Source organism: Salmo salar, chromosome 15 (genome assembly GCF_965601325.2).
Source record: "Salmo salar chromosome 15, fSalSal1, whole genome shotgun sequence".
Classification (NCBI taxonomy): Eukaryota; Metazoa; Chordata; class Actinopteri; order Salmoniformes; family Salmonidae; genus Salmo; species Salmo salar.
Window position 1 is genome coordinate 97,265,416 of NC_138305.1, and position 72,089 is coordinate 97,337,504.

The 72,089-nt window shown below is 44.2% G+C and overlaps 4 protein-coding genes across 9 annotated transcripts in view; 2 read left to right on the forward strand and 2 right to left on the reverse strand.

Moving 5' to 3' along the window:
* Positions 1 to 7, reverse strand: part of lima1 (LIM domain and actin binding 1) — a 14,925-nt gene extending 14,918 nt beyond the window's left edge. The window contains 1 exon segment of the mRNA NM_001141273.2: positions 1 to 7. This exon segment is cut by the window's left edge and continues 164 nt beyond it. The gene's annotated coding sequence lies outside the window, so the exon portion shown is untranslated.
* Positions 8 to 17,821: 17,814 nt separating this feature from the next.
* Positions 17,822 to 31,366, forward strand: LOC106572588 (uncharacterized). Of its 3 annotated transcripts, none has more exons than XM_014146907.3 (7): positions 17,830 to 17,918; positions 19,096 to 19,262; positions 19,608 to 19,841; positions 20,108 to 20,248; positions 20,365 to 20,494; positions 20,702 to 20,820; positions 28,501 to 31,366. In XM_014146907.3, the coding sequence occupies exons 2-7, from the start codon at positions 19,218 to 19,220 to the stop codon at positions 28,684 to 28,686; spliced, it is 855 nt and encodes a 284-aa protein (XP_014002382.1). In that variant the 5' UTR covers positions 17,830 to 17,918; positions 19,096 to 19,217; the 3' UTR covers positions 28,687 to 31,366. The 3 variants fall into 3 exon arrangements, with proteins under 3 accessions (XP_014002384.1, XP_014002382.1, XP_014002383.1); XM_014146908.3 differs by having other exon boundaries at positions 20,368 to 20,494; XM_014146909.3 differs by lacking the exon at positions 19,096 to 19,262 and having other exon boundaries at positions 17,822 to 17,918.
* A 20,524-nt stretch (positions 31,367 to 51,890) lies between these two features.
* LOC106572587 (coatomer subunit zeta-1) lies at positions 51,891 to 55,918 on the reverse strand. Of its 2 annotated transcripts, none has more exons than XM_014146906.3 (9): positions 55,720 to 55,918; positions 55,231 to 55,299; positions 54,927 to 55,008; positions 54,617 to 54,708; positions 54,434 to 54,489; positions 54,217 to 54,294; positions 53,951 to 54,002; positions 53,809 to 53,847; positions 51,891 to 52,451 (listed from the first exon to the last, which is right to left on the reverse strand). In XM_014146906.3, exons 1-9 carry the CDS (start codon positions 55,726 to 55,728, stop codon positions 52,404 to 52,406), a joined length of 525 nt encoding a protein of 174 aa, XP_014002381.1. In that variant the 5' UTR covers positions 55,729 to 55,918; the 3' UTR covers positions 51,891 to 52,403. The 2 variants fall into 2 exon arrangements, with proteins under 2 accessions (XP_014002381.1, XP_014002380.1); XM_014146905.3 differs by having other exon boundaries at positions 55,711 to 55,884.
* Positions 55,919 to 68,088: 12,170 nt separating this feature from the next.
* The window catches only part of LOC106572584 (transcription factor NF-E2 45 kDa subunit), a 6,119-nt gene continuing 2,118 nt past the window's right edge, over positions 68,089 to 72,089 (forward strand). Inside the window, exons 1-3 of one of the 3 annotated variants that reach the window (XM_014146896.3) lie at positions 68,089 to 68,324; positions 70,460 to 70,535; positions 70,844 to 70,981. In XM_014146896.3, the coding sequence (XP_014002371.3) occupies positions 70,488 to 70,535; positions 70,844 to 70,981 (186 nt within the window). In that variant the 5' untranslated portion in view covers positions 68,089 to 68,324; positions 70,460 to 70,487. Of the gene's footprint in view, positions 68,325 to 70,170; positions 70,536 to 70,843; positions 70,982 to 72,089 lie in introns of those variants that run through there. The other 2 variants (XM_014146898.3, XM_014146897.3) reach the window with 2 other exon arrangements.

A 72,089-nucleotide genomic window follows, 5' to 3' on the forward strand; every position in this document is an offset into this window, starting at 1 on the left:
GTTTGCTGTCTTGCACTGCTGTGTGCTCATAGAAGTCTGTAATATGCTTGAAGAGATGGGAGGGGGCAAATGAAGACCATGAGACTCCAACCAATAACGATGCATAATTTACTTCCACCTGGCAGGTACAGTCAGAGTCCCTCCCGTCCAAAACACTGTGTTCCGGTTTACACTAGATATCACACCCACAAAGTCAGATTCCACAGCCACAAAGTCTATATTGGCACACCAAAAAATTGCTTTTTGGTATTAATTCAAGGTTAGGGTTAGGGATGAGTTTAGTAGTGTGGTTAAGGTAAGAGTTAGGTTTAAAATCACAATTTAAGAAGAGAAATTGTAGAAATGTGCATGGTTTAGCCATAATTATGACTTTGTGGATGTGTTAACTAGTGACAACCCTGTGTTCATGAGGGTGAATCTAAAAGCAAACAAGGTGAGTACATACAGTACAGCCTACACCTCCAACACAGTATGACATAAAGGGAAGAATCCCACTCAATTCCTGGAAGTGGCACAGACTCCGCCCACCTTCTCATGAGGTCAAAGGCTGAGGATGTGAGTCGTTCACAATCAAGTCAAACGCCACTGAGTGTCTGTGATCAAAAGACTTGAGACATCTTATCGCAATCAAACCCATGTTCTCATCCCTCTTCAACTTAAAAGGTCTGTCTGTCAATAAACCCATACCAAAATAAATCCTCTGTACCTTGTTGTTCCTCTAAGATGTTTAAGACATAATACCATGTGGTTAAACAGGACTGCTAAGCTTCAGATAACGTGGCACCAGGGTCTAGGCTACATCAGTGTCACATCACTACAGTCTAATCCAAACCACATGATTCTACTGTGTGTGTAGTGTAAGGTTCTGTGTCGCTGAAGCTAAACGTAACCTGACAGATAACTATGTCTACGGCAGACAGGATTTCAGAGAATACAAACTTGGTTCCATTTAAAGTTGTGTAACAGTCAAAACCCTGTGTGGATCAGGATAAAACTCTCTCTGGCTTTACTTTGGACGGTCTGTGTGTCTTTGGAGGAACCACAGGTGAAACCTTCTTTTGGCTTATCCTCTCATTACATGGCATCCATGCTAAAAATGGCTGACTATTCATTCACTAATTTATTACAACGAGTATCTGCCAGACTGTCAGGTATTTCATGCTGGCTCTACGCTCAACAACAAGCTGTATGCATACAAGTAACTGCCAAAATAAAGGAAACACTTGATTTGATGGATACAACGTATATTGAAAGCAGGTGCTTCCAAACAGGTGTGGTTCCTGAGTTAATTAAGCAAGTATACAAATGCCCAGTATTTTGGCTACCTTAGCTACAAGAAGATATCTCAGTGACCTTGAAAGCAGGGTTGCAATCCAGCTAGGAGATTTGGTTCCTTGGAAGTTGTGGAAATGGTTGTTCCTTACTAACCAGTAAAACAGAACGTTTTTTTAAAAGTTCTGTGAATTGAAATGAACATTGTTCCTGTTCTGGGAATGTACATTTTTAGGTTGCAGGGAGGTTCTGAGAATGTTTTACTCTAGTTCCTTAAGTTTTCCTGGGAGGTTTTATTAACGTTCTGAGAATGGAAATGATAGGTTATTTGAAAGTAAATAACTGAGAAAATGTTTCAAAAAGACATATTGACAATGTTAGCTTAACTGTTTTGAACTCCAAGCACAGACACATGGAAATTCATTTGCTTAGGCATTAATCATGTAAACACTTATTTTTTGTCGCACAGTGTCAGTGAGATTAGAACCTACAATATGACCTTCTGTTCTCTATCCATGGAATTGGTCCATTGCGCCATCAGGATGTAGCTAGCATTCAATGTTCTTTTAACTTGTACAAAGCTGTTCGTTTTAATATTTTAAATCTATCTATAACAGACCCCATTACGACGGAAAAAAGCACTCATTAAGATCAGGTGTGGCCAATTAGTGAGCATGGCCAACACACTTAACAAGATAGAGGATCGTGAGATTTTTGTTGAAGCTGAGAACGGAATGTTTTTAAATAATGTTCTTAGAATATTCTCTGAACTTTCTAAAGTTGTCTTGTGGTTTTTGTGGAATGTTTTCTTAACATTCTCAGAACAATTTGAGAACATTACATAGAACCTGTAAGAAACATTATGCTGAAGTACTGAAATTCCCACAGAAGAATGTTGTTTCTTAACGTTCTCTGAAATATTTGAGAATATTCCCAATGTCAAACCATTTGCAGAACATTCCTAGAACATTACCAAAATTGAAATGAAATGTAATCATGTTTGAACTTTTGGGAAATGTTCTGTAATGAAATACCAATAAAATAACTTTTTTTTTTGTCAAGTTCCTTAAATGTGCTGAGAGCCAAGAGAATATCGCTCTCACCAAGCTCTAAGAAACGTATGTTTCTCAGAACGTTATGTGCTAGCTAGGAAAGGAGCATAGTGGGTTTAATGTGTGTCTCAGTCACCAGAACAACCCAATTGAACACTTATGGGAGATTGTGGAGCAGCGCCTGAGACAGCGTTTTCCTTCACCATCAACAAAACACCAAATTATGCAATTTCTCGTGAAAGAATGGTGACGCATCCCTCCAATAGAGTTCCAGACACTTGAGGAATCTATAACATGGCACATTGAAGCTGTTCTGGCAGCTCGTGGTGGCCCAACACCCTATTGTTTCCTTTATTTGGCAGTAACCTGTACCTAAATGCAAGCAGGGGCCTGTAGACATGTTCCTTAACTAGTCATCTAAGTCTCAAACAACATGACATCAGCAGCAGGGATCAGAATGTGAGAACTGTTTCCCACAATGAGTCAGTGTTCTGTGTAACAATGATTAAATCATGAGATCCAATCAACACAGAAGGGCCTATTTGGAAACCCATAGATAAAGATACTATGATCAAATAGACACAAACAAACATTGTGGAGCGGAAATGTCATTTTTGGCTCGGTTTAGGCTATCCCAGCCTTATATATTCGGAAATTAAACTCTGTTCCTGTTTGTATTAGCTGGGACTGTCATGGGAGGAGAGAGGGGAGTTGTAGGCCTATATATAGAGGTGCTTTTCTCATGAATAAAAGTAAACATTTGCTCCTTAGTCGTTCTTATCCACATGTTGAGTAATAAAAGCCATTTCAAAGCCAGCCCGGCCTGCACCTCCTTTTGACTGTACAGGGGCTGTTTCTACCATTTCACTGGTTTGCCTTGCAGTAATGAGTCTCGTGGTAGGTCTGCTCTGTTGGAACTGCCAGCCAACTCCCATCAACAACAACTCAGACTGGTGACCAACAGGTAATACTGATGGGCCATTATGAATGATCATACATACACCAAACACCAACGGTACCTCATCATTGAATTTGCTTACTCACACATTAAAGTTGGGCTTCGAAATATGACTTCTCTCTACGCTTTTGCAATTGGATACAATTTCAGAACTCACAAGAACTAGTATACAGGAGAAATCAACTTTCTTAGAACGAGTTAGGTAGCTGAATCGTGAATCATGCCAACCATGTAGGACTCAGTCACTTCACGCCTGCTGGCTGCCTGTCAATATATATACGGTCTATACCCAGCTAGCACATCACGTTACTTTAATGAAATCAAAATATTCCTATGATGAGCATTTGAGACAGTTTGACAGCTTGCTTTACAGCTGCATGTTGTCAGCTTTCATTTGGAGATTTAATGGAGATAGCTACTTTAATGCATAATTTTCTCAGGTCCAGAAGAGGTACAGTATGAGGGATAGCTAGCCTATCATGTCTGAAGAGGAACACTAAGGTGGTACCCTGTCACGTCCTGACCATAGAAAGCTTTTATTTTTTATGGTAGAGTAGGTCAGGGCGTGACAGGGGGTTTTCTAGTTGTTATTTTCTATGTGGGGTTCTAGTTTAGTTTTTCTATGTTTGGTGATTGGTATGATTCCCAATTAGAGGCAGCTGGTAATCGTTGTCTCTAATTGGGGATCATACTTAAGTAGCTTGTTTTTCACTTGGGGGTTATGGGATATTGTTTATGTATAGTTGCATTGTAGTCATGGTTCGTCTATTCTTTATTTGTTTTGTATTTGCATTACGTTTCACTTTGTAATAAATTATGTGGAACGCAACTCACGCTGCGCCTTGGTCCGATCATTCTAACGAACGTGACAGAATATCCCATCCGACCAGGACCAAGCAGCGTGACCAGGAGTGCGGGACATACTGGACTTGGGAGGAGATATTGGATGGGAAGGGATCCTGGACTTGGGAGGAAATCCAGGCAGGACAGGATCTCCTTCCATGGCGGGAGACGCAGGCGGTGAAGGAAGGACAGCGACGACGACAGGGTTCGCGGCCACGACACAAGCCCAAGAAGCAACCTCAAAATATTGTTTTTGGGGGGGGCAACATGGGTTGAGGCCGGGGGGCGAGGCCGGGGGGCGAGTCGGAGAGCAAAGAGGAATATTGGGGTGAGTCAGAGTCCGTTGAGGAGATATTGGATAAATTGGAGGAGAGTGAAGAGAGAGAGCTGTTGGTTTGGCGTAGTATGCACGGCATTCGCCCTGAGGAGCGTGTTAGTCGTCCAATGCCACCTGTGTCAGCTCCCTGTACTCGTCCTGAGAAGTGTGTTAAAGTTCCGGTACAATTGAGGCCGGCTATACACACCAGGTCTCCAGTGCGCCTTCACAGCCCAGTACGTCCTGTGTCAGCTCCCTCTACTCGTCCTGAGAAGTGTGTTAAAGTTCCGGTACAATTGAGGCCAGCTATACACACCAGATCTCCAGTGCGCCTTCACAGCCAGTACGTTCTGTGTCACCTCCTCGTACTCTCCCTGACGTTTGTGTCCCTAGTCCGGTGCGTCCTGTGCCTGTTCCTCTCGCTCGTCCTGAAGTGCGTGTCACTAGTCCGGTGCCACCTGTTCCGGTCCCACGCATCAGGCCTCCAGTGCGCTTCCCCAGTCTAGTATGTCCTGTGCCTGCTCCTCGCACTTGCCCTGAAGTGCGTGTTCCCAGTCAGGTATGTCCTGTGCCTCCTCCTCGCACTCTCCCTGAGGTGCGTGTCACTAGTCCGGTGCCACCTGTACCGGTCCCACGCATCAGGCCTCCAGTGCGCTTCCCCAGTCTAGAACGTCCTGTGCCTGCTCCTCGCACTCTCCCTGAAGTGCGTGTCACCAGTCTGGTGCCACCTGTCCCGGCTCCACGCACTAGGCCTCCAGTGCGCTTGCCCAGTCCGGCGACAGTTCCCAGTCCAGAGCTTCCGGCGACAGTTCCCAGTCCAGAGCTTCCGGCGACAGTTCCCAGTCCAGAGCTTCCGGGGACGTTTCACAGTCCGGAACCTCCGGGGACGTTTAACAGTCCGGAACCTCCGGGGACGGTCCACAGTCCGGAACCTCCGGGGACGGTCCACAGTCCGGAACCTCCAACGACGGTCCACAGTCCAGAACCTCCAACGACGGTCCTCAGTCCAGAACCTCCAATGACGGTCCACAGCCCGGGGCCTCCTGAGACGGCCCACAGTCCGGAACCTCCTGAGGCGGCCCGCGGTCCGGAACCTCCTGAGAAGGCCCGCGGTCCGGAACCTCCTGAGAAGGCCCGCGGTCCGGAACCTCCTGAGAAGGCCCGCGCTCCGGAACCTCCTGAGACGGTCCGCGGTCCGGATCCTCCTGAGACGGTCCGCGGTCCGGAGCCTCCTGAGACGGTCCGCGGTCCGGAGTCTCCAGCGACGGTCTGCGGTCCGGAGTCTCCAGCGACGGTCTGCGGTCCGGAGTATCCAGCGACGGTCGCATTACGTTTCACTTTGTAATAAATTATGTAGAAGGCTACTCACGCTGCGCCTTGGTCCGATCATTCTAACGAACATGACATACCCAGCAATTACTGTGTCTAAAGCCCAAGCTGATCGATGCTCGGAGTGCAGACCCTGACTATGTGCAGCAGCATTCAGACTCTCTCAGACTAGTGTCCCGGCGTGAGTACCAGCAGGTCAAGGTCCTCACTGACGCATTAGAAAGGCCCGGGACCTTCTGGACCATGTGATCCATAAAGGAGCCACTGCTGCAGAGGAGTTACTGCAGTTCCTGATAGTCAATGAACTGCAAGAGCCGTTTCCCAAACTTCCGTTCCTCAAGAAACTGTCAATGAATCATCAAAGAGCTGCAGGTCTACTCCTCTAAGTCTAACCTGGGGGATGTAGCCGCCCTTCTATTGGACCATATTTACTGCATAAACCATTCTTGGAGAGGCTGAAGAATTATGCACAGTTTTACATTTATATTTTGTTGTTTATCTAGGGGGAAATTAATTGACCAGAAAGAGAAGACAAACCATTGAGTCAGAAGAAACCCTTCCTGCTAAACAGACAAGCAAGAATAGTTAGTTTCCCAGTGCTTAATTTGAGCCAGATCCTGCCGGAACAGGATCTGGCACCTCAGATTTGACCTTGTTCGTTTCGGCACCTATTTACCCGGATCCAGTACCCTTCGTGGCGTGATTTATTCCACTTTTCACTGTTCGCACTGTAAACATTCTAATAAAAACGATGAGCGTTAAATCAAGTTGCCTCCTCCTTATTTCTCCCGCCCCCCAGGAAGACAATCATGTAAAAGTGCAGTCATCCTTCTGCGTAATCATCCTATCCTCCCACACTGATTCCAGACCTGCTCTCTTATTTGCACATGGAGGTTATGGGGAGGGCCGGTGGGGTAAGTAACTGATCTTGATACAGGTCTTGGTAGTGGTCAGCTAGTGAAGAGGTCCCTACGTAATCACGTCACGCAGCCTACGCTAGTCGTCTCCCTACTGAATTTGAAATGTGGGAAAGCCAGATAAAAAATGGATAAGAAAAGGTAATCGTGTTTGATGACATGTTGATGACAAAAATCCAGAGAAAGCTCGTGTATTGAACCCAGAACGAGCCAGAGAACTGTCAGTGCCAGAGGAGAGAAGTGAGGGCAAACTGTTCGTGATGGCGATGCCTTAGCTAGCAGAGCTGATTTTCCCGCCAGTTCAGTATCACCACTGGCACCTCCACTAGTCCTTGTGGGAGGTTTTGAAAACTAAGGTTGAATTGTTTTTTCTTTACACACTTATATGTGCTTCATATTGTCACATAGGCAGGAGGCCTATATATTCTCATATGTGTGTTCTGCTGTACACTACATTGATTTATTTACTCTGGCTGCTGCGTTGCTATGTTGTGTTTGTGTTTTTCTCACAATGTGTTCCGGTACCTCAGAGCCACACAAGCTCACAGAACGAGACCGACGAGTGCTGAAGCGCGTAGCTCGTAAAAATCGTCTGTCCTCGTTTGCAACACTCTCAACCAAGTTCCTCTGGAAGCATTGTCAGCACAATAACTGTTCATCAGGAGCTTCATGAAATGGGTTTCCATGGCTGAGCAGCCACACACAGGCCTAAGATCACCATGCGCAATGCCTAGTGTCGGCTGGAGTGGTGTAAAGCTCGCCACCATTGGACTCTAGAGCATTGGAAACGCATGCTTTGGAGTGATGAATCATGCTTCACCATCTGGGAGTCCGACGGACTCTATCTGGGTTTGGTGGGTGCGAGGAGAACGATACCTGCCAGAATGCATAGTGCCAACTGTAAAGTTAGGTGGAGGAAGAATAATGGTCTGGGGCTGTTTTTCATGGTTCGGGCTAGGCCCCTTAATTCCAGTGAATGAAAATCTTAACACTACAGCATACAATGAAATTCTAGACGTTTCTGTGCTCCCAACTTTGTGGCAACAGTTTGGGGAAGGTCCTTTCCTGTTTCAGCATGACAATGCGCCCGTGCACAAAGCGAGGTTCTTACAGAAATTGTTTGTTGAGATTGGTGTGGAAGAACTTGACTGACCTGCACAGAGCCCTGACTTCAACCCCATCAAACACCTTTGGGATGAATTGGAAAGCCGACTACAAGCCAGGCCTAATTGCCCAACATCTGTGCCTGACTTCACTAATCCTCTTGTGGTTGAATGGAAGCAGGTCCCCACAGCAATGTTTCAACATTTAGTGAAAAGCCAGAAGAGTGGATGATGTTATAGCAGCAAAGGGGGGACCAACTCCATAATAATGCCCATGACTTTGGAATGAGATGTTCGGCAAGCAGGTGTTCACATACTTTTGGTCATGTAGTGTATATACAGTATATATACAGTACCAGTCAAAAGTTTGGACACTCCTACTCATTCAAGGGTTTTTCATTATTTATACTATTTTCTATATTGAAGAATAATAGTGAAGATATCAAAACTAAGAAATAACACATGGAATCATGTAGTAAGCAAAAAAGTGTTAAACAAATCATAATATATTGTATATTTTAGATGCTTCAAAGTAGCCACCCTTTGCCTTGATGACAGCTTTGCGCACTCTTGGCATTCTCTCAACCAGCTTCACCTGGAATGCTTTTCAACCGCCTTGAAGGAGTTCCCACATATGCTGAGCATTTGTTGGCTGCTTTTCCTTCACTCTGCGGTCCAACTCATTCCAAACCAATTGGGTTATGGTCGGGTAATTGTGGAAGCCAGGTCATCTGATGCAGCACTCCATCACTCTCTTTCTTGGTCAAATAGCCCTTACACTGCCTGGAGGTGTGTTGGGTCATTGTCTTGTTGAAAAACAAATGATAGTCCCACGAAGCGCAAACCAGATGGGATGGCGTATCGCTGCAGAATGCTGCGGTAGCCATGCTGGTTAAGTGTGCCTTGAATTTTAAATAAATCACTGACAATGTCACCAGCAAAGCACCTCCACACCATCACACCTCCTCCTCCATGCTTTACGGTGGGAACCACACATGCGGAGATCATCTGTTCACCTACTCATCTGTTCACCTACTCACCTACTCTGCGTCTCACAAAGACAAAGGGTGGCTACTTTGAAGAATCTCAAATATAAAATATATTTTGATTTGATTTATTTGTACAATTTTCTATATTATAGAATAATAGTGAGGACATCAAAACTATGAAATAACACATATGGAATCATGTAGTAAAAAAAGTGTTAAACAAATCAAAATATATTTTGTATTTGAGATTCTTCAAATAGACACCCTTTGCCTTGATGACAGCTTTGCACACTCTTGACATTCCATGAGGCAGTCACCTGGAATGCATTTCAATTTACATAGTGCATTGTAGTTATTTGAGAGCCATTGCTGTGACAGCTTGGGAGGTTAATACACATGGCATGTGACGATGACAGAAGAAAATTCTCTCCGGAGGTAAAAGCGGTTTGCATTTGATGGTGAGGTATTCCAGATCGGGAGAATAAAAGGATTTGAGTTCATGTACATTACCACAATCACACCATGAGTGGTTATCATGAAACAAACCCATCAACCTTTCTTTTTCACGGTGAATTCTTTCTTCCTGTGAATGGACAGGGACAATATATCCGGAGAGAGCCATGACTCTGTAAAACCGAGTATGTTACAGTCCCTGATGTCTCTCTGGAAGGAGATCCTCGCCTTAAGCATGTCTACTTTATTTTCCAAGGACTAAACATTATTGAGTGATATACTCGGAAGCGGTGGATGGCATGCACGCCGCCTGAGTCTGACTAGGGCCCTGCTTCTTCTTCCTTTTCTCTGGCTTCTGCGTTTTGGTGCAGCCCCCGGGATGGATAGAGCTGACTTGGGAAGTTCAAACAAAGGATCCAAGTCAAGGAAGTAAAACTTCTGCTCGAATTTCTGGTGAGTGACTGCCAATTGAATATCCAAAAGTTATTTTTGGCTGTAGGTAATAATACAATAAATAATGTAAGAAATAACACGTAACTAAAAAAACTAATTACTGCAAAGATGCTGCTGACGGCCTTGCAGTGTTCAGTCATTCTGCTCAAGCTAAGACAACACAACACCTCCTTTTATTTCCATGTTATTTGTCTCCTCTATATCCTTATGCTCTGCCAAAATAAGAGTCCTGCCATTTGAGTCAATTCTCCTTTCTAGTTGTGGAAAAAGCACCCAAATGTCATACTTGAGTAAAGTGAAGATACCTTAATAGAAAATGACTCAAGTAAAAGTGAAAGTCACCCAGTAAAAGTCGAAAAGTATTTGGTTTTAAAAATACGGAAGTAGGCTTATCAAAAATAAATATATACTGAACAAAAATATAAACGCAACATGTAAAAAGTGTTGGTCCCATGTTTCATGAGCTGAAATAAAATATCCCAGAAATGTTCCATATGCACAAAAAGCATATTTCTCTCAACTTGTTTATTTCCTTCTTAGTGATAGTTTCTTCTTTTCCAAGATAATCCATCCACCTGACAGGTGTGGCATATAAAAACACGGGCTAACAGCATGATCATTACACAGGTGGACCTCGTGCTGGGGACAATAAAAGGCCACTCTAAAATTTGCACATAACAAAATGCCACAGATGTCTCAATTTCTGAGGGAGGGTTCAATTGGCATGCTGACTGCAGGAATGTCCACCAGAGCTGTTGCCAGAGAATTTAATGTTCATTTCTCTACCATAAGCCGCCTCCAACGTCATTTTAGTGAATTTGACAGTACGTCCAACCAGCCTCACAACCGCAGACCACGTGTAACCACACCAGCCAGGACCTCCACATCCGGCTTCTTCACCTGCGGGATCGTCTGAGGAGTATATCTGTCTGTAATAAAGCTATTTTGTGGGGGAAAACTAATTCTGATTGGCTGGGCCTGGCTCCCAAGTGGGTGGGCCTATTGCCCTGCCAGGCGTAACCATGGCTCCGTCCCTGCCCAGTCATGTATAATCCATAGATTAGGGCCTAATTTATTTATTTACATTGACTGACTTCCTTCTATATTTTTGTTCAGTATAATTGCTAAAATATACTGAGTATCAAAAGTAAAAGTATACAGTGCATTTGGAAAATATTCAGACCCCTTGACTTTTTCCACATTATGTTACGTTACTGTCACGTCTACTCCCGCTCCCCCGGCGCTCGACGTCGCCGGTCTACTAACCACCGGTCGTGGCAACCCATCATTACGCACACCTAGCAACCATCATTACGCAGACCTGCGCCCCATCATGAGCCACACCTGGACTTCATCACTCCCTGATTGCTTCCCCTTTATTTAGTTAGTATTGTTTCCTGTTTTCATGTTTAGACTCTACTCCTGTTTTTGTAGTCATTCCATGTTGGTTCCTATTAAACTCATCGACTGCACCTGCGTCCTGACTCCCTGCATCTCCATTAAACTTACAGCCTTCTTCTAAAATGGATTAAATAAATGTTTTTCCTCATTCATTTCCTCATTAATCTACACACATACCCCATAACGACAAAGTGAAAACAGGTTTTTAGAAATTTTAGAAATAACTTATTTACATAAGTATTCAGACCCAGACTGTAAAGTTCGTTGTTTCACGGAAACATGGCTCACTCGAGACACGCTATCGGAGTCGGTACAGCCACCTGGTTTCTTTACGCATTGCGCCGACAGAAACAAGCATCTCTCTGTTAAGAAGAAGGGCGGGGGTGTATGCCTTATGATTAACGAGACGTGATGTGATCATAACAACATACAGGAACTCAAGTCCTTTTGTTCACCTGACTTAGAATTCCTCACAATCAAATGCCGACCGCATTATCTACCAAGAGAATTCTCTTCGATCATAATCACAGTAGTGTATATTCCCCCCCAAGCAGACACATCAACGGCCCTGAAAGAACTTCATTCGACTCTATGTAAACTGGAAACCACATATTCTGAGGCTGCATTTATTGTAGCTGGGGATTTTAACAAGGCTAATCTTAAAACAAGGCTCCCTAAATTCTATCAGCATATCGATTCCACGACCCGGGCTGGCAAAGCCCTGGATCATTGTTATTCTAACTTCCGCGACGCATAGAAGGCCCTCTCCCGCACTCCTTTCGGAAAAGCTGACCACGACTCCATTTTGTTGCTCCCAGCCTATAGACAGAAACTAAAACAGGAAGCACCCGCGCTCAGGTCTGTTCAACGCTGGTCCGACCAATCGGATTCCACGCTTCAAGATTGCTTCGATCACGTGGACTGGGATATGTTCCGCATAGCGTCGAACAACAACATTGATAAATACGCTAATTTGGTGAGCGAGTTTATTAGCAAGTGCATCGGTGATGTTGTACCCACAGCTTCTATTAAAACCTTTTCAACCAGAAACCGTGGATTGATGGCAGCATTCACGCAAAACTGAAAGCGCGAACCACTGCTTTTAATTAGGGCAAGGTGATCGGAAACATGACCGAATACAAACAGTGTAGCTATTCCCTCCGCCAGGCAATCAAACAAGCTAAGCGTCAGTATAGAGACAAAGTAGAGTCGCAATTCAACAGCTCAGACACTAGAGATATGTGGCAGGGTCTACAGTCAATCACGGACTACAAAAGAAAAACCAGCCCCGTCGCGGACCACGATGTCTTGCTCCCAGACAGACTAAACAACTTCTTTGCTCACTTTGAGGACAATACAGTGCCACTGACACGACCCGCTACCAAAACCTGCAGGCTCTCCTTCCCTGCAGCCAACGTGAGTAACACATTTAAACGTGTTAACCCTCGCAAAGCTGCCGGCCCAGACGGCATCCCCAGCTGCGTCCTCAGAGCATGCGCAGACCTGCTGGCTGGTGTGTTTACGGACATATTCAATCAATCCTTATCACAGTCTGCTGTCCCCACATGCTTCAAGAGGGTCACCATTGTTCCTGTTCCCAAGAAAGCTAAGGTAACTGAGCTAAATGACTATCGCCCCGTAGCACTCACTTCCGTCATCATGAAGTGCTTTGAGAGACTAGTCAAGGACCATATCACCTCCACCCTACGTGACACCCTAGACCCACTCCAATTTGCTTACCGCCCCAATAGGTCCACAGACGACGCAATAGCAATCACACTGCACACTGCCCTAACCCATCTGGACAAGAGGAATACCTATGTAAGAATGCTGTTCATCGAATACAGCTCAGCATTTAACACCATAGTACCCTCCAAACTCGTCATTAACTTGAGACCCTGGGTCTCGACCCCGCCCTGTGCAATTGGGTCCTGGACTTCCTGACGGGCCGCCCCCAGGTGGTGAGGGTAGGTAACAACATATCCACCCCGCTGATCCTCAATACTGGGTCCCCACAAGGGTGTGTTCTCAGCCCTCTCCTGTACTCCCTGTTCACCCAAGACTGCGTGGCCATGCACGCCTCCAACTCAATCATCAAGTTTGCAGACGACACTACAGTGGTAGGCTTGATTACCAACAACGACGAGACGGCCTACAGGGAGGAGGTGAGGGCTCTCGGAGTGTGGTGTCAGGAAAATAACCTCACACTCAATGTTAATAAAACAAAGGAGATGATCGTGGACTTCAGGAAACAGCAGAGGGAGCAGCCCCCTATCCACATCGACGGGACAGTAGTGGAGAGGGTGGAAAGTTTTAAGTTCCTCGGCTTACACATCACGGACAAACTGAAATGGTCCACCCACATAGACAGCGTCGTGAAGAAGGCGCAGCAGCGCCTCTTCAACTTCAGGAGGCTGAAGAAATTTGGCTTGTCACCAAAAACATTGACAAACTTTTACAGATGCACAATCGAGAGTATCCTGTCGGGCTGTATCACCGCCTGGTATGGCAACTGCTCTGCCCATAACCGTAAGGCTCTCCAGAGGGTAGTGAGGTCTGCGCAACGCATCACAGGGGGAAAACTACCTGCCCTCCAGGACACCTACACCACCTGATGTCACAGGAAGGCCAAAAAGATCATCAAGGACAACAACCACCCGAGCCACTGCCTGTTCACCCTGCTATCATCCAGAAGGCGAGGTCAGAACAGGTGCATCAAAGCGGGGACAGAGAGACTGAAAAACAACTTCTATCTCAAGGCCATCAGACTGTTAAACAGCCATCACTAACATTGAGTGGCTGCTGCCAACATACTGACTCAACTCTAGCCACTTTAATAATGGAAAAATGTATGTAATAAATGTACCACTAGCCACTTTAAACAATGCCACTTTATATAATGTTTACATACCCTACATTACTCATCTCATATGTATATACTGTACTCTATACCATCTACTGCATCTTGCCTATGCCGTTCGGCCATCACTCATTCATATATTTTTATGTACATATTCATTCCTTTACACTTCAGTACATATTCATTCCTTTACACTTGTGTGTATAAGGTAGTTGTTGTGAAATTGTTAGGTTAGATTACCTGTTAGATATTACCGCATGGTCAGAACTAGAAGCACAACCATTTCGCTACAATCGCATTAACATCTGCTAACCATGTGTACGTGACAAATAAAATTTGATTTGATTTGAGACCCTTTGCTATGAGACTCGAAATTGAGCTCAGGTGGAACCTGTTTCCATTGATCATCCTTGAGATGTTTCTACAACTTAATTGGAGTCCACCTGGGGTAAATTCAATTTATTGGACATGATTTGGAAAGGCACACACCTGTCTACATAAGGTCCCAGAGTTGACAGTGCATGTCAGAGCAAAAACCAAGCCATGATGTCAAAGAAATTGTCCGTAGAGCTCGGAGACAGGATTGTGTTGAGGCACAGATCTGGGGAAGGGTACCAAAACATTTCTGCAGCATTGAAGGTCCCCAAGAACACAGTGGCCTCCATGATTCTTAAATGGAAGAAGTTTGGAACCACCAAGACTCTTCCTAGAGCTGGCCGCCCGGCCAAACTGAGCAATCGGGGAGAAGGGCTTTGGTCAGGGAGGTGACCAAGAACCCGATGGTCACTCTGACAGAGCTCCAGAGTTCCTCTATGGAGATGGGAGAACCTTCCAGAAGGACAACCATCTCTGCAGCACTCTAACAATCAGGCCTTTATGGTAGTGGCCAGACGGAAGCCACTGCTCAGTACACGGCACATGACAGCCTGCTTGGAGTTTGACAAAATGCACCTAAAAGACTCTCAGACCATGAGAAACAAGATTCTCTGGTCTGATGAAACCAAGATTGAACTCTTTGGCCTGAATGCCAAGCATCACGTCTGGAGGAAACCTGGCACCATCCATACGGTGAAGCATGGTGGTGGCAGTATCATGCTGTGGGGATGTTTTTCAGAGGCAGGGACTAGGAGACTAGTTAGGTTCGAGGGAAAGATGAACGGAGCAAAGTACAGCGACGCTCCCCACCCAACCTGAAAGAGCTTGAGAGGATCTGCAGAGAAGAATGGGAGAAACCCCCCAAATACAGGTGTGCCAAGCTTGTAGCGTCATACTCAAGAAGACTCAAGGCTGTAATCGCTGCTAAAGGTGCTTCAACAAAGTACTGAGTAAAAGGTCTGAATACTTATGTAAATGTTATATTTCAGTTTTTTTGTTTTTATCAATTTGCAACAATTTCTAAAAACCTGTTTTTTCTTCGTCATTATGGGATATTGTGTGTAGATTGAGGGGGGGAAACAATTTAATCAATGTCTGTAACGTAACAAAATGTGGAAAAATTCAAGGGGTTTGAATACTTTCTGAATGCACTGTAAATAATTTCAAATTCCTTATATTAAGCAAACCAGATGGCACCATTTTCTTTTCTTTTTTGGATAGCCAGGGGGCACATTCCAACATTCAGACATAATTTACAAATGAAGCATGCATGCTTACTGAGTCCACCAGATCAGAGGCAGCAGGGATGACCAGGGATGTTCTCTTGATACTTGTGCGTGAATTGGACCATTTTTTTTGTCCTGCTAAGCATTCAAAATGTAACAAGTACTTTTGGGTGTCAGGGGAAATGTATGGAGTAAAAAGTGCATTCTTTTCTTTAGTACTGTAGTGAAGAAAATGTATAAGTTGTCAAAAATATAAATAGTAAAGTACAGGTACCCCAAAAAACGACTTAAGTAGTACTTCACACCACTGCTCTTTTTTACATATTTCTACTGTCCCTTCTGTGATTTTTCTTCAAATAAAAAATGCAGTTATTTGTCATCATTCTTGTGCGAAACCTAAGAATATCTTCATGTCTTCCTCTTTTCCACAGAACCTGTTGAAGCCTTGCTACAGCACGAATGCAACATACCTGTTCCAGCAGGATAAGTTATATGACATGAGTCTGTACAAAGGGGACAAGTCAATACAGTGATCGACTATCTGAAGCTGTGGTTGATGTGGAAAGCTTTGGGCTCACATGGCTTGGCAGAGTGTGTAGACTGAGCTTTCGCCCATACACGGTACAATCAGATAGCCTATAGGTGTATTCATGGGTATTGGGTACAACCCAATGATGAATATAAACCCTGGATTGCTGATGCTATGTATTAGCCAATTAGAGGCTTTGAAGCCACTGTCCCATATTGGCACTCCCCAGAAGGAGCAGTCCTCCATAGGAATGAATTAAATTATTTAGTATTTAAATTAAATACAACATTACATGTATTTATGTATTTTTTTGTTGTAATGGGGACAGTAACATAAAAACAATGGAAAATGTTCTTATATTTAGAAAAGAAATCATTATGTTTAGCTCACATAACACAATTTTAAATAATACATTAAGGTGTCTGTAATATAATAAATGTGGCAAAACCAATGTAGACATTAATAAATGCATTTCTATAGCTTCCAAAATATATATTTTTTACAATGATGCCAAGATGGCGGCGTCGAGGCTTTAAAACAGCACCACCTGTCTGTTATCTAGTGTAAATATACAGTAAATAATTGGTACAACCCCATGGCTGTAATTCTAAATAAGGTGACTCCTTATCTCATATCTCTCATTTAAAGATTTTGATAAAACCTATGTCAATGAAAGACATTTTAAATGGAATGGAATTAATCATTTGTCCCTGTCTGTCCCACAGGTTTCTGGTAGAGGAGATGAAGAAACATGAGTGATTTCAACTTATAGAGAAGGTGAGATTTTATTGATAGTAATGTACACACTACAGAAGATTTTTATTTTCCCATTTTCATCTCACCAAGGTGAGATTTTATTGATAGTAATGTACACACTACAGAAGATTTTTATTTTCCCATTTTCATCTCACCAAGGTCTTCTGCTCTCCAATTGAACAGCCTGAGTTTGTGACTGTGTGTTTCTGGTTCATCTTGCTGGGAAAGGAGAACAGTCCAGATTATCAAAACGATTGTCAAAGGTTGGTGTATGAAGTAGTTTACTGTGATGACAGTAATGTTTTTATGTGGCACCTTAATTGGGCAGGACCGGTCATAATAATGTCTAGAACTGAAAAAAATGGAATGGTATGAACACATCAAACTCATGGGAGAATTACCAAAGATGTTTTATAACTAACTCAATATAGACTAGAGCCTATCGTTGCCAACGGGAGCAAATTAATCATAGTGGGCAGAACAAGCAAGGAGGTGGGCAGAACCCAGAACAAGCTAGCGAGATCCTATTGGCGCGTTCCAGCATGTATTTGCATATTTCTGTTAGGAACGCTTATTCGGTAAAGTGCGCTTGTGCAATATCTCAATTCGCCTTTGCACTCCTTCTTAAGAACACAATTGTTTTACACTTTGGCAAATAGTAAAGTCTACAAAACTTAGTCCACTCTATTCGTAACATATTTTAGTTTTGGAAATAGAAAACTGTATTGAGATGAAATGCTTAATCGATGAGAAAATTAGCAGAACGTCAGCCAAAATCCATCTTGCTCTATCTTCTCCCACTGCAGGCCACTGGGCTTCCTTCCCATCACCATATTTGGTGGAGTGTAAAACAGGATGCTTCATATTTATACATCCGCGGAAATATCTGAGTCATTGTTCCATATGTGAAACTACCCATTATCTTTCCCTTGCCAACATGGCCGACATTATGCGTCGTTGTTCTGAAATCACGTGGACACGCTCTACGGGTGAACACTTCCGGTAGCGTTTCCTGTGTTTGTAAACTGAGAAAAATTGGAACTCCGACAAGAAATATTAATCTGCAAAACTCAACAAAATCTTAAGGTAAACCAATTCTAAAATGTACTTCCCAACAAAGCCACCATAGAGTTAACAATGCATATGATTAAGTTATTTCCCAGAATTTTAAGGCAAATTTGAGTTTTAACAATGTGTAGTTTGCTCAACACGCACGCCCTGCCTGTTGTTGTGTTGTCCGTGCGGGTGGGGACTCAACCAGTGAGTCTTCTTCTTGCCCTAGCTTCACCTCAGCAGACCCTTGCTTTACCTCATACGTTACTTCATGATTGATTATTCACAAAATATTTAGCGGAACAATATTTTCACTCATCTTACCCATGTCTTGGTATTTGGCCTCGAAAACTCAGGCAGACTGTGATATCTAGTTAGCTAGCTAGATAGATGGCTAGCTAGCTTATTAGGTAACTAACTAACGTTGAGCTGGCAAATATTTTCTCTCTCAGTATTCAGACATTATTGTAGCTAATTAGAGCACTGAATACTACTGCTTTTTTTACAGGCCTTAGCGTATTGCAATATCAAAACATAGGTTATCTATCCAATGCATTTGACCCATACTGCATTATCATTGTGCTGTGGGTGTGAGCTTTAACAAGAAGCTAGCTTGGTAGACCCTCACTTCCAGGCAGCTTTAACAAGCTAGCTAGCTAGGTAGACCCTCACTTCCAGGCAGCTTTAACAAGCTAGCTAGCTAGGTAGACCCTCACTTCCAGGCAGCTTTAGCTGGCCCTTTGCATGAAGACTTGAGTACTTGCATAGAAGATGATCAACTGTGTGGCTAGGCTAAATTAGGCTTTCTTGTTTGGTTTTGTACTTGACTCCAAAAATGTGATATCATATCGTTAGCATAATACTTTGGTCAATATTGAATGTTCTCTTGAGTAACTTGCATATACATTAATCATCACCCCTTATCAGATCATCTTCATGAACTACAAGATCATTTAAAAAAACTGTCCTTGTCCACCTTTATTTCTGTCTTCATTGCAACAATTTTTTCTGTTTTCCATGGGAAGAGGTGGCATACACCAAACCATTGTGGCTGCTTTCTCCAAGCCTGATATAAACTTCCTTTGTTGAGTTGACAAAGCCAATTGTAACTAGTATATATAGGCCTGAATATGAATACCAGTAGTCATAGTCCAAATAAAAATAAACAAAATACAATCATTTTGGCCTCACAATAACCCTCTATTTCCAGGCCTTGGCCCCTGATTATTTGGGTGAGTGTGGTCTCTTCTCACACCCCTCATCCTGAGTGACCCACCTTGACGCACCCCTTTACCCCCAAACACACACACGCATTCAAACCACGCACCGGCGATGACACACCACCCCAACAACTCCGTTCGAGACCACATGAAATGGGTCAGTTGAATTCTCCTTCCATCATTGTTTTGTTTCTATTTATTTAGTCTCTTGTTTTTTGTCTCTGTTCCCTCTTCCTCACAGTTTTTCCCTTAGAAGCCTGTCACACCAGGACAAAAAAAGAACCGAGAACAGTCAGTAAATGACCATCTACAGTCCCCGCAGGATTTTTGCCCTGTGTGTTGGGCCTTTATGCTTGGGACTGCGGCCCTGGCATGGACCTTGACGCTGACTCTGAGCTTCTGTGTGTTTTGTCCTGTGTTGTTCCTGCAGGCTGGGTTGATGACCCTCCTAGGCCACCATACTACGCTCCTACTGAACTGCTGTTTTGTGTTGTTCCTGTAGGCTGGGTTGCTGGGCTGTGAGACGGTGCTGTCCAGCATCGCCCTGATGCAGGCCAACAACATGTCTGGCAGTCAGAAGAAGTTGACGTCACAGCAAGGCCAGGGTCAGAGAGACCACAGCAACCCTGAAAGCCACCAGCAGCAGTCTCACGAGGCTCACCACGGCCACCACAACAACCACCAGGCCCACCACAGCCACATGGTCCTGCCCTCGGGAGTCAGCTGCCCACCCCTGGTGAGAAACAGAGACACACTAACGTTTTAGGCCCATAGGACGTAGTATACACACAAGTGCTTCTGTGTTCATTGGCATGGAGAACAACACTGTTGTTGTTTACATTTGGCAATTAATCAGAAATGATGTTTATGTAATTATTGTAAATCTATCAGCAATCTAAAACATGTAATCCATATCTAAGCCGTAGCTCTATTTTGGTGAGTATGTTATAAACATGAATTACCAACAACCCCCCTCTTTCCCCCCCTCTTTCTCCTCGATAGTTAATCAGAAAAGATGGACACTCATTTCACACGCCCAGGCTGCTGGATGAGAAAGATATGCAGGCCAGCCAGAATATGCAATCGACAAAGAAGAAGCACAGAAAATCAGGAACGCCCAACAAACTGAGAGAGAAAGTGGAGGTAAGTAGTGTGTGCGATGGGGAAATGGAATGTACAATGTTGGATACACTTATAGGACAGAAGTTTGTGTAGACATGAGAAGTTGTACTCTTCTGAACACTCATTGGGTTTCTCAGCAGGTGGAGATGGATATTAACGGGGATGATGATCATGATTCACTAGTACAGAAGAACTTCATCTGTGAGCACTGCTATGGAGCGTTCCGCAGTAGCTACCACCTGAAGAGGCACATCCTCACTCATACAGGTTGATATCACTTTCCCCTTCCTTGCTCAGGAATACTCAGCAAATGTGGCAACAGTTATAACATTCATCAGAAAAACAATCACTTAGTAGAGAAATATGCACGACTCTCACTCACAACCAAAAAACAATGTTTTATAGTTTTAAGTAAAAAATCCATCAAAGTCATCCATACCACTATGTTTTGAACAGTGTTTTTGTGTTGTTTAGGGGAGAAGCCGTTTGCATGTGACGTGTGTGACATGCGGTTTATTCAGCGATATCATCTGGACAGACACAAGAGGGTTCACAGTGGAGAGAAGCCCTACCAGTGTGATCGCTGCAATCAAGTAAGAGAGATCTGCACTGCACACTGTACACACACACCTGGTACACACGCACTACCCTATTCCTAACACACACACCTGGTACACACACACACTACCCCATTCCTAACACACACACACTACCCTATTCCTAACACACACACCTGGTACACACTCTACCCCATTCCTAATACACACGCACACACCTGGGGCACACACTACCCCATTCCTAATACACACGCACACACTACCCCATTCCTAACACACACACACTTGGGGCACACACTACCCCATTCCTAATAGACACACACACACACACACCTGGTACACACATTACCCCATTCCTAATACACACACACACCTAGGGCACACACTACCCCATTCCTAATACACACGCACACACTACCCCATTCCTAACACACACACACTTGGGGCACACACTACCCCATTCCTAATAGACACACACACACATACCTGGTACACACACTACCCCATTCCGAACACACACCTGGTACACGCACTACCCCATTCCGAACACACACCTGGTACACGCACTACCCCATTCCGAACACACACCTGGTACACACACTACCCCATTCCTAACACACACACCTGGTACACACACTACCCCATTCCTAACACACACACCTAGTACATACACTACCCCATTCCTAACACACACACCTGGTACACACACTACCCCATTCCTAACACACACACCTGGTACACACACTACCCCATTCCTAACACACACACACACCTGGTACACACACTACCCCATTCCTAACACACACACACCTGGTACACACACTACCCCATTCCTAACACACACACCTGGTACACACACTACCCCATTCCTAACACACACACCTGGTACACACACTACCCCATTCCTAACACACACACCTGGTACACACACTACCCCATTCCTAACACACACACCTGGTACACACACTACCCCATTCCGAACACACACCTGGTACACGCACTACCCCATTCCTAACACACACACCTGGTACACGCACTACCCCATTCCTAACACACACACCTGGTACACACACTACCCCATTCCTAACACACACACCTGGTACACACACTACCCCATTCCTAACACACACACCTGGTACACACACTACCCCATTCCTAACACACACACACCTGGTACACACACTACCCCATTCCTAACACACACACACCTGGTACACACACTACCCCATTCCTAACACACACACACACCTGGTACACACACTACCCCATTCCTAACACACACACACACCTGGTACACACACTACCCCATTCCTAACACACACACACACCTGGTACACACACTACCCCATTCCTAACACACACACACACACCTGGTACACACACTACCCCATTCCTAACACACATACCTGGTACACACACTACCCCATTCCTAACACACATACCTGGTACACACTCTACCCCATTCCTAATACACACACACACACACACCTGGGGCGCACACTACCCCATTCCTAATACACACGCACACACTACCCCATTCCTAACACACACACACCTGGTACACACACTACCCCATTCCTAACACACACACACCTGGTACACACACTACCCCATTCCTAACACACACACCTGGTACACACACTACCCCATTCCTAACACACACACCTGGTACACACACTACCCCATTCCTAACACACATACCTGGTACACACACTACCCCATTCCGAACACACACCTGGTACACACTCTACCCCATTCCTAATACACACACACACACACCTGGGGCACACACTACCCCATTCCTCACACACACACACCTGGTACACACACTACCCCATTCCTAACACACACACCTGGTACACACACTACCCCATTCCTAACACACACACACCTGGTACACACACTACCCCATTCCTAACACACACACACCTGGTACACACACTACCCCATTCCTAACACACACACACCTGGTACACACACTACCCCATTACTAACACACACACACCTGGTACACACACTACCCCATTCCTAACACACACACACCTGGTACACACACTACCCCATTCCTAACACACACACACACCTGGTACACACACTACCCCATTCCTAACACACACACCTGGTACACACACTACCCCATTCCTAACACACATACCTGGTACACACACTACCCCATTCCTAACACACATACCTGGTACACACACTACCCCATTCCTAACACACATACCTGGTACACACACTACCCCATTCCTAACACACATACCTGGTACACACTCTACCCCATTCCTAATACACACACACACACACACCTGGGGCGCACACTACCCCATTCCTAATACACACGCACCTGGTACACACACTACCCCATTCCTAACACACACGCACCTGGTACACACACTACCCCATTCCTAACACACACACCTGGTACACACACTACCCCATTCCTAACACACATACCTGGTACACACACTACCCCATTCCTAACACACATACCTGGTACACACACTACCCCATTCCGAACACACACCTGGTACACACTCTACCCCATTCCTAATACACACACACACACACACACACACACACACCTGGGGCACACACTACCCCATTCCTAATACACACGCACACACTACCCCATTCCTAACACACACACACCTGGTACACACACACTACCCCATTCCTAATACACACACACACACACCTGGGGCACACACTACCCCATTCCTAACACACATACCTGGTACACACACTACCCCATTCCGAACACACACCTGGTACACACACTACCCCATTCCGAACACACACCTGGTACACACACTACCCCATTCCTAACACACACACACCTGGTACACACACTACCCCATTCCTAACACACACACCTGGTACACACACTACCCCATTCCTAACACACACATACCTGGTACACACACTACCCCATTCCTAACACACACACACCTGGTACACACACTACCCCATTCCTAACCACACACACACCTGGTACACACACTACCCCATTCCTAACACACACACACCTGGTACACACACTACCCCATTCCTAACACACACACACACCTGGTACACACACTACCCCATTCCTAACACACACACACACCTGGTACACACACTACCCCATTCCTAACACACACACACACCTGGTACACACACTACCCCATTCCTAACACACACACACACACCTGGTACACACACTACCCCATTCCTAACACACACACACACCTGGTACACACACTACCCCATTCCTAACACACACACACACCTGGTACACACACTACCCCATTCCTAACACACACACACACCTGGTACACACACTACCCCATTCCTAACACACACACACACCTGGTACACACACTACCCCATTCCTAACACACACACACACCTGGTACACACACTACCCCATTCCTAACACACACACACACCTGGTACACACACTACCCCATTCCTAACACACACACACACCTGGTACACACACTACCCCATTCCTAACACACACACACACCTGGTACACACACTACCCCATTCCTAACACACACACACACCTGGTACACACACTACCCCATTCCTAACACACACACACACCTGGTACACACACTACCCCATTCCTAACACACACACACACCTGGTACACACACTACCCCATTCCTAACACACACACACACCTGGTACACACACTACCCCATTCCTAACACACACACACACCTGGTACACACACTACCCCATTCCTAACACACACACACACCTGGTACACACACTACCCCTTTCCTAACACACACACACACCTGGTACACACACTACCCCATTCCTAACACACACACACACCTGGTACACACACTACCCCATTCCTAACACACACACACACCTGGTACACACACTACCCCATTCCTAACACACACACACACCTGGTACACACACTACCCCATTCCTAACACACACACACACCTGGTACACACACTACCCCATTCCTAACACACACACACACCTGGTACACACACTACCCCATTCCTAACACACACACACACCTGGTACACACACTACCCCATTCCTAACACACACACACACCTGGTACACACACTACCCCATTCCTAACACACACACACACACCTGGTACACACACTACCCCATTCCTAACACACACACACACCTGGTACACACACTACCCCATTCCTAACACACACACACACCTGGTACACACACTACCCCATTCCTAACACACACACACACCTGGTATCAGCAGGACAGGATACAATGTTTTGGAACGTTCAAATAGAAATATGTTATGTAGAACCAACATACCTTTCTGAAGTGTAATTCCAACATGTTTTAAGCTGACCACCATTGACCTTGTTCACAAAAACTCCAAGGTAACCTGACTAAATGACTACCTCCCAGTAGCACTCACATCTGTAAATATGAAGTGCTTTGAAAGGCTGGTCATGACACAATTAGCACCATCATTCCAGACACCCTGAAGCCACTCCAATTTGCATACCTCCCCAACAGAAACACAGATGACGCAAAACAGATCCACTGATGAAGCAATCTCAATTGCACTTCACACTGCCCTCTCCCAGCTGGGAATGAACATCTCCCTCTGTAACTGGGTCTTAGACTTCCTGATGGGCTGCCTCCAGGTGGTGAGGGTAGGCAACAACACATCCGCCACGCTGACCCTCAACTTAGGGGCCCCTCTAGGGTGTGTGCTTAGTCCCCTCCTGTACTCCTTGTTCACCCACGATTGCGTGGCTGCTCACGACTCCAACACCATCATCAAGTTTGCTGACGGTGGTAGGCCTGATCACAGAAGGAGGAGGTCAGAGAGTTGGCAGTGTGGCACCATGACAACAACCTCTCCCTCCACGTCAGTAAGACCAAGGAGCTGATCGTGGACTAAAGCGGGGAGAGCACGCCTCCATCCACATTGGCAGGGCTCTAGTGGAGCGGGTCAAGAACTTTATTTTCCTTGGTGTCCACATCACTAAGGACTTAACATGGTCCACACACACCTGCACCATCGTGAAGAGGATACGACAGCGCCTCTTGCCCCTCAGGGGGCTGAAAAGATTTGGCATGGGCCCTTGGATCCTCAACGGTTTACAGCTGCACCATCAAGTGCATCTTGACTGGCTGCATCACCGCTTGGTATGGCAAATGCACCACTCTCAACCGCAAAGCGCTACAGAAGGTGGGGCCTAGCTCCCTACCAGAGCATCAGCTCTCGGACCAACAGGCTCCGAGGCAACTTCGACCCTCAAGCCATAAGACTGCTAAATAGTTTATTAGTGTTTACCCGGACTATAATGCACTGACTCTACATACACTCACAAGACTATACCCACTATATACACACTCACACAAAACCCACACACATTCACTACATACACACACACACTTTTACACTCATCATTTGCTGCTACTACTCTGTTCTTTATTTTACTCTTAATATTATCTATCCTGGTGCCTAGTCACTTACCCTGCCTTCATGTACATTTTTTACATTTTATTTTACCTTTATTTAACTAGGCAGGTCAGTTAAGAACAAATTCTTATTCTCATTGACGGCCTAGGAACAGTGGGCTAACTGCCTTGTTCAGGGGCAGAACAACAGATTTTTACCTTGTCAGCTCGGGGATTCGATCTTGCAACCTTCCGGTTACTAGTCCAACGCTCTAACCACAAGGCTAACTGCCTTCAACTTAATCCATTTTAGAATAAGGCTGTAATGTTACAAAATGTGGAAAAGTCAAGGGGTCTGAATACTTTCAGGAATGCACTGTACGTACATACAGTGCATTCCTGAAAGTATTCAGACCCCTTGACTTTTCCACATTTTGTAACATTACAGCCTTATTCTAAAATGGATTAAGTTGTTTTTCCCCCTCAATCTACACACAATACCCCATAATGACAAAGCAAAAACAGGTATTTAGAAATTGTTGCTAATTTATTCAAAATAAAAAAAGGTAAATGTCACATTTACTTAAGTATTCAGACCTTTTACTCAGTAAAGCTTCTTTGGCAGCGATTACAGCCTCGAGTTGTCTTGGGTATGATGCTACAAGCTTGGCACACCTGTGTTTGGGGAATTTCTCCATTCTTCTCTACAGATTCTCTCAAGCTCTGTCAGGTTGGATGGGGATTGTCGCTGCATAGCTATATCCAGGACTCTCCAGAGATGTTCAAGTCCGGGCTCTAGCTGGGCCACTCAAGGACATTCAGAGACTTGTCCCGAAGCCACTCCTGCATTGTCTTGGCTGTGTGCTTAGGGTGGTTGTCCTGTTGGAAGGTGAACCTTCACCCCAGTGAGCAGGTTTTCATCAAGGATTTCTTTGTACTTTCCTCTGTTCATCTTTGCCTTGATCCTGAATAGTCTCCCAGTCCCTGCCACTGAAAAAAATCCACAATGCATGATTCTGCCACCACCATGCTTCACCGTAAGATTGGTGCCAGGTTTCCTCCAGACGTGATGCTTGGCTTTCAGGCCAAAGAGTTCAATCTTGGTTTCACCAGACCAGAGAATCTTGTTTCTCATGGTCTGAGAGTCCTTTAGGTGCCTTTTGGCAAACATCAAGCGGGCTGTCATGTGCCTTTTACTGAGGAGTGGCTTCCGTCTGGCCACTACCATAAAGGCCTGATTGGTGGAGTGCTGCAGAGATGGTTGTCCTTCTGGAAGGTTCTCCCATCTTCACAGAGGAACTCTGGAGCTCTGTCCGGGTCACCATCGGGTTCTTGGTCACCTCCCTTACCAAGGCCCTTCTGCCCTGATTGCTCAGTTTGGCCGGGCTGCCAGCTTTAGGAAGAGTCTTGGTGGTTTCTAACTTCTTCCATTTAAGAATTATGGAGGCCACTGTGTTCTTGGGGACCTTCAATGCTGCAGAAATGTTTTGGTACCCCCCCAGATCTGTGCCTCGACACAGTCCTGTTTCGGAGCTCTACGGACAATTTCTTTGACCTCATGGCTATGTTTTTGCTCTGACATGCACTGTCAACTGTGGGACCTTATGTAGACAGGTGTGTGCCTTTCCAAATCATGTCCAATCAATTGAATTTCCACAGGTGGACTCCAATCAATTTGTAGAAACATCTCAACGATGATTAATGGAAACAGGATGCACCTGAGCTCAATTTCGAGTCTCCTAGCAAAGGGTCTGAATACTTATGTAAATAAGGTATTCCTGTTTTTGAAATTTTATAAATTTGCAAAAAATGTGAGAAACCTTTTTCTGCTTTGTTATTGTGTGTAGATTAATGAGGAAAAAATGTATTTAACCTATTTTTACAATAAGTCTAACGTAACAAAATTTGAAAAAGTCAAGGGGTCTGAATACTTTCCGAATGCACTGTATCTACTGTATCTCAGATACCGTGTACACCTGCACATTGATCTGGTACTCCCTGTAAATAGCTCCGTTCTTGTGTATTTCATTCCTCTTATTACTATTTTAACTCTCCATCGTTGGGAAGGGCTCGTAAGCAAGAATTTCACAGTTAAGTTCACACCCTTATATTCGGCACTTGACAAATAAAAATAGTGTTGATTCGTAAAATAAGGAATAATGTCGGCTCTTTTCATCACATTTCTATCTGCAGCACTCCACAATGTTTTCCTGTTGAACATGATCCAGGGTTTGGAGTCAATAGGTAGGTACATTACAGACTCCTGTCATTTGTGGTTATGAGTTTGCTCTCCCTCTACCCTCGTTTCAGAACTTCTCACGGACGGACCGTCTGCTACGTCACCGGCGTCTGTGTGGAGCGAGGACCAGCCTTCCCAAGGAGGAGAACCAGTCATTCTCCTGCGAGAGCAGAGGAGGAGCCTACTCCCAGGATGCACCTGGGCACCAGGCCACTTGGAGCCCCCTACAGCAGCAGAACAGCCGTCTGGCTGTCTAACCTCTGACCCCTCGGAGAACCCCCCCCCACCTAACACACAGTCAGCAGTCCTCCGCTCAATGATGCCACATACTGGAGCAGACCAGTACTGTGTCGTCCCTCAGCCCAGATAAACCTGGCTAAGACACAAGAGAAAGACACCAAACCTTATGCTGTTCTCACCACTGAACTCATATCCTGTTGATGGGATAGTGAATAATTTTCTACTCATTTTATTCAAATTTTTGTATTGTTACGTACATGGTACAAGACCTAGAGTGGGAGAGGTTTGGGCAAGCTGTCATATTACTATGGCAATAATGAATTCACAAACTGATATGTTGTAGCCTCAATTGGACTAGTATTTTTTTGACTGTGAATGATCCATGGACACTCAATGTAAGGTTGGCCTGGTCAAACCAATATGCTCCCCTGGCTTTGATTTTTTACCATTGAGTGTTTGTGGAAACTCACCATTGGGCAATTCTGCCCTACCAAGCAAAAAGGCAGTAACTGCTCATAGCGTGGAACTGATTAATATGGCTTTTGTTTACCTTTGTTTCACAGGAACTTTATGAAGTAACTGCTAACATGACCCCCATTTTCTCCAAAACACAATACAGTAGAGGCAGGATACTTGTCCACATGATTAAGCATGCATTTAATGTAGCAAAAAATGACATTAACACATTTTTGACCAAACGAGCAGTTACTGCCTTTTTGCTTGGTAGGGCAGAATACTGATCAGTAACCTAGGACACTCTTCTTGTTCCACAAGCAGCCTCAGTGTTCATTGGCCAACCAGGTCATACTATGGACATGAAGTTATTTTAAGGACAATGGTGAACACACATCCTTGTGGCCTTGAACCACTCAGACTCATTCAAAGTTGGTTCTGTTGCTACTGCTTGTAGCTCGCTAGCTCCTGGACTACCTTGTTAGGGAATGGTCGTCAGCTAATAGACCAGTATAACTAGCTGATCCAACCTTAATGTAGAGACCATTAGGGAGTTCATGGCACATTTCTTGTTCTCTGTTGTGTCCCCCACACATCCATCCAGTCCTTGTTATGGGTTTGATTCAATGCTGTCTAAATATATGTCACATTTGATACACTGGTCATATGTTGTTTAACTCTAGAACCTCTCATAGCTACCGTTTTGGGCATAGTAACCATAGAAATATAATTACTAATGTCCATTCTAGTATTCTATTTCTATGTTAGTGACCTATAGTCTTTTCAGTGAATGTTCAGGACTGTATGTAGGCCTATTCTATATTCATTCACTCCGAAGAGTCGGTCTTTCCTAACTCTTGTGTTATTTTAATTCCTTTTTATCAAATGTCCTGAGTACGTTGATCCAGCTTGTCATATTTCATGTCTGGTGTTTTTTTTTTTATAGAAGGGGTCATCATAAGCAGCAGATGAAGCAGGATGGTTGACCTCTCAACGTTGCCCTTTTCTGACCCAGAAGGGACCCATGTTTGTGAATGAATACTTACTCTATAATATCATACCATGTTGTGTTTCTATTCACCTCTGGCATCTTCAGTGAAGATGACCATTTCTGATCCAAAAGGACCCCTACAGCCTAGGCACTTCTGCGAGCATTAGATAAATATAACCAGTATGGTAATAGCTATTGCTTCCATCTGTCTAATGCGTTCAGATCTACAGGCATGGCTAGGCAGTAGGTTTGGAATTCAGTATCTCTCTACTCAGTGGGGTACTTTTCATTCAAATTTTTATTGGAGCGTCTCAAGCTCCATTATGGTAGCCTGGTCCCAGATCAGTTTGTACTGGTTTTCCAACTCCTGTAAGTAAGTAGACTTGCACAAGCGTTGACTTCTGCAAGCTGGAACAGCTCATAGGCGCATCTGGGTACATTACTCACGCTACAGATGAGGCAGCTTGATATACAAGTACACCTCCTGGACAGGACGCTAGTCTATCGCAGGCCCTTACCCCTAATCTATCTCCTTAATGCTGAGTGCCAAGCGGAGACGCACTAGGTCCCATTTTCACAGTCTTTGGTATGACTCGGCTGAGGATCGACCTTCCAATCTCAGGGCGGACACTCTAATCACAAGGCCACTGAGTCAGTCATTGTCATATCAACGACCGTGGGACTGGGATATACAGCACAAACAGATCTGGGACGAGGTTATGATGACATTCTGTATTTATAAACACTGGAGTGAGGAAGCCTGAAATATAGGAGAAACAACAGTTATCTGTATAGATGTAAGGTTTTTTATAGAGAACCAGTAGTTACTATTGCATCACTGTCAGACTGTTAGTTGTGTCAAAGCAGTTTTATGGCAGTCAGTTTTCTACTGCTAAATTTATTTTAATATATATTTTAAATGTCATTTAAATTAGGAGTAGAGGCAGAACTGGTGCCTGTCTAGTGCAGCAGTTATGATTACTTCATTCACGTTTTTATTACTGGTAGTTTTGCATGCATTTGTGATCCCCTAAGTTAAGTGACGTGATCTTGTTTTTGGTAAAGACAGTAAAATGTTTTTTTTTGTAAAATTAGGTTTTGTTTTAAAAATAATATCTTTGTTATTGTCATGATTCTAGTCCCCATCACAGGCAAATGGAAGTCCATTTTGACCTGGTAAGACATATTGTAGTGAATGGAAAACTAGGGCCTCAAGCTTAAATAAAGGTGTTTCTCTTTTTGAAGTTTTTAAACATGTGGTACTGTTCTGGCTTTCTAAAATGACTAAGGGAGATGTAGTTTCACCCATCTTGCCAGGAGATGTCACACAGGTTCAACTGAATTGGAAGCCAACTATATTGCAAAGCTGCAAGACCTGCTATACACCACTAGGGGCTCTATCCCTGGCCATTACGTCTATGATCGTTACCCAGCAGCAGGCAGGCGTTGATACTATTCTCAATATTATCTAGTACCGATAGCATTAGAGCATTGCATTTGTTCAGAGATGGTTTGGGAAGAAAGAGAGTGAAGCGACCTTAGATGGCCTAGCTGGTTGAGTGAGAATAACATTGTACATTGTGGGAGAGTGGTGTTGAGACAATAAGTAAGAGTAGCCTACCAACTGTCTGAACAAATCCTGAGCTGGGGCCATCCCTCTCTTGTATTGGGGCTTTCCCTTCTTTACCTCTCCCCCTCTCTTTTTGGGGCCATCACTTCCTTTCCATTCCTCTCCACTTCATATTGGACCTATCCATCCCCCATACCAGCTTTTGGGGCTATTCTGTTCCCCCTGTATTGGGGCTATACCTGCCCTCTCCCCCCTTATTGACCAGGCTTTGTAATTAAACCTCCAGGAACGATTAGCTGGAGGAGATCAGCCTGAACTGGAGGTTGCAGACCAGGGAGTGTGTGCTCTGACGCTCCCTCTCCAGCCCTGATTTACAGCACCCAGAGGCTGGAGTACTACACTGGGCTCCCTTAAGTGAGGGAAGAGGAGAGAAGAGAGGGTGATACCACTCCATCATTGCAGAGAGTGTTGAAATCATTCTGCAGACAGACTGTATGTGGTGTCTCTTCAACACTTGTCCCAAATGACAAACTTTTCCCTATATAGTGCACTACTTTTGACCAGAGGGTCTATAAAGTGAATCTTTATTGCACACTGCTCATTAAAGATTCACTTCCTCGTTCCTCCTCACCCCATCTCCCATTCAACACGACCTCTACACAGGTGTAGAATGGGAGATGTGGCCACAGTGGCATTACTAACTACCGGTGGTGGCCACAGTGGTATTACTAACTACCGGTGGTGGCCACAGTGGCATTACTAACTACCGGTGGTGGCCACAGTGGCATTACTAACTACCGGTGGTGGCCACAGTGGCATTACTAACTACCGGTGGTGGCCACAGTGGCATTACTAACTACCGGTGGTGGCCACAGTGGCATTACTAACTACCGGTGGTGGCCACACTGGTATTACTAACTACCGGTGGTGGCCACAGTGGCATTACTAACTACCGGTGGTGGCCACAGTGGCATTACTAACTACCGGTGGTGGCCACAGTGGCATTACTAACTACCGGTGGTGGCCACAGTGGCATTACTAACTACCGGTGGTGGCCACAGTGGCATTACTAACTACCGGTGGTGGCCACAGTGGCATTACTAACTACCGGTGGTGGCCACACTGGTATTTCGAGCTACCGGTGGTGGCCACCCAGTAATGGAAATGATGAAATATTAATACAGAAATTGTCTTGTCACTTGAATCCTAGATTTCAGCTTTAAGCAGTTAAAAGTGTGATAGAACGGTTGTTTTATACATGAGTATCTAGTCGTAAAGCATGGTCTATATATCATGACGTCCTTCTAAGGTATCTCAACCCACAGCCTATTAGTAAACAGATACCAAATAGTTTTCCATTACAAGTAGGCTTTTCTATACATTCTGAAATCCCATCAACTCTGCACAGAGAAATCATGAAGACCAAAATAACATAATATTCTCAAAAACTCACTGCAATTAATTATATATGAGGGTCTGAATCCTAATACAGAGTATAACGCAGAAGCATAATAAACCCATATAAGAACTGTTCAGAGGACCTGAGACATCAGTGAGCATGAAGTGCTCTCTTGGGACTGGAAAGCAAGAATGGACCCTTATTATATGGCAGCCATCTTACATGACTGACTGCATTTTCTGCTGCTTGAGGGTGACAAACAAAATGGCCTCCAAATAGTTGGATTCATTTGGTTTCATTGGTAAATTCATGACTAAAAATAGATAGCAAATCAACTCTATGATGCACAGGCAATCACTTGATAAAAAAGCTTACTAAAAGATTTCTGTATGTGGCCAATAAGAAATGGTCAATCCATGAAAAGACTGCCTTTTAAGTAGAAATTGTGCACCAATATAGATTTTTTAAATTCTGTTAAAGTAAGTGCCCTATAATATAGACCACATTGATAATTCAATAAATCAGATTTTTTTTTATATGAATAGACTTGCTGAAGTCTATCTGTGCATCCTGTTTGACTTCTAGAAAGATTTTAACCAGGACGGGCTCATAGTAATGGCTGGAATGGAATCAATGGAATGGTATCGACCACAACAAACACACGGTTTCCATGTGTTTGATACCCTTTAATTCACTCCATTCCAGACATTATTATGAGATGTCCTCCCCTCAGCAGCCTCCTGTGGTAGTTATTTTCACACAATGTTGATTGGCACTTCAACCTTATTACCCATAGATAGACAGGCTAGAAATGTTTTAAGAATAAAAAATACAAAAATGAAGGTTGCATTTAGTTGCCACTTCCTGTTGCACACAACAAGCTTCCCTGTCACAAGGGGATTTATGGATGAATTAAGAAGAAATCATCAACTACGTTACGGTCAACCCTGTTACTTTATTTGGCATTTATAGGCACTTACTATAGTCATTATTAAATTGTTTACCTCTAGAGATGGGAAATCTTGTTTTCTATTAAGTTGAACATGTGCCCTTTATGACAGAATGTTAAAATTAGGTGAAATTAAAAGTTTTTATTGACAAAGTTACACTTCTCAAAAGGTACCGAATGGGTGGAATGACCCTAAAGCTGTGTGACACGTCAAGATTACACTGTTAGTTTACTGCACATTCAGCTGCTTTTGACACACTTTCCCCTCTCAATTAACACTCAAGATTAATTTGCTGAAGCATATTATTCCCGTTCCTCAACACTTCTGTCCCATCTGATCAAGTCGGGAAGAGAAGTTGTCACAATCAGAGCATATGATAAGTGACAAAGGATTTGAACGAGAAACAGTCACACGAATGGCCTAATTACCAAATCCTGCATATTCATGCATTAACCCATAAGACACATACTAGAACAAAATGTTCATGTTGTCCCCTATCCACCTCATGCTGAGAGAGGGGAGGTGTGTTGGTGTTTTGGCTCGATAGTCATTCACATTCCCCTGGATAAGATGGACAACACGGCCGGAGCCCAGCCCTTCCCAGACCACCTTTCTTTCCAAGCCAAGACACCACAGGTGGCTTCCCACCACTTCTCTCTGCAAACGGAAGGAGGCGGAGGGAGTCACAGGCATTTAGCCGAGACAGACAGATACATTAACACACCATGGCCCAACGCCACCCCATTAATCTGCAGCTCGTTGGGGCTTGTCGGGGCCGGCAGGGCTGGTGCTTCTCCAAGGAATGTTGAGCCTAGGCACAATGGGTGGGTCCCTCAGTGAGTAGCGTGCCACTGCCATGGTGCCACCCCAGCACTCTGAAGTCAGCAAACAAACCGTTGCAAATCTGATGTTGAAGAAAGGCAGTTATGACAACACATTATTTTGCTGGTCTAAAAAGGCCCTTCACATATTCTCCTGGACTAAAAAGGCCTTAAGTCACTCTGAAATCTCCAAGGGCCTCTCTAAAGCTGTTACAGCAACACGCCATAAAGGCATGAACCCGTAGGATTCAGGACCAAGAAGTAGGTAAGAAAAAGTTTAAGAAAGATATAGAGGTAATAGATCTGCTTCATATGAAATATGAATCTCCTTAATGTGTTCTCACCTACTGACCACACATATCGATAGAGGAGAATTTTAACAAGATTTCTTCCAGGCTCAACTTCTAGGCTCAGCTGTAGGAGCGTGACTTCTGGGGGTGTATCCCAAATTACACCCTATTCCTTATAAAGTGCACTACTTTGGACCAGAGCCCATCTGGTCAAAAGTAGTGCACTTTATAGGGAATGGGCTTTGGTCAAAAGTATTGCACTTTTTTGGGAGCCATTTTGGACACAGGCCTAGTATGAGAGACTGTCTGCTCTGACATGCTGAAGTCTTGTGGATGTTTTATTAAAGCACTATTTCAGCCCTGTTTGTAGTCAACCTCTATGGCATACTTAGAGTCATTTCTGAAATGGATATGCATGGTCATATGACATGTTAACTGAGTATGGCATGTTAAAACCAGCGCTTTAACTTACACATAGCGACAATAGCAAATATTTTTAATGCTTACTTGATAAGTATTAGACGCTATTAATATGATTAGGCTAATCTCTTGTCACAATGTCAGTCATGAGTTCACAGAAGTGAGCAGCCATGGTGTTTAGGTGCAGAACCTGTCTTCTCTCTAACGCAGCACGACGGTGAGTCTGCGTCTGCCATGTAACCTCTAGCTAAGCAAGTTCATATGCCCGTCTCGCTCTTCGATCTATCAAGGAATTATGCAATTACATTAGGGTAGTCCATGGTTTCTCTCTCTCTCTCTCTATTTTCCAGCAATTTTCCACTTGAGCAGACTGACCTAACCTGTAAGTGTCAGGTGAAAGAGTGAGGAGGGTTCTGATATCAGTGTGAATGATCCATGAATCCTTGGGGTTTGATAGACAGGGCCGGCCTCGCTATTTACCCTTAGAGATATTCACGGGTCACCAGTGGTACAGAAGTGCACTCTGGGCTCATATTCATAAAGCGTCTCGGAGTAGTAAGTGCTGATCCAGGATCAGTTTAGCCTTTTGGATCATAATGAACAAGATCAGGGTGGAACCTGATCTTAGACCAGCACTCCTACTCTCAGATGCTTTATGAATACAGGCCATGGGCTCTTTCTGATCTGCAGGGGATAGACTGTCTGCCTGGCTGATGGAGACATAGATAGGCAATAGATAGATTACTGTGTTTATGGCTCATAGGAGATATTGTACCAGTGGGTAGATAGACAAGGATTCAAAGTGACTTTGGCGGTTTGCTTCTGTTGATCAGCTATGCGATAGATACAGTGATTTAGTCTGCCATTTCAGTCTTATAGATTTTGATATATTATCAGTAATATAATTCTGCCTCGTTGATTACAGGATGTATGGGCTGGGGATGGACGGGGTAAGATAAGTGGATGGTTGAGGGGGCAGTTCAAAGTGTCCACTTATCCTTATGATACTTATCTTTACTGCGGGAAAATAGAGATCTGAGGAAGGTGCTACACACTCCCAGTTCAACGACGATAGTGGAGTAGTTGTGTGTGACTGGGGCGACCTGTACTTCTCCTTTTATCTGACTCTCTCCAGTAGTAGAGGGTCTCTCCTCCTCTCTCTCTGTGTGACTCTCTCTAGTAGTAGAGGGTCTCTCCTCCTCTCTGTGTGACTCTCTCTAGTAGTAGGTCTCTCCTCCTCTCTCTGTGTGACTCTCTAGTAGTAGGTCTCTCCTCCTCTCTCTCTGTGTGACTCTCTAGTAGTGGGTCTCTCCTGCTCTCTTTCTGTGTGACGCTAGTAGTAGTGGGTCTCTCCTCCTCCTCTCTCTCTCTGTGTGTGACTCTCTAGTAGTGGGTCTCTCCTCCTCTCTTTCTCTGTGTGACTCTCTAGTAGTGGGTCTCTCCTCCTCTCTTTCTCTGTGTGACTCTCTAGTAGTGGGTCTCTCCTCTCTCTGTGTGTGACTCTCTAGTAGTGGGTCTCTCCTCCTCTCTCTCTCTGTGTGACTCTCGTAGTGGGTCTCTCCTCCTCTCTCTCTTTGTGACCTCTAGTAGTGGGTCTCTCCTCCTCTCTCTCTGTGTGACTCTCGTAGTGGGTCTCTCCTCCTCTCTCTCTGTGTGTGAGTCTCTCTAGTAGTGGGTCTCTCCTCCTCTCTCTCTCTGTGTGACTCTCGTAGTGGGTCTCTCCTCCTCTCTCTCTTTGTGACTCTCTAGTAGTGGGTCTCTCCTCCTCTCTCTCTGTGTGACTCTCGTAGTGGGTCTCTCCTCCTCTCTCTCTCTGTGTGACTCTCGTAGTGGGTCTCTCCTCCTCTCTCTCTGTGTGACTCTCTAGTAGTGGGTCTCTCCTCCTCTCTCTCTCTGTGTGACTCTAGTAGTAGTGGGTCTCTCCTCTCTCTGTGTGTGACTCTCTAGTAGTGGGTCTCTCCTCCTCTCTCTGTGTGACTCTCTAGTAGTGGGTCTCTCCTCTCTCTGTGTGTGACTCTAGTAGTGGGTCTCTCCTCCTCTCTCTCTGTGTGACTCTCTAGTAGTGGGTCTCTCCTCTCTCTGTGTGTGACTCTCTAGTAGTGGGTCTCTCCTCCTCTCTCTCTGTGTGACTCTCTAGTAGTGGGTCTCTCCTGCTCTCTTTCTGTGTGACGCTAGTAGTAGTGGGTCTCTCCTCCTCCTCTCTCTCTCTGTGTGTGACTCTCTAGTAGTGGGTCTCTCCTCCTCTCTTTCTCTGTGTGACTCTCTAGTAGTGGGTCTCTCCTCCTCTCTCTGTGTGACTCTCTAGTAGTGGGTCTCTCCTCTCTCTGTGTGTGACTCTCTAGTAGTGGGTCTCTCCTCCTCTCTCTCTCTGTGTGACTCTCTAGTAGTGGGTCTCTCCTCCTCTCTCTCTGTGTGACTCTCGTAGTGGGTCTCTCCTCCTCTCTCTCTGTGTGTGACTCTCTCTAGTAGTGGGTCTCTCCTCTCTTTCTCTGTGTGACTCTCGTAGTGGGTCTCTCCTCCTCTCTCTCTGTGTGACTCTAGTAGTAGTGGGTCTCTCCTCTCTCTGTGTGTGACTCTCTAGTAGTGGGTCTCTCCTCCTCTCTCTGTGTGTGACTCTCTAGTAGTGGGTCTCTCCTCTCTCTGTGTGTGACTCTCTAGTAGTGGGTCTCTCCTCCTCTCTCTCTCTGTGTGACTCTCTAGTAGTGGGTCTCTCCTCCTCTCTCTCTGTGTGACTCTCGTAGTGGGTCTCTCCTCCTCTCTCTCTGTGTGACTCTCTAGTAGTGGGTCTCTCCTGCTCTCTTTCTGTGTGACGCTAGTAGTAGTGGGTCTCTCCTCCTCCTCTCTCTCTCTGTGTGTGACTCTCTAGTAGTGGGTCTCTCCTCCTCTCTTTCTCTGTGTGACTCTCTAGTAGTGGGTCTCTCCTCCTCTCTCTGTGTGACTCTCTAGTAGTGGGTCTCTCCTCTCTCTGTGTGTGACTCTCTAGTAGTGGGTCTCTCCTCCTCTCTCTCTCTGTGTGACTCTCTAGTAGTGGGTCTCTCCTCCTCTCTCTCTGTGTGACTCTCGTAGTGGGTCTCTCCTCCTCTCTCTCTGTGTGTGACTCTCTCTAGTAGTGGGTCTCTCCTCTCTTTCTCTGTGTGACTCTCGTAGTGGGTCTCTCCTCCTCTCTCTCTGTGTGACTCTAGTAGTAGTGGGTCTCTCCTCTCTCTGTGTGTGACTCTCTAGTAGTGGGTCTCTCCTCCTCTCTCTGTGTGACTCTCTAGTAGTGGGTCTCTCCTCTCTCTGTGTGTGACTCTCTAGTAGTGGGTCTCTCCTCCTCTCTCTCTCTGTGTGACTCTCTAGTAGTGGGTCTCTCCTCCTCTCTCTCTGTGTGACTCTCGTAGTGGGTCTCTCCTCCTCTCTCTCTGTGTGTCACTCTCTCTAGTAGTGGGTCTCTCCTCCTCCTCTCTCTCTCTGTGTGACTCTCTAGTAGTGGGTCTCTCCTCCTCTCTCTCTCTGTGTGACTCTCTAGTAGTGGGTCTCTCTCTTTCTCTGTGTGACTCTCTAGTAGTGGGTCTCTCCTCCTCTCTCTGTGTGACTCTCTAGTAGTGGGTCTCTCCTCTGTGTGTGACTCTCTAGTAGTGGCTCTCTCCTCCTCTCTCTCTCTGTGTGACTCTCTAGTAGTGGGTCTCTCCTCCTCTCTCTCTGTGTGACTCTCGTAGTGGGTCTCTCCTCCTCTCTCTCTCTGTGTGACTCTCATAGTGGGTCTCTCCTCCTCTCTCTCTGTGACTCTCTAGTAGTGGGTCTCTCCTCTCTCTGTGTGTGACTCTCTAGTAGTGGGTCTCTCCTCTCTCTGTGTGACTCTCATAGTGGGTCTCTCCTCCTCTCTCTCTGTGTGACTCTCTAGTAGTGGGTCTCTCCTCCTCTCTCTCTCTGTGTGACTCTCTAGTAGTAGGTCTCTCCTCCTCTCTCTCTCTCTGTGTGACTCTCTAGTAGTGGGTCTCTCCTCTCTCTCTGTGTGTGACTCTCTAGTAGTGGGTCTCTCCTCCTCTCTCTCTCTCTCTCTCTCTCTCTGTGACTCTCTAGTAGTGGGTCTCTCCTCCTCTCTCTCTGTGTGACTCTCGTAGTGGGTCTCTCCTCCTCTCTCTCTCTGTGTGACTCTCATAGTGGGTCTCTCCTCCTCTCTCTCTGTGTGACTCTCTAGTAGTGGGTCTCTCCTCCTCTCTCTCTCTGTGTGACTCTCATAGTGGGTCTCTCCTCCTCTCTCTCTGTGACTCTCTAGTAGTGGGTCTCTCCTCTCTCTGTGTGTGACTCTCTAGTAGTGGGTCTCTCCTCTCTCTGTGTGACTCTCATAGTGGGTCTCTCCTCCTCTCTCTCTGTGTGACTCTCTAGTAGTGGGTCTCTCCTCCTCTCTCTCTGTGTGACTCTCTAGTAGTAGGTCTCTCCTCCTCTCTCTCTCTCTGTGTGACTCTCTAGTAGTGGGTCTCTCCTCTCTCTCTGTGTGTGACTCTCTAGTAGTGGGTCTCTCCTCCTCTCTCTCTCTCTCTCTCTCTCTGTGACTCTCTAGTAGTGGGTCTCTCCTCCTCTCTCTCTGTGTGACTCTCGTAGTGGGTCTCTCCTCCTCTCTCTCTGTGTGTGACTCTCTCTAGTAGTGGGTCTCTCCTCCTCCTCTCTCTCTCTGTGTGACTCTCTAGTAGTGGGTCTCTCCTCCTCTCTCTCTCTGTGTGACTCTCTAGTAGTGGGTCTCTCTCTTTCTCTGTGTGACTCTCTAGTAGTGGGTCTCTCCTCCTCTCTCTGTGTGACTCTCTAGTAGTGGGTCTCTCCTCTGTGTGTGACTCTCTAGTAGTGGCTCTCTCCTCCTCTCTCTCTATGTGTGACTCTCTAGTAGTGGGTCTCTCCTCCTCTCTCTCTGTGTGACTCTCGTAGTGGGTCTCTCCTCCTCTCTCTCTCTCTGTGTGACTCTCATAGTGGGTCTCTCCTCCTCTCTCTCTGTGTGACTCTCTAGTAGTGGGTCTCTCCTCCTCTCTCTCTGTGTGACTCTCATAGTGGGTCTCTCCTCCTCTCTCTCTGTGACTCTCTAGTAGTGGGTCTCTCCTCTCTCTGTGTGTGACTCTCTAGTAGTGGGTCTCTCCTCCTCTCTCTGTGTGACTCTCATAGTGGGTCTCTCCTCCTCTCTCTCTGTGTGACTCTCTAGTAGTGGGTCTCTCCTCCTCTCTCTCTCTGTGTGACTCTCATAGAGGGTCTCTCCTCCTCTCTCTCTCTGTGTGACTCTCTAGTAGTAGGTCTCTCCTCCTCTCTCTCTCTGTGTGACTCTCTAGTAGTAGGTCTCTCCTCCTCTCTCTCTCTGTGTGACTCTCTAGTAGTGGGTCTCTCCTCTCTCTCTGTGTGTGACTCTCTAGTAGTGGGTCTCTCCTCCTCTCTCTCTCTCTCTCTGTGACTCTCTAGTAGTGGGTCTCTCCTCCTCTATCTCTCTGTGTGACTCTCTAGTAGTGGGTCTCTCCTCCTCTCTCTCTCTGTGTAACTCTCTAGTAGTAGGTCTCTCCTCCTCTCTCTCTCTGTGTGACTCTCTAGTAGTGGGTCTCTCCTGCTCTCTTTCTGTGTGACGCTAGTAGTAGTGGGTCTCTCCTCCTCTCTCTCTCTGTGTGACTCTCTAGTAGTGGGTCTCTCCTCCTCTCTGTGTGACTCTCTAGTAGTGGGTCTCTCCTCTCTCTGTGTGTGACTCTCTAGTAGTGGGTCTCTCCTCCTCTCTCTCTCTCTGTGTGACTCTCTAGTAGTGGGTCTCTCCTCCTCTCTCTCTGTGTGACTCTCGTAGTGGGTCTCTCCTCCTCTCTCTCTCTGTGTGACTCTCGTAGTGGGTCTCTCCTCCTCTCTCTGTGTGTGACTCTCTCTAGTAGTGGGTCTCTCCTCCTCTCTTTCTCTGTGTGACTCTCTAGTAGTGGGTCTCTCCTCTCTCTCTGTGTGACTCTCTAGTAGTGGGTCTCTCCTCCTCTCTCTCTCTCTCTGTGACTCTCTAGTAGTGGGTCTCTCCTCCTCTATCTCTCTGTGTGACTCTCTAGTAGTGGGTCTCTCCTCCTCTCTCTGTGTGACTCTCTAGTAGTAGGTCTCTCCTCCTCTCTCTCTCTGTGTGACTCTCTAGTAGTGGGTCTCTCCTGCTCTCTTTCTGTGTGACGCTAGTAGTAGTGGGTCTCTCCTCCTCTCTCTCTGTGTGACTCTCTAGTAGTGGGTCTCTCCTCCTCTCTTTCTCTGTGTGACTCTCTAGTAGAGGGTCTCTCCTCCTCTCTCTGTGTGACTCTCTAGTAGTGGGTCTCTCCTCTCTCTCTGTGTGTGACTCTAGTAGTGGGTCTCTCCTCCTCTCTCTCTCTGTGTGACTCTCTAGTAGTGGGTCTCTCCTCCTCTCTCTCTCTGTGTGACTCTCTAGTAGTGGGTCTCTCCTCCTCTCTCTCTCTGTGTGACTCTCGTAGTGGGTCTCTCCTCCTCCTCTCTCTGTGTGTGACTCTCTCTAGTAGTGGGTCTCTCCTCTCTTTCTCTGTGTGACTCTCTAGTAGTGGGTCTCTACTCCTCTCTCTCTCTGTGTGACTCTCGTAGTGGGTCTCTCCTCCTCCTCTCTCTGTGTGTGACTCTCTCTAGTAGTGGGTCTCTCCTCCTCTCTTTCTCTGTGTAACTCTCTAGTAGTGGGTCTCTCCTCCTCTCTCTCCCTCTCTGTGTGTGACTCTCTAGTAGTGGGTCTCTCCTCCTCTATCTCTCTGTGTGACTCTCTAGTAGTGGGGCTCTCCTCCTCTCTCTCTCTGTGTGACTCTCTAGTAGTGGGTCTCTCCTCCTCTCTCTCTCTCTCTGTGTGACTCTCTAGTAGTGGGTCTCTCCTCCTCCTCTCTCTGTGTGTGACTCTCTCTAGTAGTGGGTCTCTCCTCTCTTTCTCTGTGTGACTCTCTAGTAGTGGGTCTCTCCTCCTCTATCTCTCTGTGTGACTCTAGTAGTGGGTCTCTCCTCCTCCTCTCTCTCTGTGTGACTCTCTAGTAGTGGGTCTCTCCTCCTCTCTCTCTGTGTGACTCTCGTAGTGGGTCTCTCCTCCTCTCTCTCTCTGTGTGACTCTCGTAGTGGGTCTCTCCTCCTCTCTCTGTGTGTGACTCTCTCTAGTAGTGGGTCTCTCCTCCTCTCTTTCTCTGTGTGACTCTCTAGTAGTGGGTCTCTCCTCTCTCTCTGTGTGACTCTCTAGTAGTGGGTCTCTCCTCCTCTCTCTCTCTCTCTGTGACTCTCTAGTAGTGGGTCTCTCCTCCTCTATCTCTCTGTGTGACTCTCTAGTAGTGGGTCTCTCCTCCTCTCTCTCTCTGTGTGACTCTCTAGTAGTAGGTCTCTCCTCCTCTCTCTCTCTGTGTGACTCTCTAGTAGTGGGTCTCTCCTGCTCTCTTTCTGTGTGACGCTAGTAGTAGTGGGTCTCTCCTCCTCTCTTTCTCTGTGTGACTCTCTAGTAGTGGGTCTCTCCTCCTCTGTGTGACTCTCTAGTAGTGGGTCTCTCCTCCTCTCTTTCTCTGTGTGACTCTCTAGTAGAGGGTCTCTCCTCCTCTCTCTGTGTGACTCTCTAGTAGTGGGTCTCTCCTCTCTCTGTGTGTGACTCTAGTAGTGGGTCTCTCCTCCTCTCTCTCTCTGTGTGACTCTCTAGTAGTGGGTCTCTCCTCCTCTCTCTCTCTGTGTGACTCTCTAGTAGTGGGTCTCTCCTCCTCTCTCTCTCTGTGTGACTCTCTCTAGTAGTGGGTCTCTCCTCCTCCTCTCTCTGTGTGTGACTCTCTCTAGTAGTGGGTCTCTCCTCTCTTTCTCTGTGTGACTCTCTAGTAGTGGGTCTCTACTCCTCTCTCTCTCTGTGTGACTCTCTAGTAGTGGGTCTCTCCTCCTCTCTCTCTCTGTGTGACTCTCTAGTAGTGGGTCTCTCCTCCTCCTCTCTCTGTGTGACTCTCTCTAGTAGTGGGTCTCTCCTCCTCTCTTTCTCTGTGTGACTCTCTAGTAGTGGGTATCTCCTCTCTCTCTGTGTGACTCTCTAGTAGTGGGTCTCTCCTCCTCTCTCTCTCTCTGTGACTCTCGTAGTGGGTCTCTCCTCCTCCTCTCTCTGTGTGTGACTCTCTCTAGTAGTGGGTCTCTCCTCTCTTTCTCTGTGTGACTCTCTAGTAGTGGGTCTCTCCTCCTCTCTCTCTCTGTGTGACTCTCTAGTAGTAGGTCTCTCCTCCTCTCTCTCTCTGTGTGACTCTCTAGTAGTAGGTCTCTCCTCCTCTCTCTCTCTCTGTGACTCTCTAGTAGTGGGTCTCTCCTCCTCTCTCTCTCTGTGTGACTCTCTAGTAGTGGGTCTCTCCTCCTCTCTCTCTCTGTGTGATTCTCTAGTAGTAGGTCTCTCCTCCTCTCTCTCTGTGTGACTCTCTAGTAGTGGGTCTCTCCTCCTCTCTCTCTCTGTGTGACTCTCTAGTAGTGGGTGTCTCCTCCTCTCTCTCTCTGTGTGACTCTCTAGTAGTGGGTCTCTCCTCCTCTCTCTCTCTGTGTGACTCTCTAGTAGTGGGTCTCTCCTCTCTCTCTGTGTGACTCTCTAGTAGTGGGTCTCTCCTCCTCTCTCTCTCTCTGTGACTCTCGTAGTGGGTCTCTCCTCCTCCTCTCTCTGTGTGTGACTCTCTCTAGTAGTGGGTCTCTCCTCTCTTTCTCTGTGTGACTCTCTAGTAGTGGGTCTCTCCTCCTCTATCTCTCTGTGTGACTCTCTAGTAGTGGGTCTCTCCTCCTCTCTCTCTCTGTGTGACTCTCTAGTAGTAGGTCTCTCCTCCTCTCTCTCTCTGTGTGACTCTCTAGTAGTAGGTCTCTCCTCCTCTCTCTCTCTCTGTGACTCTCTAGTAGTGGGTCTCTCCTCCTCTCTCTCTCTGTGTGACTCTCTAGTAGTGGGTCTCTCCTCCTCTCTCTCTCTGTGTGATTCTCTAGTAGTAGGTCTCTCCTCCTCTCTCTCTGTGTGACTCTCGTAGTGGGTCTCTCCTCCTCTCTCTCTCTGTGTGACTCTCTAGTAGTGGGTGTCTCCTCCTCTCTCTCTCTGTGTGACTCTCTAGTAGTGGGTCTCTCCTCCTCTCTCTCTCTGTGTGACTCTCTAGTAGTGGGTCTCTCCTCCTCTCTCTGTGACTCTCTAGTAGTAGTGGGTCTCTCCTCCTCTCCTCTAATGACATCAGTCAGCCCAGCAGTGTTATCCAGCAGGCAGCACCACCTCCCTTCAGGGATAGGATTTTATGACTGAAACCTGACACCGTTTCTGTGTCCTATAAGCGACAGAGCTGTAACTCACTTCAAAGGCAGCTGGCATCGAATCACAGCACAGTCATAAATTCCCCTGTCACGCCTGGGCCAATCAGGATGCGGCACTAAATCACACCTGTCACTCTGGCGGCCAATGGAAAGACGGTGGCGGAAAATCTGTCAGGGGTATGTCTGTTAACAGTGTTGTGGTGTGCTTGGGCAATCCATGGGGAAGGAGGGAGGGGGGAAAGTGAGAGAGAGAGAAAGAAAGAAAGAATAGATGACAGAGGGAGGAGGGGAGGGAGAAAGGGAGTGAACTGAAGGCTACAGAGGTATGCCACAGAATAAAACGCTTGTTTTCTCCCTCTGTAATTCTTAGGCCACGCCATGTTCAAAGCCACATCCATAATATACCACGGTAAAACTAAAGGAGCTTAAAGAGGGCAGGCTGAGGAATTAGTGAGTAAAACAACACTAAACACGTCCCCCTGAGGGATGGTACTGGACTTGGATCAACCAGGATAAACATCCATAAAGCCTGATGCCTACATTGAAAATCAGTTTCACTGCATCTGTATTCTACTCCTGCATCACTAGCCTACTCCTGCATCACTAGCCTACTCCAGGCAAACTCTGTGTTGATACCAGTTGGCTGACAGTGGGACCAGCTGGAGACATTGGGGCAGACAAAGGGACTAACTGGCTGAAGGCAGGCTGGGCTGAGGCGGACACTACCCGGGTCTGAGGCTCAGGGTATGGGTCTATGTGCTGAGAGGGAGCTGGCTGACCAGATGTGATCCCTCCTACCGGTCTCTGCAGACAGCCGGTCCAAATGAAGAGCAGTTGTTGTCTGGGTACTACAGCACAGCAGGGCAGAGGCCTGGATGTGAAGGGATTTCATTCTGCTTCTAAATCACACAAACAGAGAGAGAGGAGAGAGAGAGAGACCTGGCTCTCAAGAGAAGACAGGCTATGTGCACACTGCCCACAAAATGAGGTGGAAACTGAGCTGCACTTCCTAACTTCCTGCCAAATGTATGACCATATTAGAGACACATATTTCCCTCAAATTACACAGACCCACAAAGAATTCGAAAACAAATCCAATTTTGATAAACTCCCATGTCTATTGGGTGAAATATCACAGTGTGCCATCACAGCAGCAAGATTTGTGACCTGTTGCCACAAGAAAAGGGCAACCAGTGAAGAACAATCACCATTGTAAATACAACCTATATGTTTATTTATTTTCCCTTTTGTACTTTAACTATTTGCACATTGTTACAACACTGTTTATAGCCAAACTATGACATTTGAAATGTCTCTATTCCTTTGGAACTTTTGTGAGTGTAATGTTTACTGTCCTTTTTTATTGCTTATTTCACTTTTGTTTATTATCTATTTCACTTGCTTTGGCAATGTAAACATATGCTCTGAGACCAGGTTGCCCAAAGAGCCCCAGGCCAGCAACACAGACCCAACCGAAGTATGAGAAAGCAAAAATATAACTATTTGACACACTGGAAAGAATCAACCAAAACTATTTTTGGAAAACAAATCCAACATTGATAAACTACCACATTTCTTTTCTACAAACTGTGAAATACCTTAGTGTGCAATCAGAGCAGCAAGGTTTGTGGCCTTACAAACAACATTGTAAATTCCACCAATAATGTTTGTCTTCCCCTATTATTCATACTACAATAACTAAAACACTGTCCATAGCTGATCAAATAACACCTGAGATGTCTTTATCTTTTTAGAGCAATGTTAACATTTCATTTCTAATAGTTTTTTGTTGCTAATATTGTTAAATATGTTTCTTCTCACTTTTGTTTATTTCACTTCCTTTGGCAATGTAAACATAATGTATGTTTCCCATGCCAAGATAACCCCTTTGAATTGAGAGAGAGACAGAGAGAGATGACTGCAAAAGGCATAGGGGAAAAGTAGTGCAAAGAGGTGGAGTATTTTGTCAATTTACTACACCCTTGATAATGCATGTCATTAACCTTTAAACGTGTTGGAAAATGTATTTGACATAGTTTGAGAAGCAAATTAAATATGATAGATGGATAAATATGTTCATGCAAAAGCACTGTTATTAAATGATGGGGGAAAGCACTTATTCAATGATGAGGGAAAAAGCACTGTTATTCAATGATGGGGTTAAAGCACTGTTATTCAATGATGGGGGGAAAAGCACTGTTATTCAATGATGGGGGAAAATTCACTGTTATTCAATGATGGGGGGAAAAGCACTGTTATTCAATGATGGGGAAAAGCACTGTTATTCAATGATGGGGGAAAAGCACTGTTATTCAATGATGGGGAAAAGCACTGTTATTCAATGATGGGGAAAAGCACTGTTATTCAATGATGGGGGGAAAAGCACTGTTATTCAATGATGGGGGAAAAGCACTGTTATTCAATGATGGGGGGAAAAGCACTGTTATTCAATGATGGGGGAAAAGCACTGTTATTCAATGATGGGGGGAAAAGCACTGTTATTCAATGATGGGGGAAAAGCACTGTTATTCAATGATGGGGGAAAAGCACTGTTATTCAATGATGGGGGAAAAGCACTGTTATTCAATGATGGGGGAAAAGCACTGTTATTCAATGATGGGGGGAAAAGCACTGTTATTCAATGATGGGGGGAAAAGCACTGTTATTCAATGATGGGGGAAAAGCACTGTTATTCAATGAAGGGGGAAAAGCACTGTTATTCAATGATGGGGGAAAAGCACTGTTATTCAATGATGGGGGGAAAAGCACTGTTATTCAATGATGGGGGGAAAAGCACTGTTATTGAATGATGGGGGAAAAGCACTGTTATTCAATGATGGGGGAAAAGCACTGTTATTCAATGATGGGGGAAAAGCACTGTTATTCAATGATGGGGAAAAGCACTGTTATTCAATGATGGGGGAAAAGCACTGTTATTCAATGATGGGGGGAAAAGCACTGTTATTCAATGATGGGGAAAAGCACTGTTATTCAATGATGGGGGGAAAAGCACTGTTATTCAATGATGGGGAAAAGCACTGTTATTCAATGATGGGGGGAAAAGCACTGTTATTCAATGATGGGGAAAAGCACTGTTATTCAATGATGGGGAAAAGCACTGTTATTCAATGATGGGGAAAAGCACTGTTATTCAATGATGGGGAAAAGCACTGTTATTCAATGATGGGGAAAAGCACTGTTATTCAATGATGGGGAAAAGCGGTATCCTAACAAACATGTAACTTTCCCACTGGAATGATGAACAGTAGCTAACAGACCAGCTAGGCTCCTGGTGACATACATCAACACAGAATTAAACTTTCACATCAGGGATTGATCAGCATCTTATGTAATTGATAGTAGCACAATCATTTTTGTTGTTGTTGCAAAAACATACATTGTATGTTGAGTTCTGGCTGAGGAGACCGGGACAGAGAGAATGTGCAGTGGTGTGTTCTCTGGCACTGCTGTTGTTTTTGGCTGGCTTCTCTACGGAGCAGAGCAGCAATGATTTTCTATTCTATGGGAATACATAGAATACAAAATGTTTTCCTGGTGCAATACAGATACATTGGGGTAAAGTACCACTAGCGGTTCTGGGGGGGGGGGGCAGTGCCCCTGTGACAACAATTTTGGACCCCCTTGTGGCCCCCCTAAATGTGGAGTATGAAATGATTTTTACATAACAAATGTTTGCTATCGTTTTTTTTTTTACATCCGTTATTAGACAGTGGCAACGATGATGATTATGAACATGGTCTTTTGCCTGCTAATGCCTGCAATGCAGTGAAGAAAACGATATGACAACAATAACGTCTAATGTAACTGGCCCCTGTAACAGTACAACTGGCCCCAGCTTGGCCCCCCAAGTTGAAATGGTCTAGAACCGCCACTGTATACTAAGGTACGGTGTGTGTAATGTATCTGAGTCTTACACATTATAGTCTAAGACTTCAACACAGGCATAATTAATGTCCTATTTTTTTGAAATGTTTGATAGGGTAGAGCAGGGGTGTCAAACTCATATTACGCTGGGGGCCGCATTCAGTCTTCAATGAGGTCCGGAGCGCCACATTGGAAATTGATCGTATTTCCTCGCCGTCAAAACTAGTTTTTATTTTTTACTCAAATCACCCGCGTATGTTTGACACCCCTGTGTAGTGTATTGGAGCATTGGCCTTGTGTCTTTGACTAGTGCAGGCCACTGAGAAGTATATAGCTCAGTCACCAGCCACACACCATGTAAATAATGATCATTTACTGACTCACAGTCTCTTTTATCGTACACAACATCGATCAATTACAAGGCTCAAGCCCATTACATGCTCCTGACTGTTGTACAGCGTGTCAAGCCATGGCGTTACAGACTATCATACTCATTCCTGTATAATTAATATAAATGACCTCCGTCTTTTTACGACAGTGTAAGTGTAATTAGCAGATGAAAGGGGGTCGTTGACTGCCCCAAGGTACCGCCTGCCCTGCTGAAGGAATACCTAGATGGAAAATGAGTGAAGGGATGGCAGGACACACACACAAAATATGACTGAAACATATTGAATATCTAGATGAAAACTAAGTGATGGGATGACCCAGGAGGCACCAACGCGTGTGTGATCCATTTGAACCCTCTCCAGTCCCTCCCTGCCCTGCTGGATGAGGACACAGTGAGGTGGATCTAATCTAATCAATTACTGCATTGCTGCTGTCTAGATCTGCTGTGCTGTCTAACCTTGTCCTCTTTAACCTTCACATTCTAACCTGGATCAACCAGACTGAACGCTATTGAAACAATGGAGCCTTTCACATCTCCCCTCCCCCGAAATCACACGTGTTTGGGTCGTGACATATAGAATAGGGAATAGGCAGAATTTTTAAATCTGACTGGTTTGATAATTGAATGAATAGATCTAACACCATATCCTAATAATTTCAAAATGCTTAAAATATAATAACACACAAATGCAATTCAGTGGCATCTCTGCATCCATTTAAGAGAGTAAAGAGCGGTTGACTTGTCCACCTAGCAACACAAATTGTAGGCTTTTACAGTGGACCTGACTGGAGGCCAACCAAGACAATGGATCTGCCAGATGAGTAATGTTTCATTAACTTCTTCCTCTCGCTCTGTGTCCCTGGCAGACACCAATACAAGCATCCACTCTGCTGTTACTGCATCTTATAGACAGGCTGCAGGACCTACAGCTATTCTCAAGCAATCACACCCATCACACATGAGTGCATTTCTCAATTGGTGAAATTAACATTTGGGGGCTCAAGGGAGAATGATACAATTATTCCATGCAAAGAGAAGGGGATTAGAGTCTAGCTCCCTTTCCTTTGACTAGCATCACAAGTGTGTGTGTGGGTGTGATCAGGCTCCTCTGATCAGGCTCCAGGACAGAAGCAGCTCAATAACTGAACACCCCCTTTCTCTTTTATCTTGCTCTTCCCTTCATCCCTCTCTGCCAAATCATCATTAAAGAGATTAGAGGAAGGATAGAGGGATCAGAGAAGAGGCCCAAAGGGGGGCTTTAGGTGAAAAACCCCATTTACTCACTGTGTTTGATAGCAGTAGTAATGCATGGTCCTAGAGACAAGCTGGGGTTGTCAACTTACAACTGGCTTTGTGAATGACTACAGTCAAGACACCAAGGGAAAATCTATCAAGGAGATATGACTTTTATTGGATTCAGAGGAGGCTGGTGGTAGGAGCTATAGGAGGACGGGCTCATTGTAATGGCTGGCATGGAATCAATGGAACGGTATCAACCACATCAAACATAAGTTAACCACATTTGACTCCGTTCCATCAATTTCAATGCAGCCAATACAATGAGCCCGTCCTCCTGTAGCTCCTCCCACCATCCTCCACTGATGTGGTTATATCATGGACACTAACTGATATACTGATGCTCATACAAACCAGACATCTGAAGCAGAAATGTACTGCCATCTGTTTGTGTTGCCTCAGGAACACATGAGTAATGCTGAAAATAGAGCCAAGGTCTGGACAAGGAGGACCGCTCACTCCAAAACAGTCCACATTAGGCATGGTCATGGATGGTAGACCAGTTACACATTATGATGCGCATTTCAGTTTGTATCAGACACCTTAAAGACGTCAGTTTGACAAGGTGTGTAGCTACACCAGGGACACATTTATCTGGCACCAAATCGAAAAAAAACAGACTGAACAGGGAGGGACTAACATTCTCTCTCTCGTTGAGAAATGTTGTACAAAGTTTTCAGTTGTGTGCCCTAATGAACATGACCCATTGGTAGTGAAATGCAGACATTATCAAGAACGGGGATATTTTTGTAATAGACATCACTGCCAGGTTCAGTATCTACATGATCTACATTCTCTGGAGGGCATCTTTCATTTGCATTAAGATGAGCTTGTGTGTTTTTGTGAGGCAGGGGGGGAACGATCAAGAAGAAAAAAAGGTTAGCTGAAACACACAATTCATCTCGATTGCTCAGTTTGAAATGGATCACAAGTGCAGGATGATTATCAAGGGGAAAAACTAATTAGATGTGACCTATTTATAAACACCTTCACAATTTCACAGCATCTAAACACAACTGAAATGGTCTCAATAAAGTCACTTACATGTAGTGTTTACCTCAGGAATGTGTTTTGGTGCATACACCCAGCAGATGGAGCCCTTGCTTTAGCTGTGAGTCGCTCCCTGTCTGGCTAGCAGAGTTCGAGTACCATGGTGTGACATGGGAACTCTGCAACTGAGGAAACAGTACATGGTTCAAGTGGACTGAAATTCTACATAATCTACAGTGTATATATAATAGTGGCTACCTGAGCTTCCATTCAATAAACCCTGACATTAACATATTTCAAAGTGTGACAAGAACAAAAAGGTCAAATTACATTTTACATTTACATTTTAGTCATTTAGCAGACGCTCTTATCCAGAGCGACTTACAGTAGTGAATGCATACATTTCATACATTTTTTTGCTGGCCCCCCGTGGGAATCGAACCCACAACCCTGGCGTTGCAAACACCATGCTCTACCAACTGAGCTACAGGGAAGGCACAAACAACCACAAAATATCATAATAGTCGCAGCTTCAGTGTCTAAAAGTTTTTATTCAAAAGATTTAAATGCTTGAATTTATCCAGTATTCTGAAGGAACAATGTGACTAACAACAAGGATGCCTGATCTGACCATGTCTGTACCATAGAAATAGGAAGGAATTATTTCTATGGTCTGTACTATAGTTAACACATGGAATGTTATCAGAGATGAGGGACATAAAGCTGTCAACTTACATGGTAAGAAAATGCAAACCAGGCAGCAGGAATGTATTGACACACTACCATCCAATATCCCTCTCACAGCTAGCTTCATAGCCAGATACAAGAATACTCTTTTACAGTAACGACACATGATCAATTCAGACAGACAATACTCAAAGATATCCCTGGCCCTGGGAGTGTCTGATTGGATGACTGATCAGCCTCTCCTCAGTCCTGATTGGAGGAATGGTGTGGAGTGAGTAGAGGGGAAGAGATGACATCACAGAGAGAGGAGGCATGTGTAATGGTGGTACAGTGTTAGATGAGGGGAGTTGACAGGTTCTATCGTAGCAGAGACCATTTGATCTGTTCCTTGGCAGACTGTAGCACCTGTAGAAGAAAACTGGCCTTATAAAATAGATCATACAAACAAGTAAACATACAAACACACGTTTGTATAATGAGCCTCCAGTCTGTGTTTATGACATCCATTTGAACTTTTTTTGCATTTCAAAAATGAGACTTTCCCTTTCGAAACAATGAATGTAAATGAATACCACCTCGATTGATAGACAGACCAACTGCCCAAAGCAGACATTTTTATCTCAATAACAAATCATTTCTGGGTAACAATTAAGTATCTTACTGTAATAGTTTTTGATTAAAATGGTCAAAAGGAAACAAATAGCTTTTTAGCAAAAATATATTTTTTCAATTCAAGCAAGAATTTTAAATCGGACTGTCTTGGAGTGGTCTGAGTGAGGGGCCTAATGGGAGGGGCCTAATGGGAGGGATATGTAAGCAGAAAACTCTAGGTGTTATTGTAAGACGTTTGAGAGTCTGTTATTGGTCTATTAATTTATACCGCCTGGTGATGTCACCAGGCAGGCCATAATTCCACCCATGCAAAACCCGCTGATGAGAAGGTCCAGTGTAGATAGTTGCTGGTTGTAAAAACTATCAGGAAATAACACTGCTAACATTTTTACAGTGTTAGTTTCATTAGCTGTTATACAAATATGACAAAACACAGGAAACCTGAATTTTGACTGCACTGGGTCTTGAAGTAAATGAAGGGAGACCATATGATTTACACATTTACCTCAAACTTTGACAAAGGCTGGAGAGAAAGATGAGTAATGCCAGTAAAGCAAAATATGCAGGAATTAATGCATGATTAATTTGTTGAAGGAAAATGGCCAGCCAGTAATCATTAGACAGGGAGGGAGAGAGAAGGAGGAGTGAGAGAAAGAGAGAAGGGATGGGAGGACAGATGAGAATTAAATGAGAAGATAATCAGGACTGGAGAGGACCTCAGCTCATAGGCCACACACACCTGACGATCATTAGCAATCGTGGGCTTTCCATGCATAAGGAAGAGTGGAAGCAGTAGGATTGGAGAGAGTGATGTTGAAGTATATGAGAGGGGGACATCAGTAGCCTGGAAACCCAGACTTAATTCAGCTCTATTTCAGTTTTGTTTTCACTAAATTAGTTAAGTGAAACAAGTGAGGTAAAATATAGGTTGATTCAGTCTGGATTCCCAGGCTAGCACAGTGGGCCCAGCTCTTAATCTTGTAAGGCTGGGTCCTGGTGAAAAGTAGTGCACTACATAGGGACTAGGGTGCTATTTGGACACATCCTAAGTCTCAGGAGAGTAGAGAGTGAATAATGCAATGGCGCATGATCCACACTGAACAATGTAGTATGCTGAGATGAATGAGGTAACTAGGGTTGTTGTACTCACCTGGGTGACAGTCTGCTCTGAGTAGGGAACATCTTCCCCCTGTAGGAGAGATTACATAGTGGGGTTAGGAAACCACACTCAGAACATTAGAGTCCACTGGGTTGAGTGAAGAGTGTTTTCTGAAGAGGAAAGGGACCCTTACCCTTAGTGCCACGCGGTGGACCACTTGCTGTGGATCACTTTCCAGAATCACTCTTTAGGAGACAGCAGAGAGAGAAGCTTGTTATCACTCTCACAATGTGCAAAGAGACGGCCACACTGGACCAGACCACAGCTGTCTTATGACTGTGGTTCACCAAGATCATACAACCATGCTTATTGGTTTGGACGGTTGAAAATAAGCAGTGGTAATTCATTTAGAGTCAATATCTAATCTAAAATGGAGAAATTATAAGACATGGAACTCACCCCCCATCCACAATTTCATCCACAGCGAGAAAGAGACCTTCCATATTCTCAAGTAGAGCTCTCCTCTCAACATTCTTTCTACAGAGGAAGACAACAGATAATTATTCAAGGTTTGCCTTTTGATGAAAGATAGCAAAAGATGTGTAAGATTTCACTCTCACCTCAACATTTGTCTCAGTGAGTCAAACAAACAATTCAGAACAGCTTTAGGTCTCACCTCAACATTTGGCTCAGTGAGTCAAACAGACAGTTTAGAACAGCCATTAGCATCAACTGTTGGAGGGGAACAAAACACAGAATCAACAAAAAGGTAATTTAGAGCATGGCAGGGTGCACTGCACTGAAATTAAACATACAATTGATTCATTATTTTCCAACCACGGCCTTCCAATATGATTACCTCATTTTCATGTGAGCTTCCAACGACATAGAAGAAGAGATCAATGTTGCTCTTGTAGACAACTGTGAGGCCCTCTAGCAAAGCGATCTCACCTGAGTATGCATAGAAACATGACAAAGGCTGCATTTAGACATGGAGGCCAATTCTGATTAAAAAAAATCCGAATTGGTCTTTAGATCAGCTCTGAAAATGATCTGATGTGAAAAGATATGATTGCTCAAAGACCAGTTAGTGGACAAAAGACCACAACACTATTCACTGACCCGAAAATATGTGTATGAACATGTGTGTATTAAAATGCATTTCATACTGTCAGTCCGGTGTGTCTTGCTGAAGATGTTCTTCTCAAAAGCTTTCTGTTCCTTTACTGAAGGGTAGGTGTCATCATAATACTGTAAATAAAGCATTAATAAAAAGAGGCGTGAAACCACAACTAATTGTTGTTTGTACATTTCATATGGTATGCTAATAATGCAGCTGTGTATTACATACTGATAGAATGAGTTACATAGCAGGGATCACCAACTCTGGCCCTGAGCTACTGGGTGTATGCAGGCTTTTGTTCCAGCCAAGCACTAACACACCTTTATGTAATACACGTATCAAAGTCTTACTTTAGCATAGAGTCGTTCTCCATCATTATCCAAAATGAGGACTGCTTTCACGGTGTATAATGACGGTTCCTGTTGTGAATATACACAGACATGACTGCCTAGCAGATAAGTTACACATCATCAATACACAGCAGCTAGCTAGCTAACGTTAGCAAACTAGCAAGCTACCTAACTAAAGAAAATGACATTCAAACGGAAACGTGTCATTACTACGCTGATAGCTATTCCTAGTAACTACACATTGTAACCAGAGATTTGCTGTTGTAACTAGCTAGCAAGTTAGTTTTCTAAAACAGCGGATGGTGAGTTCGCCAGGTAACGTTAGCGTCTATTGCTAGCTAACTAACTAACAGCTCCTTCCCAATTCTCAGCAGGCAGCAAGCACACTAATCTCTCTTTTGCAAAGGTTGCTAGACTCCCAACAAAAATCGAATCAGGAAATATAACATAAAGAATGATTTAAAAAATATATAACGTTACCAGCATTACCGTATCCATCTTATTTGCTAAGTTGCTAGCCAGAAAACTTCCTAGTTAGCTGCCTAAACGTTTATGTCGTCTTCCATTGGATGATAATCCGCATCAATCAAAACGCTCTGCTATGACACCGCCCACTCTGTTCTGAGGACAGAGTTCAAGCACAGACAGAACAATGGCTTAGTTATAAAAATCGTTGGTACAAGTCAACAAGCCCATACCAACAATTTATATACACACTAGATGACACATTAGGGGTGCTGTGTTGAAGCCACAGTGCCTCCATCTTGGCACTCCCCTACAGTTGGGTAAAAAGTATTTTGGAAGCATTTTTGAGATTACTAATGTTACTGTCCCCACTACAACAACAAAAATACTTAAAAGTGCACTATGCAGAAATCGCTCCGCAATTTCCTGGTTGCAATTTTTTAAATAGTTTTCCGAATTTCAGTTTATGTGATAAAACAAGCAAGTATGGTGTAGAGAATGATTTTACCATCTAAACCACTGTGAAAATTATAAAACCGAAAATAAAAGATGCAAAAACTAAACTGAAGGGGGAAACATAGAAATAGCCCACACAGAACAAATTTACTGCTTCCTAAGGCCAGTTTATACTTGCATTACTGACACGTCTGTAGACAATTAGATTGCTACAAGTGTAGTAGGTCAAAACGACATTTAATTTATATTCCGGTGGAATGTCTGTAGACCGTCGTGGAGACTGTCAGTTTCCTTGTTGCACAGACTTGAAAAAAGTTTAAATGTCTGCGACTGTTACCGGACTGCCACACCAACCAGACCAAATCCTCCAGTGACAAGATGATGCATGAGTTCTAAGATCGCCATTACATTGTAAATAATTATGTTGTTGTGGGTTTCTTTTCCTGTAATAATGAAAGCTAAAGTTAAGACATTGTCAGATATACTCTGGACATTATTTGAACTGGCTAGCCAGGCAGCTAACTAGCTAGCAACAAACCAAAACATTGTTTAGAAAATTGCTTTTAGTTGCCTGGCTTGATAGGTTGAAATTTACTGAATTCATTTTTTAATGGATGGATTTATTGGTGTTAAAATAGAGAACGTATGTGCTATTTGGAGCACCGGGCTGCTGATATCAAGCAGAGGCTGTTGCTTTGTGTTTATAGTTTTTCAGAACAACAACACCAAGTTTGATGTCGGATGGCAATAGAATGTTCATGATGTCACTACGAGAATTGACTACAGACATGTAAATAGATGGACTGTAAACCAGCCTTTAGACTTGCTTTCAATGAGAATGATAGATCTACAACTCACATTTCTATGTGAATTTGGTTGGGTAGCTCACATGTTAGATATTGCAGCTTCAAATACATGTAATTCTGTCCTTGAAACGTTTAATTGAAATCTGTAGATCTCCATTCATTCCTATGGAAGACTGCGCCTACTGGGGAGTGCCAATATGGCCAACCGGTGGCTTCAAAGCCTCTCAATGGCCAATACATAGCATCGGCAATCAAGGGTTTATATAAAGTGCATTCAGAAAGTATTCAGACCCCTTGACTTTTTTCACATTTTGTTACATTACAGCCTTATTCTAAAATTGATTAAATCATTTTTTTCCTCATCAATCTACACACAATACCCCATAATGACAAAGTAAAAATAGGTTTTTAGAAATTGTTGCAAATGTATTAAAAATTAAAAACGGAAATATTACATTTACATAAGTATTCAGACCCTTTACTCAGTACTTTGTTGAAGCACCTTTGGCAGTGATTACAGCCTCGGGTCATCTTGGGTATGACGCTACAAGCTTGGCACAACTGTATTTGGGGAGTTTCTCCCATTCCTCTCTGCAGATCCTCTCAAGCTCTGTCAGGTTGTATGGGGAGCGTTGCTGCACAGCTATTTTCAGGTCTCTCCAGAGATGTCTGGGCTCTGGCTGGGCCTCTCAAGGACATTCAGAGACTTGTCCTGAAGCCAATCCTGCGTTGTCTTGGCTCTGTGCTTAGGGTTGTTGTCCTGTTGGAAGGTGAACCTTCGCCCCAGTCTGAGGTCCTGAGCACTCTGAAGGAGGTTTTCATCAAGGATCTCTCTGTTCTTTGCTCCGTTCATCTTTCCCTCAATCCGGACTAGTCTCCCATTCCCTGCAGCTGAAGAACATCACCACAGCATGATCCTGCCACCACCATGCTTCACCGTAGGGATGGTGCCAGTTTCCTCCAGACGTGACGTTTGGCATTCAGGCCAAATAGTTGAATCTTTGTTCCATCAGACCAGAGAATATTGTTTCTCATGGTCTGACAGTCCTTTAGGTGCCTTTTGGCACACTCCAAGCAGGCTGTCATGTGCCTTTTATTGAGGAATGGCTTCCATCTAGCCACTCTACCATAGAGGCCTGATTGGTGGAGTACTGCAGAGATGGTTGTCTCCCTGGAAGGTTCTCCCATCTCCACAGAGGAACTCTGGAGCTCTATCAGAGTGACCATTGGGTTCTTGGTCACCTCCCTGAACAAGGCCCTTCTCCCCGATTGCTCAGTTTGGCCGGGCGGCATGCTCTAGGAAGAGTCTTGGTGGTTCCAAACTTCTTCCATTTAAGAATGATGGAGGCCACTGTGTTCTTGGGGACCTTCAATGCTGCAGATTTTTTTTTGTTACCCTTCCCCAGACCTGTGCCTCAACACAATCCTGTCTTGGGGCTCTACGAACAATTCCTTCGACCTCATGGCTCGGTTTTTACTATGACATGCACTGTCAACAAACGGAAGCAAAGCCACGAGCTGCCCAGTGACACGAACCTACCAGACAAGCTAAATTACTTCTATGCTCGATTCGAGGCAAATAACACTGAAACATGCATGAGAGCACCAGCTGTTCCAGATGACTGCATGATCATGCTCTCCGTAGCCGATGTGAGTAAGACCTTTAAACAGGTCAACATTCACAAGAGGCAGGGCCAGATGGATTACCAGGACGTATACTCCGAGCATGTGCTGACCAACTGGCAAGTGTCTTCACTGACATTTTCAACCTGTCCCTGACTGAGTCTGTAATACCAACATTTTTCAAGCAGACCACCATAGTCCCTGTGCCCAAGAACACTAAGGTAACCTGCCTAAATGACTACCGACCCGTAGCACTCACGTCTGTAGCCATGAAGTGCTTTGAAAGGCTGGTTATGTGTCACATCAACAACATAATCCCAGAAACCCTAGACCCACTCCAATTTGCATACCGACCCAACAGATCCACAGATGAAGCAATCTCTATTGCACTCAACACTGCCCTTTCCCACCTGGACAAAAGGAACACCTATGTGAGAATGCTGTTCATTGACTACAGCTCAGTGTTCAACACCATAGTGCCCTCAAGGCTCATCACTAAACTAAGGACCCAGGGACTAAACACCTCCCTCTGCAACTGGAACCTGGACTTCCTGACGGGCCGCCCCCAGGTGGTAAGGGTAGGGAACAACACATCCGCCACGCTGATCCTCAACACGGGGGCCCCTCAGGGATGCATACTCAGTCCCCTCCTGTACTCCCTGTTCACTCATGACTGCATGGCCATGCACGAATCCAACACCATCATCAAGTTTGCAGATGAAACAGCAGTGGTAGGCCTGATCACTGACAACGATGAGACAGCCTATAGGGAGAAGGTCAGAGACCTGGTAGTGTGGTGACAGGACAACAACCTCTCCCTCAACGTGATCAAGACAAAGGAGATGATTGTGGACCACAGGAAAAGGAGGACCGAGCATGCCCCCATTTTCATCGACGGGGCTGTTGTGGAACAGGTTGAGAGCTTCAAGTTCCTTGGTGTCCACATCACCAACAAACTATCATGGTCCAAACACACTAAGACAGTCGTGAAGAGGGTACGACAAAGCCTATTCCCCCTCAAGAGACTGAAAATATCTGGCATGGTTCCTCGGATCCTCAAAAGGTTCTACAGCTGCACCATCGAGAGCATCCTGACTGGTCCCATCACTGCCTGGTATGGCAACTGCTCGGCCTCTGAAAGCAAGGCACTATAGAGGGTAGTGCGTACGGGCCAGTACATCACTGGGGCCAAGCTTACTGCCATCCAGAACCTCTATATCAGGCGGTGTCAGAGGAAAGCCCTAAAAATTGTCAAAGACTCCAGCCACCCTAGTCATAGACTGTTCTCTCTGCTACCGCACGGCAAGCGGTACCAGAGCGCCAAGTCTAGGTCCAAAAGGCTTCTTAACAGCTTCTACCCCCAAGTCATAAGACTCCTAAACAGCTAATCAAAGGGCTACCCAGACCCCTGTTTTATGCTGCTGCTACTCTCTGTTTATAATCTATGTATAGTCACTTTAACACTAACCACATGTACATATTATCTCAACTAACCGGTGCCCCCGCACATTGACTCTCTACCGGTACCCGCTGTATATAGCCTCGCTTGTTATTTTACTGATGCTGTTTAATTATTTGTTACTTTTCTTTTCTATTTTTTTCTTAAATCATTGTTGGTTAAGGGCTTGTAAGTAAGCATTTCCATGTAAGGTCTACACCTGTTGTATTCGGCGCATGTGACAAATACAATTTGCTTTGATTTGATTTGAACTGTGGGACCTTATATAGAAAGATGTGTTCCTTTCCAAATCATGTGCAATCAATTGATTTTACCACAGGTGGACTCCAATCAAGTTGTAGAAACATCTCAAGGATGATGATTGAAAACAGGATGCACCTGAGCTCAATTTCGAGGCTCATATCAAAGGGTTTGTATACTTATGTAAATAAAGTATCTCAGTGTTTTACTTTTAATACATTTGCAAAAAATGATAAAAACCTGTTTTTGTTTCGTCATTATGGGGTATTATGTGTAGATTGATGAAAATGTTTTTTTTAATCAATTTTAGAATAAGGCCGTAACGTAACAAAATGTGGAAAAAGTCAAGGTGTCTGAATACTTTCCGAATGCACTGTACATAATTGGTCCAGACTATTGCTTGACTTGGGCAGGAGCTCACCGGAGCTGAGTACCAGCACCTCAAATTTGCTACTGCTAGAGCTCCTGTAACCGCATAGAATATTAGCTAAAAAGCATTGTGAAGCTCCTGCACCTAAATATAAACAGTACCGCAACCAAAATGAGTACAGACACCTATTTCAATCAAGTCAATCACCGGTCCAGGTCATTCTAATTAGGTGCAATACTTGAGAGAATATACTTTGAATGTAATGTTTCTGTTACTGTAAATTAAACAATTGGGTTACCTGCTCATATAATTAATTATGCAGGCTTTAATTGTGTTTAGGTATCAGATTCAGGGGCCAAAGTTTGTGGTTGTAGGAGCTGACTGTACCAAATCAAGACAAAGTCAGGGAGGGACTGTGCAGTTAGGTAGTAACATTTCCAGCAAGCAGAATGGTGGTGGTATACCACATAGCCACAATTGGGGTATTATAAAAGTCTCAAGTCAGTTAGATTTCTTTGACCAAAGGACAAGCTCTTTGAGGGCATGTTCTTCAACTACACCCCTGCAAACATTAGATTTTACATTGCAGCATTATGTAACTTTTATATAACCATGATATAAAGGCCTACGGTAATGGAGGTAGGCCAACTGTGTTCCTCTCTGGCCATAGATCCTCTGATTTCCCCTTTGATTCCAATGTGTGTCTGAGTATATTCGGACATGTCGTATGAAACGTTTTTTTTAAAGATCCTCCCACAATAAACCAACCTAATTATCCTGGTTGTTTCTTCTGGGAAGTATCAATCTGGAAACCCATGGATGTTGATGCTGATGGGATTTTCCCTTTTTTATTCCCAATCCATTCAGCATGACATCAGTGTTTACGTGTCAACCTCTATTTTGGTTAAGACATCAATTATGTCTGTTATTGCAGGCAGTATTGTGATTGTAATATTGTTTTCTGGGGAAAGGCACATTGCCATTAAAGTTATTATTTAGGTCCTAGAATGTATGCTTCCAAACTTAAATGTAAATTCATATTATAGATTATATAGCCTGAATTAAATGATAGCATATGATTACAAAAAAATACACTTGCAACAGTCCTGTGGTTAACCGACACATTTTGCAATGTTGCAATGGTTTTTCACAATTTTACCACTAAAGATTTCGAAATGACCCTTGATGTCTGAGAGGAAACACAATATGCAGCCTTGAACTGTTCAGTTAAAAGGTTGATGCTTCTTAGAGGAATGTTGGCATGCCATATTGTTTGTAGTTTAGAAGTATAAGAACATTTAGGTTTTAACCGAATCCTCTGATCTTGTACTTGAATTGCCTGTGATTTTACTGTATAGACTATTCTCAATATAACCATGACAACAGTGACTGTTGCTACTTTACATGCCTAATCAAAAAATGTATTAATAATTTATCCAAAGATTTGTAGAACTAAATCAAGATAGACCACAGCCTGTCGTTTCCAATGGGAACAAATTAGTCATAGTGTGTAGAACAAGCAAGGAGTGGGGCAGAGCCAAGCACCAGCTAGCAAGATCCTATTGGCGCATTTTAGCATGACCTGCATATTTCCGTTAGGGAACGCCTACTATGTGAAGTGCACGTGTTCAATAACTCAGGGAGTGCCTTTAGAAGGATTGCCTTTGCACTCCTTCTAAACAACGCAATTTAAAAAAAAACTTTGCAAAGGGTAAAGTCTACAAACTTTAGTCAACTCTGTTCATAACAAATTCTAAGTTTTGGGAACAGAACACTGTATTGAGATCAAATGTTTCATTGATGAGAAAATTTGCAGAATGTCGGCTAAAATCCATCTAGTTCCATCTTCTCCCACTGCCTGCCAGTGGGCTTCCTCTCACTACCATATTTTGTAGTGAGTGGAAACGCCAAGTGGATGCTTCACAATTAAACATCCAGTGAAATATCTGTCTCGTTGTTCTATCTGTGATTTACCTCTATACAAGATGGGCAAATGGGTTTTCCTTTCAATTCAATAGTATTGAATGTGAAAGACAGGTCATAGAGAGGGGAGAGGGCCTCCATAAACATAGCTACTAGCTTTTCAAATAAACTCTGTTGTAGTGAGAGATACAGGAGAACAGCTTTTCATGTAACTGATGGAAAACCGTAAGACGTTGACAGTGTAAAGTCTAAAGGCAACACTTTTGCATTATGCCTCCTACTAAAGTACTCAAGCCACTTAAAATGAACACCTTAATCAATATGATGACTAAATTAAACAACAGGATCTCCAAAAAGCATGTACTGGTATAAGAAATATCCACTTTCTCGGGTAGTTCTATTACAGTCATCATTACAGTACACCTGATGACGGTCTGTTGCGGTTGAGTAAAATGTTTGCCATTGACCAATCATTACCCCTGACAAACAACAAATGAGGAACATTAACCTGCAGTATCATTGCATTCATTGGTAATGTCTCAATATGACCAATGATAAGATGTACAGATTAGGCTACTTGTGATATTTCACAATACACCGTCACCTTTTCAAACCTCACATTTTGAAAAGCTATTGACTTTGTACTTCAAACAATAATGAGATTACATTATTTATCAGCAGGAAGTACAACAGGAATGTGTATGGTCATAGTGGGGTGCGAAGTAATTGGAAGTGTTTGTGTTTGTGTGTGTGTGTGTCTGCATCCATTCATGGATGCAGAAACAGAGTGAGAGAGGGGAGACAGAGGAGGGAAGGGAGGATGCTGGGTGGCGGAAGCTCTGCTCGGTGCTGATAAAAGCAGCGTTGGGTGCTTATGAAGGGAGCTGCTAACTGCTGTGGTTTTAAGCATGAGATGGGGAGAGGGGAGCAGCCCATGCTATCGCATTGTCCCTCCAACCTCCCTGCCTTGCACCGTCCGTTGCACAATGCTGGGCGATGTTTACTGTCCACTAACTTGCATTTGCCATGCAATGTGAACACACATTGATATTTACTTAGGAATTGGGCTGGGGTTTATGTTGAATAGTATCATCATTGCTATTGGCCCATGTCCTGTCTCTGAACATGATGTATTGCTGATATACTTGTGGTGATGCATGACATTCCCCTCCATGGTATCAATAAAGTACTACTACTAGTACTATTTCTACTTTCCATGTCATGTCTCTTTTCCTCTCTTTTCCAAGCAGCTACTGGCTCATTTTTCCCCTTCTTCAGACCACAACCAGGAGAAACAACATTCTCATGTTGTTCAGTGCTGAGGTATTTTTTCCACTCGAATCATATACAGCATGTTTTTGGATTGTTAAAGCATGACCTCCAATACCGCACCTCTTCCTCTCTAATGACACAATGGTGACAATAATAAAACAAATACCTATTTAGAGGAAGAAGGGAAAAACACATTATTAATCATGGAGTAGAATGAGTAGAACATGCACCTCCTCTTCTTATTGGTGTCCTTTAGTAGTGGTTTCTTTGCAGCAATTCGACCATGAAGGCCTGATTCACACAGTCTCCTCTGAACAGTTGATGTTGAGATGTGTCTGTTACTTGAACTCTGTGAAGCATTTATTTGGGCTGCAATCTGAGGTGCAGTTAACTCTAATGAACTTATCCTCTGCAGCAGAGGTAACTCTGGGTCTTCTTTTCCTGTGGCGGTCCTCATGAGAGCCAGTTTCATCATAGCTCTTGATGGTTTTTGCGACTGCACTTGAAGAAACTTTCAAAGTTCTTAGAATTTTCCGCATTGACTGAAATTCATGTCTTGAAGTAATGATGGACAGTTGTTTCTCTTTGCTTATTTGAACTGTTCTTGCCATAATATGGACTTGGTCTTTTACCAAATACCCCTCCTACCTTGTCACAACACAACTGATTGGCTCAAACGCATTAAGAAGGAAAGAAATTCCACAAATTAACTTTTAAAAAGGCACACGTGTTAATTGAAATGCATTTCAGGTGACTACCTCATGAAGCTGGTTGAGAGAATGCCAAGAGTGTGCAAAGCTGTCATCAAGGCAAAGGGTGGCTACTTTGAAGAATCTCAAATATAAAATATATTTTGATTTGTTTAACACTTTTTGGTTATGATTCCATATGTGTTATTTCATGGTTTTGATGTCTTCACTATTATTCTACAATGTAGAAAATAGTAAAAATAAAGAAAAACCCTTGAATGAGAAGGGTACTATTTAATGAAGCTGCCAGTTGAGGACTTGTGAGGCGTCTGTTTCTCAAACTAGACACTTTAATGTACTTGTACTCTTGCTCAGTTGTGCACCGGGGCCTCCCACTCCTCTTTCTAATCGGGTTAGAGCCAGTTTGCACTGTTCTGTGAAGGGAGTAGTACGAGATCTTCAGTTTCTTGGCAATTTCTCGCATGGAATAGCCTTCATTTCTCAGAACAAGAATAGACTGACAAATTTCAGAAGAAAGTTCTTTGTTACTGGCCATTTTGAACCTGTAATCGAACCCACAAATGCTGATGCTCCAGATACTCAACTCGTCTAAAGAAGGCCAGTTTTATTGCTTCCTTAATCAGCATGACAGTTTTCAGCTGTACTAACATAATTGCAAAAGGGTTTTCTAATGATCAATTAGCCTTTTAAATTATAAACTTGGATTAGCTAACAGAACATGCCATTGGAACACAGGAGTGATGGTTGCTGATAATGGGCCGCTGTACGCCTATGTAGATATTCCACTAAAAATCTGCCATTTCCAGCTACAATAGTCATTTACAACATTAACAATGTCTACACTGTATTTCTGATCAATTTGATGTTATTTTAATGGACAAAAATGTGCTTTTCTTTCAAAAACAAGGACATTTCTAAGTGACCCCAAACTTTTGAACGGTAGTGTATATATGTACAGTATTTATGTATGTGATGGGATGTATAGACATTATGGACAGTATATGGATAGAATATGTAGTATATCTGAAGAATAGTATATGTACAGCAATAGTTGAATAGGTTGGCCTTGACTAAAATACAGTATATAAATATGAAGTCAGTTAAACAGTATGTATACACTATTAAAGTGACCAGTGTTCTATGACCATGTACATATGGCAGCAGCCTTTAAGGTGCATGGTTGTGTAACCGGGCGGTAGCCGACTAGTGACAGTGGCTAAGTTCTGGGCAGGCTACTGCGTGGAGGCTGGCTAGTGGTGACTATTTAACAGTCTGATGGCCTTGAGATATAATCTGTTTTTCAGTCTCTGTCCCAGCTTTGATGCACCTGTACTGACCTCGCCTTCTGGATGATAGCGGGGTGAACAGGCCGTGTCTCGGGGGGCCAAGGGGACAGGGACAAAGGAATAAATAAATAGTGAGTTTGGGCGATTATACTCAGAGATGTTATACAAATCATGGGAATGGACAAGAAATCTTACCAAAATCAAGAGACACTTTAAAGCAGAACAAATTGAAAAGTACTTACCCAAGATGTCAAAGACCAATTGCTGCAAACAAACACCACCACATAGAGGGGGCGTTGAGAGAGGAACTGCAATTAGGGTGAAAACCATTGTGGTCTGGGTAATAACAGCCTAGTCTTTGGCATCCTTAGGAGGTGGGTGAGTAGGGGGCTGGGTGCTAGGAAGCTGAGAAGTTGGGAAGTCCCTTCTCTCTCTGATTCCTGGTAGACACCCACCTCTCTTGACTCTGTCAGCCACCTACTTGTTCAATTTTTTTAGAACAATGACACAAAACATCATCATAATCTGTGGCTTGGAGCTGGGATCTTACTTTATAATATGACTTTTTAAAACTTCTGCCATGTTCTTTTATGTGTACTATTAGAAGTACACTGAGTGTACAAAACATTAGGAACACCTTCATAATTTTGAGTTGCCCTCAGAACAGCCTCACTTCGTTGGGGCATGGACTCTACATGGCGTCGAAAGCATTCCACAAGGCCATGTTGACATCAGTGCTTCCCACAGTTGTGTCAATGTTGCTGGATGTCCTTTGGGTGGTGTCCCATTCTTGATACACATGGGAAACTGTTGAGTGTGAAAAACCCAGCAGTGTTGCAGTTCTTAACATATTCAAACCATTGCGCCTGGCACCTACTTCCATACCCTCGTTCAAAGGCACTTCAATCTTTTGTCTTGCCTATTCACCCTCTGAATGGCACACATACACAATCCATGTCTCAATTGTCTCAAGCCTTAAACATCCTTCTTTAACTTGTCTCCTCCCCTTCATCTACACACTAATTGAAGTCGACTTAAGAAGTGACATCAATAAGGGATCATAGCTTTCACCTGGATTCACCTGCAGTCTATGTCATGGAAAGAGCAGGTGTTCATAATATTTTGTACACTCAGTGTATGTTCCTTGTGATTTACAAATATGACTGGTTTCTTGTTTCTTTATTCAACGTTTTGGAAATATGAACCCCACCTGTATAAATCGATTTTGTAGAATTCCCCTTTCATGTAGTTTTTTTGGAAAAACATTAATGTTGCATGTCGTTACTATGCATCCAGATTTGGAACATGAGAATACCACAGCAGCCCTTTGGACGACTGCTATATGTACATTACTGCACAGAAGTAAAACTACTCCACCAAGCTCATCAAATAATTCACAAGACTTAAATTGGCTTATTACCAATGACCAATTCCTAGATGTGTATAGATAAGTCTAGTAAAATGTCTACAGTGCTAGTGTTACTCATTAGACAGGTTAGGCTTGTCTTTATGCATACAGAATGTGTTAGATTGGGGCAGTGGTGGGGAGAGTTTTGTAAGTCACGCTCCTCTCCATTCTCCCCTTGCTCCTCTCTCTCCCTCAGTGGTTGCTCTGCCAGATATAAGAACAATGTAGCCTTTCTTACCTGGTGGAGGTGTACATTCCATCCCTACTAAACTAAGTCTCAATCCAGCCTGTCTGCAACTCACCCCCGTCCCCCACTTGCACAGGGCCCTCTCTAACAGCAATCAATACCAGGGTGGTTTAACTCCAGGTGCTCCAGATCACACTCCACAAACCTCTCCTTTCAGAGGACTTCTGAGGGAAGCTTTCTTATAGGCATTTTGTACGAAGCGGACTCGCTGACTCGCGATCAGCTAGATTTGTATAAGGATTTGTGCATCATGTTGTGTCATGTCTATGAGTAATAATGGTTAATTAGTCAAAGAATGTAGACAACATGTAGATGAAACATCTATTCATCCTAGCTAAGACTAATTTGCCTTTGTTTTAAAAGGTAACAAGGGGTTGTTTGGGGTTATGTCGTGTCCTTGGTCTGTAGTTTTCTCTTGTGGGGAAAAGGGGATTTTTTTGTCAGAGTGCAAGTGTTTTATTAATGATAGAAGCATGCTAAAAACGGTGGTGTGGTTGCTTTACAGGAAAGTTGCTTACATCGGAGGCAGAGACACCCCTTTTATGCTGGGGACTGTCTATGTAGCAGAGCAGAGAGCTAGAGATTGGCAGAGAGAGAAACACAGAAAGAGAGAGAGTGAGCGAGAGAGAGAGCGAGAGATAGAAAGAGTGAAAGCACATGCACTCCCTATAATGGTCGGTTAAAAGTGGACACGTTCACCGTCGTCCTCACAAAAGTGAATATAAAGTCATTTTATTCATCTCACCAGGATTATTATGTTTCTACTGTGTCATTCTGAAGAGTTTTGTCTCCCGAACACGTGTTGAAGACTCAGAGACATGTTGCTCAGGTATGTTCTTTCTCCAGCTTTTTTTCATTGCCAGATAATGCTACTTCTTTCATGTTATAAATATACCCTGTTTTTCCTTTTTCATACATTCATTATTACCTTGTCATCACTGTGCAAAACAGGTTCTCAAAAATATTAGAAGCAATTGATAGCTGGTTATTCAACAAACATAATCCCCTTGACAACATACAACTGACAATCAATTGCCACTAAATTCAAAAATAGTCACAAGCATATATTAAAAACATTATGCAAATGCCCAAGATGAAGAACAAGCATATATTTATAATCAAACTGTCATCTTAGTAGCCTATATATTGAGTAGAAAGTATTTAGGCCAGATAAATGAATGGCTAAAATAAGTTATCTCCAGTTAGTAAATGACCTATTCACTGTTACTCTTCAAGCCTTATTTGTCCTCTTCAGGAATTAGTGTCATGGTTACCTACTGACCATTTCTAAGAGATTACTCTTCAGAACTACACATTGCATCCTTGTATCTTGTCCACAGTACTCTACCTGGGTTAGCATTGTTGCCCTTGCGCCTAGTAATGTGAGTAAAAAATGTATGCTGAGTAGTAGGACTGTGATATTCATGTATAGTCCACCACCTTCTCACTCTGAGCTGCTTTTTGTGTTAATGCTACACCTGATGTAAGATCTGTAAGACGTGGTTCATAGCCAGGCCAGGCGACTTTATCTGTCCCCTCAGTACTAGAGGAAACAGCCTTCACCACAAACATAACAGTGGTTATGGCAGGATATGAGTTACAAGCCCATCTATGTTGTTTATGCTATGCATGGGAACCTGTAGCTACAGATCACAGAGTAAAAATACAAAGATGGATGACCATGTAGTGGTTTGATGAATTAGGCGACTGGGTATTTTGTGGGATAATGTCACATCTTCGCAATAGTGTTCAGGTGAGCGCCATCACCTCCTAGCTGTGTGAGAGTGACATGCGAATGTGTGAGCCAAAGTAATGAATCACATTTTCTCCTCTGAAGCAGCAATGTATCCTATGTTGTAAATGATATACTTTATCACTAAGATCTTTAAATCAGGAAAACTTGGCATATACAGATTGCTTGAAAATATTTTGTGTTGCCGGGGAGATGAGAATAAAAAAAAAAAACTAAAGTAAATAAACAATTGTGGTAATGGAAGATGGAATGGTCATCATTGTGCTGTTGCAGAGGATTCCTGCTCTGTTCCTGAGTATAAATAAGTTGCTTGAATGATGTTGAGTTCCAAACAAAGCCAGTGAGGAATGCCAGTAAATGCTGGACGATGCATAACTTAGTTTTTGCATGTCCATTGTTCAAAAGTTAGACTATGATCGCTCATCATCCAAAGTATCTTAGTCAGTATCTATAGTGCCAACTACAATACATAAAACTAAATATGAAATTCATGTGTGGTACAATGACGATAAAAACCAGGACAGTGTACTGTCTGCTACTCTCAAATGAGCACTTATTAATGGGAATGTCCCAATGTCCACTATCCTCATTACTGATCCAAAGAGTCTAAACAGGGATAAAATACGTTAAATCTTATAAAGCATTTTAAAGGTTAAACCATTTATAAAGGTTATAAAACCCTCACTGACTTTCAATTTACACTAAGAAGCATAGGCCTGACTGCATAGGCCCCAGCCTCTGCTGCAGAGGGAGCGCTGTGCTGTCTCCCAGCAGATTGTCTTATCAGTGACTGGCCTAGTAGCACCACAGCTCAGCTGATAGGAGGGATCCAGCCCAACGGAACTCTGTGTGCCTGGTTGTCGCATGTCCTAAACAGTTCAACACAGAACATCACCCAAACACTCATCTAGTACATGTAGCCATCTCTAGTGGGTCTACCTTTATGGTATGTGCATCTTTCTGCAGTATGAAATGAGGTGCGTGTTCAGTTTACGGAGGTGATGAATACACCAGGTTCTCTTCAAGGATTGTAACATGTAGTGTTTTTCTTAGATGAGGTGAGACTTCTATAGTGTTTTTCCTTTGTGCGTTAGCATCCACGTGTTGAATCAATAGAGAGGAGTTCAGCATGTAATCAGTGTATTCTGATGGCGAAATAAAAATGAAAAAAGCTGATAATAATCGTGGTTTCTGTCCGTCTGTTCCCGGAGGGTTCCCTGCAACCACAGCCTGTCCTGAATGTGTGCAGCAGCCAACTACATACTCCCACAGAGGAGACAAAGTGAGGTGGGTGACATCATGTAATGAAATAGACCATTGAGACAACGTTGTGTGGTGGTTGTGTATTTGCTGGCCATCGGATTCTTTCCTGTGAAAAAGGGTTATGTTTTATTCATTAAAACACGCATACCTACATATGATTGTGACCAATTGTATTCAACTATTTGACGAAGCAAGTACCAGAAAGTATCTATCATTACATTTTTCATGTTGTAAGTGTAAATACCGTCAAAATAGGGTTGTAAAATAAAGCATAAAAATGCCATAACTCAAAGATATCTAAGATTTACAGCATTTACCAATTCATTCTCCAGGGCTTGGCGAATCCGGGCAGGCTGTGTGGGGGGGTGTCGATGCCCACCTATGCCCCTGGAGCCCGGTCACGTGGAGCACCCCACGACCCAGAGATGGACCTGGCCTGGCAGGAACTGATGGCCATCACAGAGCTTCAGGTAGGAGGATGAGTATTCAATAGCCTGATAATTATGTAACCATATAGCTGAAATGTGATTTGAGTTTGATTGAAAGCCTCTCTCTTCTGCCTACAACAGCTGGTCATGTAGCCATAGTGATATGGAAAACTATAGCTATTGTTTTTAATGATATCCTTACTGTGTGAGATGCAATTTCATACTGTTGGCCTCTCTTAGCAAAACACTCCCATGGCAGTGAATTAGGCAACCACAAACAGACAGACAGAAAAGAGAAAATGACACAATCTTGCAAACCAACCACAGTAGTGTCAAGTTTATGTATACACATCTAATCTAAGGAAATGCTGAGTATTCCCACTTAAAAAGTAACACACACTCGACAATGGGCCAATTGAGTTATGGCAGGATAAAGAGACAGGGAGTGGGGGCAAGCACAGCACTGTACATCGCAAGCAGCCCCTTGCATAGCACAATGACCACCTGTTTTCACATGAAACTTGATAACACACCTAAGAGAGACTTGCATGGGCAGCATGAGCTATGGGTGTATACCAAGGTGGGGGTGAACTGTGAGCTATGGGTGTATACCAAGGTGGGGGTGAACTGTGAGCTATGGGTGTATACCAAGGTGGGGGTGAACTGTGAGCTATGGGTGTATACCAAGGTGGGGGTGAACTGTGAGCTATGGGTGTATACCAAGGTGGGGGTGAACTGTGAGCTATGTGTGTATACCAAGGTGGGGGTGAACTGTGAGCTATGTGTGTATACCAAGGTGGGGGTGAACTGTGAGCTATGTGTGTATACCAAGGTGGGGGTGAACTGTGAGCTATGGGTGTATACCAAGGTGGGGGTGAACTGTGAGCTATGTGTGTATACCAAGGTGGGGGTGAACTGTGAGCTATGTGTGTATACCAAGGTGGGGGTGAACTGTGTGCTATGTGTGTATACCAAGGTGGGGGTGAACTGTGAGCTATGTGTGTATACCAAGGTGGGGGTGAACTGTGAGCTATGTGTGTATACCAAGGTGGGGGTGAACTGTGAGCTATGTGTGTATACCAAGGTGGGGGTGAACTGTGTGCTATGTGTGTATACCAAGGTGGGGGTGAACTGTGAGCTATGGGTGTAT

Coding starts and splice junctions, on each gene's coding strand:
- LOC106572588 (XM_014146907.3), top strand. CDS start 19,218: ATGACACACCACCCCAACAACTCCGTTCGAGACCACATGAAATGG. Junction 19,842..20,107: donor GAGTCAGCTGCCCACCCCTG/GTGAGAAACAGA, acceptor TCTCCTCGATAG/TTAATCAGAAAAGATGGACA. Junction 20,821..28,500: donor AGTGTGATCGCTGCAATCAA/GTAAGAGAGATC, acceptor CCCTCGTTTCAG/AACTTCTCACGGACGGACCG.
- LOC106572587 (XM_014146905.3), bottom strand. Junction 55,009..55,230: donor GAGAACGACTCTATGCTAAA/GTAAGACTTTGA, acceptor CTTTATTTACAG/TATTATGATGACACCTACCC. Junction 54,490..54,616: donor GAAGCTCACATGAAAATGAG/GTAATCATATTG, acceptor CCCCTCCAACAG/TTGATGCTAATGGCTGTTCT.